A 72,089-nucleotide genomic window follows, 5' to 3' on the forward strand; every position below is an offset into this window, starting at 1 on the left:
AGTAGGGCATGTTCATACAGGTCAAAAATGGCAATCAAATTAATCCTTGGACTTCTAATTGGATTCCTGACAGTTTGCCTGATCTGGGCTGCTATCCCTTAGCAAGGAATGGACCCTCTAAAGTGGCTCAATTGATTGACGCTCATTCTCATACTTAGGACCGGGGACTCTTGTTCACTTGGTGGCCTAGACATATGTTCAACAAATTCTTGCCATTCCAATCACCCAGCTACCCATTGAAGATCGCATCATCTGGTACTAGACTACGTCAAGACATTTTCGATTAGATCTACTTACAGGTTGACCTTCCTTCATCTCCATGATGAGAAGGGAAGTGCAGAAACTAACTTCATAATCAACAGACAAAAGAGAAAAGACAATCTATGGGGACCAATCCTGTATGCCAAGCCATTTATCCCCCCCCCCCCCCCCCAAACAAAAAAATTATATAAAAAAACCATGTTCGCCAACCATAACTGCTACAAATTACTTGAAAACAACTGATAATAGAACAAAACAAGACCAAAGGCTATAGAATCTATCCACATGCTGCAATAAAATCTTCACATCTGATCTTAAATTAGCTTGAAACAAATTTGAGAGAAAAGAGAAGCAAAGGACCATTCGGCTCTTCTTTTTCCACCATAATCATATAACTAATGTGAGAGCTGTAGAAGTGGCAAACTCATATAGAGAAAAAGATAGGCTAATAGAAGCACTTCATGTACCATCTTTGAAGTTAAGCATTCTAGAAGGCACAAAAAATTTGTGTGTGTATTCACGCCATGAGATGAGGGGTAGTATTTCTATTTCCCATATACTGGACCAAATAATCATTATAAAACCCAAAATATTGGACTCTACAATGGAAGAAACAGAATGACTTAGAACGATTATCAGATTTAGAACCAAACCATCCACTCTCAAACAAGGAAATGTAGTGAAAACGTTAGCCAAAATCGACAAAAGAGATTGGGAGAGATGATGGATACCTGAATTTGAAGGATATCGCCTAGAACAAGAGGATTCGAGGTTGACCTAGAACAAGAATTGGGGCAAAAGATATCGATTGAAAATGTCTTTGTAGAGCTGCTCTACAAGTGCGTGTTCAAGGGTAAGTACACCTGCAACGCAAGTCAGGTCTCAAGCTGCAACCCCCAAATTCGTCTTCGTATTCTCCCTCTGCAAAGAAGAAAACGATAAACGTCTTCGTCTTCGTCTTCTCCCTCTGCAACTGGTTTCAATTTGAAAAGAAAACGAAGAGCTGAGTGGCTGTCTTGCTAGCTTCTCTTGATGTTCTTCTTCTCCAGCTTGGTTCAGAGCTCCAAAAAGTCAAATGAAATGGGCGGGGTGAAGAACAGGGGTTTTGGGTAGTTTCAAAATGTTTTGAACCTGGTTGTTTATACGATTACACATTCGTGTATATACGTATAGTGTTTGGTTATGTAATACCTCATAAAATGTATTAACCAATCTTATACTAACCCACTCGAACCGCCCAAACGGACCACTGGGTTTGCATCAGACCGAACCGAACTGAACAAACAAGCTTTATGAGGTGGGTTTTGATATAACTTGATTAATTTAATGAGAGGATGATGCCAGCCGTACGATTAGATCGGACGGCTGGCTGCATGGTCAAGCGCATTTATGAGGCACTACTGAAGCAAAATTGGTAACAATTGGTGTTTCTAGTGCAAGGTTGTGAGTTGTGATCCATTCAAGCCATTCAACCGATTATAGGACCATCAATGGCCAAATTACTTAATTAACCACTTTAAAGCGAATTAACCCAGTGCCTTCAGTCCAACCTTTTTTTTTTCTGCGACTGATAACTCATTCAAAGAGCACGAGGCTTCAGAGTAACAAAGAACAAAAAGCCATGGAGTAGCAGAGGGCTATACAATCTTTTCCTTCACTCCAATTATCATGGACCAAAAACCATCACCAAAAAGAAAAATGTCTATGCGCCAGGCCTTTAACCTCTGAGGTCCTTTTTTGGGGTCAAACTATGAGGTCCAATTATCTGAACATAAAGAAACACTACAAGGCCTTACTACAGTTCTCCAAGCTTGTTCAAGTTTTCAAAATTTATGCTTTTCTACCCAAAAAAGATAAAGAAAAGACATGTGACAAGCAGGTCCGCATCAGTAAGCCCAACTTTAAGCCATTCAACTTATGGCCATTCAATCCCATTATGATTGCTTTAGGGCCACTCTTATGGCCAACCTCATAAAAAACTAGCATTTTTTAGGCAAAACTCGAGCAGAGTATGTACAGAACTTATCAATTGTTGAACCCTGATTCATGCACTCAGCTAATAGAAGTTAGGCTCATACATTGTGTCACATAGACATTATGAAAAGAATAACCAAATAAACAGGGTTCTGGTTAGTGCTCGGGACACCATGTTATTTTAACTTCCCTCCCTGCAATGGTCCTGGTGCCAAAAACAAATCATGACAAATCCATATTGGCTAGTGACTCGTCAGCAACATCTCTAACCATGAAAAATTCTTGGGTCCACGGCAACAAGGCGTCATAAAAGCCCAAATATTGTAGTGGCACCATTTCATGGCATGGAGACGAAGGAACAAGATCACCCATGGAAATATCACACTTATTAATGCTTCAACACTAACACCAATCGACTCCCAAGACAACATGGGCAGTTCTTAGACAGGAAGCATTTTCCCTGAACATAGTAAATGGTATACGAACAAGAGAAAGTGATACCAAAGCCTCTGAAGCCTGAACATCTTCACTGGCCAGTAAGGGCACATGGTCATGTATTAATCTAAGACAAGATTTCCACTTCTTCATATGAGTAACAAAGTACCATCCTGAAGATTAAGGCAGTACTGTATCATGCTTAGATGTAAAGCAACACTGGACACAAGCAAGGTATTCTTTTATCCAATATAAAACCATCATTGATAATACACATACCTCTCCATCCCTGACAAATTCAGTGAGGCCTAGCGGTCCAAACTTGAGCAGCTGTTGTCAAAATTGCCCAAAACGCAAATGGCACTCAAGGCCAGGGTAATGGACGGGTCAAAATAAAATTGCAAGTAATACAGCATTCACAACAAATGCCTATTAATTGTTCTAGGCGTGTGGTACAAGTTTGCTTTTCTTTGCCACCACTGGGAATTATTTATACGCACCAATCCATGAAATCTATGGTGTGTAATATCGCAGATATTCCACAAATAGCAGCAATAGCAGACACCAGAAGCCCCCCGAACCTCAGGATCAACGGAAGTATAATGGTTTTCTGTAAGCAAACGAATGCTGCAACGTTGCAGGAACCTGGAAAAAGCAGCATAACAAACATAAAATGCAAAATAAAAGATACGGAATTCATGAGTTGGATAACAGTAAAACAACACGGTTTTATCAACAGAATAAAGGCAAAGAAAAATGAAAATTCCCATTTTGTTTTACACTCATCTTAGAGTCCAAAATCTTTCAAATAAAGATCCTGTTAACCGGCCCTCAGTCTTTCTGAGGCTACATCCGACCGCCTGGTATCAAATTTACCACTCAATGCCAACCACACATTATACCAGCTTGCAAAAGGTTAGATTCTACCTTTCCCTCTGCTGGAGTACTGACTAATGTTACATAATAATGCTGTGACAATTTTAGAAAGGTTAAACCCACCTCCACTACATGCTGAACGAAAATCTAGGTTAGCTTCGTGGCTGGAGAGTCGGGGCAGAACAAATAAGCACAACCTGATCTCCTAGTGCAACATATGCATGAAGGCTAGAAACCAGCATGCTCAACCTCAATATGCATTCTAGAGGTACATATTCAAGGGGTTAATTTGATGAAATCTTGAATAAGTACTATTTAGTTTCTTTATCTTCACTCATTTTCATTTAATAATAACACTCTTGATTTTGAAGTAATGTCACACAAGATGGTATCCCTCAGATTAACACACTAATTTTGGACAGTTCAGGATACATAAGTCATAAAAGCAGGCTTTGAATTGACAGAACATATAGCATAGTAAATAGTGAAGCATTGGAGACCAATCTATCAGAGATCAAACTATTAGTACATTAATGTTTAGTTTCATTTTAGCTTAGGGATGTCAATGGTTCTGTTTGGAGCGGTTTCAGCCAGGGCTTTAATGGTTTCGGGCTGAAAATACCAAGCCCAAACATGGACCATTTGTAAAATAGTGGTTTCAGCTTGATGCGGTTTGGGTCCGGGAACGGTTGGGAATCGGGTTGGATCAGTTTTGAAACCACCAACCTGTCATCAAACCACTATAGCCCATTTCAAATTAAAAACTGTACGAGTCTTGGATCTTGCCTCTTGGGCTTAAGATCCAAACGAACCCATCTCTTTAACTTCTTTAACCTCTTTAGACAATAAATGAACTCAAAATCTTATTAAAAATAATACATGAGATATCAATGCAGAAACATAAAAAAAATATCATTTTAACACAGTTAATAAGACAGCATAATTATAAGGGATAATTACTATTGCCCCCTTATACTTTGGTTTTATTACTAATCAAACCCCCTTCTTTGTGAAATTACTATTGCCCCCCTCACTTCTAATCGTGTTAAGTGGCTGTTAACATTAAATTTGAAATGTCTATTTTGCCCTTTAAATTAAGAAGTAAAAATATGGCATTACTCTCATTTATAGAAACTATATTGCATGTCAATTATATCCTTAAAATCTTATCTTTTAGAATTAGTTTTGGATTTGGTGGGACCACATACTTATGATTGTTGAAACTTTCACATTCCACTTAAATTTTTCATAATCACCATGATGGAAGTTTTACAAACAAATTAGCATATAAGATCTAATTGATAGAAAATTTGATAACATACATAATGGTCAGCATATATTAAGTGATTTTCAACTTTTAGCTTTAAATTAAATTTGATATTTCTTAATATTTTAGTTTCTATTTAATTACATATTTCCTTTATTTGGTGATTTATTTTTAGAGAAAAAAAATCACATCTTTCCTTTATTTGGTGGTTTTTTTTTTTAAAAAGAAAAGTGAAATTAAAGTTAATTTTTTCCTATTAAGGGTAGTATTATAACTTAAAAAAGAGCAAATAAGTAAAAAGATAATTACAGGGTTATTTTGGGGATTTTGAACAAATATATAGATGCCACATCATCAGTAAACTGACAGAGCTTAACGGTAGGGGGGCATTAGTAATTGTAGACAAAGTTAAAGGGTGGAATAGTAATTTTAAAAAGTACAGGGGATAAAGTAGTAATAAAATCTAAGTACAAGGGGGCAACAGTAATTATCCCTAATTATAATCGTTCAGTCCGAGTAATAGTTCGGTCTAACAGGCCACTAACAAGTGGGACCAAACCACTTCAAAACTGTTCGGTTTATCCCTCGGCCCGTATCCAATCTAGTAAGCCTCGGTTTGGCCACAGGCTAGTTCGATTGGGTCTAAAACTTAACACCCTTAATTTAGCAGTGAGTTAGCTGTATTAGACTGTTCCATTTCTTATGGGAGAGAAGTACATCTTACCTGAACTTTTCCAGCCATCCCTCATCCTCTGTATGTCACTACCTTTTGCTTTTCTTTCTTCCAGATATACACTAAGAAAATTTCATATATCCTACATTTCCATGACTTCATTGGTTCAATGTTTTATGGAAAGCCACCTGCATTCACATGGAAAAGATAACTATCAACCAGGCCTGTATATCATATAAGAATTAATGCCATTAGGAAATCCAGTCCAAGAAAGATTTTTCCCTATCAGAAATATGAATAGAAGTTTTCAAAATTGACTGCTTCTATGCTTAATGGAGAAAGCTGCAGAGTGATCACAAAGAAGTTGGACATGCCTTTAGATGAATGCTCCAATTTTTCTCTACACTGTAAATCTTTGCAAAAGGCTTAAGCTAAAACTTACCATTTGAAGGTAGTTCCTTATAACATGCACTTGCATTTTCCACAGTTAATTACATGATAACCAGAATGCTTAGTGTTCATAACCATTCTGACATGTCAAACACATAGGTCCTTTATCGCAATAGTTTCATGGAATAAAGTGTTCAGGCCATGGTTCTTGGAAACAGAGAACAGTAGTGCAAACTCATAAGAGAATACATACAGATGTTGATGTCTTCAGAAGCTCCCTCACGGCCATTGTAGCATAGCAAGAGGAGGGAAGAGTGAAGCTAAATTTGAGAGCCATCTGTGGTTCCTTGGTATCAGAAGTATCAAATGAATTGGACTCTAGGAGCACTTTCTCGTCATCAGCCATGTTAACTTCCAGTGACTTTATTTCATTTTCGGCATCCTCCGATGAGTTCTCAGAGTTCACAGAGATCACTTTGGGCTTATCTGCATCAGTTGAACCATTTTCTCCAAGTCCATTCGCAGATCTATGTTTTGCAATAGTGTCCAAATCAGTCACTGCCAAGGGCACATTGATATCTGTATAGTTGAGCAGTTCCCTTAACCAAATAAAACAAAAGGCATGAGCTTGCAAACTTGAAATAATCCAGACCTGATCACCAGTCATAACAACAAGTACAAGGGATCAGTGATTTACCATTCAAAATCAATAGGCTTCTGAATAACCCGTCTATAGCCACCAGTCATACTGGTAATCGAGAATTCTCTGATAAGAGCAGCCACATTAATTCTAGTTAGCAAAAAAGTCGAGCAGATGCTAAAATTTGACAATAGTCTTCACTAACTTACTTGATGTTGTGTGTACACTCAGTCAAGCTGATACCATCCTGAATTGTGAATTCAAAGGAGAAAAATTAGACAAAATATGCATAGAAGCAACACTGCACAATTATAAAAGCAATTCAGGTTCAAATTCGTGCTCTTAGATGTGCTTAAAAGCAGACTAGATTGGTTCTAGATGTAGGCAAGATTTAGTAGCAAACATCTACAGCAGCAACTCCAACGAAGAATCAAAATTGGGAGTTGAAGAGTGATAAACGGAACTTCCAGCAGAGAAAACAGTAGAACTTGATCGAGCTGAGTCCAGACATCTTTTGAAGGTACTTATATGTCAAGATGAGCCGATACATAGTCAAACCCTGATCTCAGTTCTATATCTCAACTTAGCTGAGATACCTTACAAGATACGCACCATTGTATTCACCTAGGATCTCATCATGCCTATTGGAAAAAGTGAGATATCTCATAAGATCTTGCGAGTTCTCAATCTATGCCATGTGAGAAGCAAGGAGGTCAACTTGTTTCAAATATTCAACATAGGTTCTGGCATAGCAATATAGTTGGACCCTGATGTCAATCAGAATGAAGCAGCCTTTCGATGATGACCTCTAGGAAAGAGGATAGGAAGTTATAAAATCAATCTTAGTAGGGCACATATTTCTATTATTATGTTATAGTTAAATGGTAAGGATCAAGAAATTAGTGCTGAAACTGGTTTCAACCAGACCAGTACCAAGATTTCCCACTTTAGGCCATAACTCAATGAAGACTGGCACTTTCTCCATGCCAACTCCAACACCTAGTTTCAAGGTGCAGAATACTTCTTTTTTCTTGATTCTTGTTCACTGCTTAATTTTTTGACATTTTGAATTCAATCCATGCATTAGTTCAGAAAACATCCAAAATAATACTTTGTGGTTTTGACCCAATAGGGTATATTGTTCTTGGATATGGATTTCCCGTTTCCCAATAAATACAATATTGTTTCCCTCTAATTTATGCTAAAAGACCTTATGTCCACATCAAACTTAATTTGGCGTGCAACAATTCTGTTTATAATTGTGCTGAAGGTAGAAAAGTGTTTAAACATCAAAAGAAGGAACCTTTTACTGCTCTTATGGTTTCTGAAGCCATAATATATTCATCTGTTTTGGTGGTAAATGGGAAAGCTCAAATGAAAATTTTTTTTTTTTTTTTTTTTTGGTGACATCTAAACAAAAATTTTCATGTAACTACAAGATAACTTCATCTACTCGAGAGATATTTGGCACGAATAAAAACCTACTTTGGTTTTGAGCCAGGTTTCTTCAAATTCTGATGAAGATAAGTGAATCCATATGGGTGCACAAGTTGGGATATGAGAATTCATTAAAATATGTTCTAACCAGTATCAGAACCCACTGCAACCATGCATATGTGATTTTGACCCTTGGTTTTGTCTTCACTTCAAAAAACCAACATATCCAGGTTGAAACTATCAGTTTTGACCCAGTTCTTGAACCATGGTTAATGGTGGGATTACCAGGATCTTTTGTGTAGTGATGAATCTTTTAACTCGGCTAGAGATCATCAATCTTTCCCTTCAGGTTGATAAATAGAAAAAATAAAAGCAATAGCGTCTAAACTTGGCACATATATCTATATAGTTATAAATGTAGGACAACATAACTATTGTTCATGTTTATATTCATACTTATGGAACTAGAGTTCATACATGTATCTGATCTCTCTCTTTGTGTGTAGTTGTAATTATATAGACATTAACACAAGATTGTGCTACCTCTTTGACACAGTATATTATATGAACTTAGAATAGGTTTTTTTTTTCCTTCCTTTCTATGGGATATTTTTTCCCCCTTTTTTTTTTTTTTTTTTTTTTTTTTTTTTTGGGGGGGGGGGGGGGTGTTGGTGGGAGGAAGAGAGAAAATTTGGCTAGCTTGTTTGGAGAAGGTAGCATATACTTTGTGATACGAACCGGCAAATCGAACATGAAAATTAATATTATTTAATTGATAGAATAATGAAAAACAATCATTAACTGGTTACAATGGTGCCAGCCAACTGCAGCACACTCTTGCCCTCAGCCTACGGCTGCCCAAAACCACTCTCATAAAATATTCCCCAACTTCTCCTCACATCTTACCCTATTTATAACCCCCCCCCCCAATTAACCCTAATTTTCTCTATCCTCCACATGTGATCCTGGGGCCCTATCACTTTGTTACTAGATTTTTGAGTGATTTTCCTTCATTGGTTGATTGAATAGTAATCTCTTTCAATTAGGTGGCAACTTCGGATTGAATCTTACAAGAGGGATATATAGGTATTACAACACATTCATTGTTATACGATTTGCATTTTAAGCTTCTTTAATGAATGATTATATGTATATTCATGTATTCATGTTTTCACTTATTTTTGAGTTTGTATAGTTTCAGGAAAGGGGGAAATTGGGTACAAGAGCTGATGAGAGAGGACATACGAGTCTTCTTGCATTTTGAATTTTCCAAGCATCACCGAACATATGATGTGAACCCAATTTTAGGGTTAAGGTTCCAAGGATGGTTTCCCTAAAAATTGAGGGTTTGCTCAATAATCTTTTAGCAATCAAATGGATTGCATGGCTACATTTTGGGTTAAAGAATTTAGTTAACACAGAAATATGGGAAGAGTTAGGGTTTTGAACAAACCCAAGATGAGATGGCTTATTTGATATTAGGATATGTGGCAAGGATATATGGATTGCATCAAAACTTCTAAGAAAACTACGGTTAGATGTGGGGAGGTTTGAGGGATGATCTTGGGATGGTTTGGGGAAATTTTAGGGTTTTAACAAACACAAATTTGGATGATGATGTAATGGATATGGGACCTATAGGGAAATTGGGAACCCATCGGTTAGGTAAGGAAAAGTTTAGGGATGATGAGGAAGGGATGGATAAAGAGATGAGCAGGTTTCTTGAATGCTTGAAGAATTCTTGGCAATCTTTCTTAATTTTTTTTTCCTTCCTTTCTTTTCTTTATTTTCTCTTCTTCTTTCTCTTTTATTTTTTCTTTTTTTATTGTCTTCTCTTTTCTTTTCTGTTTTTACTTCCTTGTAATTCTGCCACAGGTCACAGAGGAGCCGAGAGACAGAAAGAGAAGGGGGAGGGGTGCCACAAGGTGTGGGGGAGGGTGGGGCTGCCGCCTATGGATATTGTAGGGGTGGGGAAAGTTTCTGAGAGGATCGCAGGGGGTAGGAGGGGATTCTTGCTGGCTACAATGGAGGGGAAGGGGTTTCTTGGCTGATGTACTCACTTGGATTCAGTTCTGCTGCCGGAGTTGTTGATTGGCTGCTGGAACTTGAGGATGGAATGCTGCAAGTGACTCTAAAGATCTGAAAATCCGCTGCAGCCCTCCCAAAGAGAACCACAACCTGTTTTTCACAAACAAAATTCAATCCTTATTCAATGTAGACTGCCATTTACAACCATAGGCTGGCTTATTTATAGCCTTGCATAAAAAAGAACTTAACTCAAACTGGGAGTCTCTATTTGGACTTAACCAACTTAACTAGGGTTTCTTTTATTAGGATACCCTTTTACAACTAATTAACAAATAAAAACCACATAAGTTAAAACAAATCATCTTGAAATAAAAGACTAATTTATTTACAAGAGTCCAACTTTAAAGAAAGACTCCTAAGGACTTAAGAACTCAACTCACAAATCAAGACTTCTAAACAAAACAAGACCCTGAAAATAAAGAAAAAATCTGAAATTAAATTCCAGCAGATAATTAGAGCTGGAATTGACCAAATTACCCCTTTTAGGGTTTAGCCAGCGCTAGATGCACCATCTTGGTTGGGCCTTGGGGCCCAAACCAGGTTTTCAGCAAGGTGGTGAGTTCTGGTTCGCATCAGTTCTCCCCTTCTTGAAAGCAATCATCTCCTGATAAATGTGCTGATTGAATGCTACTGATTTGATTCTCTGAAAATCTCTAGTGTAGACTTGTTCTCGCATCCTGCAGTGGAGACATGTTGCTGCCAGTACTGCTCCAAGACAGAACTCTAGGAAATTGATAGGGCGAGGGATGTAATCCTCTAGTCTAGGAGCCTTCTTTTCAAAGTACCAAGGACATATGATGAAGACATGAAATACAGGGTTAGAGTGATCGGCGATGCCCCTGTAGTTCTTTTGTCCACCACGCTCCGCTGTGTACTACTAATGTGGTTCGTTGAAGATACCCTATGAGGTCAAGGGTGGGTCCAATGTAGTGTGGAATAGAGGCTAAGTGTTTCTTTGAAACTCTTTCACTATAATATCAAGGGCATGGTGATCTTCACGTACAGGATTTACTTTCTTAGGCGTGTCTTCAGCTGGTGTTGTTACTTTGGCCATGTCATTATACTTTTTGAAGGCATTCTTTGCATCTAGTATGACCTTGTCTTCGAGGGCTAGGGCCTCCTCCTAGTCTTCCATGACTTAGGAAGTTCTCCCACGGTCTTCTTCTTATAAGAACAGGGTTAGATCTCTTACTTAGTCGGGTGCCATAGTGTTCACATGTACAGAAATCGGCACTAGGGGTGTCTGTGACCCCCATGGCCAACAGGACTACGAAAATCAATCCGTCAAGCCTATGACACTCGGTTGGGTACCTTGATTCCATCACCCTAGCGGGCAGCCTTATCACCTCTTCGTCTAGTGAGTTGGTGTTATCCGGGACACTATCCGAAGGTTATCGAAAGTTAGAAGACTTGTGATTCAGTTTGGCTAGAAGTCTTTTGAAGACTCTTGTTGATTATTGCAGAGGTACTTTCTCTGTTGCGGAGGAGTCAAGCGTGCGTCTTCCAACAGAATGACTATCAAAAGGCGCATGTGCGTGGTTACCTTGCTCACACTGGTTGACAGTACAACCAGGGGTTGGGGTAGGGCCAACGACATCTCCACCAAAGGGGCTATTCATGATCAAATTACGTAATTTAAATACTGGTCATGATTGCATCTAGTATGACCTTGTCTTCAAGGGCTAGGGCCTCCTCTTGGTCTTCCATGATTTTGACCTTGTGGCCTCTTTGGAGCTCCTCTATCATTACTCTTGAAGGCATGGGCAGCATCATTGTACTTTCTACTACCTCATCCGGATCCTGGATGGCTGTCCAAGTGTCCTCCTTCATCAAAGACTTCTTCTGGGGCTGCTTCTAGAAGTGGACACTACACTTCATCTGGAGGGATTGGTTGGTGGATTTGGGAGACTGCATCTCCCCTTCTTTAAGGACACTTGCTGGCTAGGTGATCCTTGTTGTAGTAGTTTGGGTTGCCATTGTTGGTATAGCATGTTACGTTGTGGTCAAGTCCTAGGAGGGTATGGAAACAATGTGAAGGCATTGGTGGATGGAGGATCCCTTCTATGGACAATACTCTAGTGGTAGTGTAACTCTTGGTCATTCACAAAAGTAGTAAGACCTACTGAGCTCTTCCAAAGTGGATGGAGAATGATGATGGGACCTCTCAATATCTTCAAACAAAGGGTTCTCATGCCTAAGTTTCCTGATGTGATTACCCTGTTTCTTTCTCCTCTGTACCAATCCTCTTGGTTTTGTCCATCAGATTTTGCAAACTTTTGGTGGAGATAGTGAGGTCATTTGTGTTGCCTAGTTTGGTTCTCTAGTGGGAAGAATAGATTGCTCCAAGCTTTTGACATCTATTCTTCAGTGTTAAGCTCATTACCTTCGTACCTCAATCGTCTCCTTTGTGGTTCAGCTGTTCTCGAGCATATTCAATCAGCTGATTATATGCAAACCCCATCTTGCTATTCTTTAAATAATAACACCGATGAAAATAGTGATCAAGATCATAGAGCCACTCATAGAATACCTAAAGGTCATTGACACCATCATATGTTCCCAATTCGTACATCTCTGGAGGTTTGTGTAGTTCCTTATCCCTCTGAGCATACAATGGAGAGATTGGAAGTAGTCTATAGTTGATTCCTCCATGTTTTGGCTACTATTCCTCCATCTATAACTCTAAATCTATTGCTCTGATATGGGGGTACTAGGAATTGCTGGAAATTGCAGCTCTACAACAATTGATGTAAAGCCCAATTTTAGGGTTAAGGTCCCAAGGATGGTTTCCTTAAAATTGAGGGTTTGCCCATAATCTTCCAGCAATCAAATGGATAGTACGGTTAAATTTCAGGTTAAAGACTTTGGTTGACACAAAATATGGGAAGGTTTAGGGTTTCAACGAAACAGTCGAAACCCCAGATGGGATGGTTTATTTGATAATAGGACAAGTGGGAAGTAAAAAGGAGATATAGGGTGTATCAATGCTTCCTAAGAAACCTACGGTTGGGTGTGGGAAGCTTTTAGGGATGATCTTGGGATGGTTTGGGTTGTGGGACTTAGGCAACAAAAAGTGAAAGGATTGTTTGGGGAAATTTTAGGTTTTAACAAACCCAAATTGGATGATGATGTAATGGATATGGGACCCAAAGGGAAATTGGGAACCAAGAGGTTAGGTATTGGAAGGTTTAGGGATGATGAGAAAGGGACGGATAAAGAGATAGGAAGGTTTCTTGGACGCTTGAAGAATTTTTGGCAGTCTTTCTTGATTCTTCTTTTCTTTATTTTCTCTTCTCCTTCCTTTCTTTTCTTCTATTCTTCTCTTTTCTTTTCAGTTGTTTCTTTCTTGAACTTCTGCCTCAGGTCAAAGAGGGCCCAAGAGAGAGAAAAGGAAGGGGGAGGGGTGCCTCAAGGTGTAAGGGAGGGTGGGGGTGCTGCCTATGGGTATTGTAGGAGTGGGGAAAGGGTTTAGAGAGGATCATGGTGGTGGAAGGGGGTTCTTGGTGGCTGCGATGGGAGGGGAAGGGGTTTCTTGGCTGTTGTACTCACTTGGATTCAATTCTGCTGCTAGAACTTGAGGATGGAAGCTGCTAGAACTTGAGGATGGAATGCTGCATTGACTCCAACGATCTAAAAATCCGCCATAGCCGTCACAAAGAAAATGAACTGTTTCCCACAAACAATATCCAATTCTTATTCAATGATAACTGTTGTTTACAACATAGGCTGTGGCTTATTTATAGCCTTACATAAAAAAAGAACTTAACTCAAACTGGGAGACTCTATTAGACTCAACCAACTTAACTAGGGTTTCCTTTATAAGTAAGGATATCCTTTTACAACTAATTAACAATCACGTAAGTTAAAAGAACTCCTCTTGAAATAAAAGACTAACTTAAATCCGACTTTAAAGAAAGACTCCTAAAGACTTAAGAAATCAAATCAAGACTTCTAAACAAAAGAAGACTCTGAAAACAAAGAAGCAAATTCTGAAATTAAATTCCAGCAGATAATTAGGGCTGAAATCGACTAAATTACCCCTTGGGTTTGGCCAGCCCTAGATGCACCATCTTGGTTGGGCCTTGGGGCCAATGCCAGGGTTTCAGCAAGGTGCTGAATTATGGTTCACATCAGAACATCAGCATGGAAATTTGTAGAAAATTTTGGGACATGATTCTGAGGCTGAATTTGTCTTTTTTATTTGTCTTTTTATTTTTTAGAGACTTTGGGATGTTTATAACACATTCAAAATTAATTTTCTATATTTATGTAAATTTTAAAATAATTTTCATTAGATAGACATGAACTTCAGCAACAAAAAACCCAAACTGTGAATCACGAAGCATGTGAAAACTCTCAAGTAAATAATAAATTTTGGGCCATTAGAACCAAGGAAGTGAAAAGAAAACACTACTGCCATATAGATCAGAAATCGTAGCAGTAAGGAAATCATGCACCTTCTTTGCCAGATCATGATATACTTCAGCAATTTCGTTTGTTGGGTAAATTACCCTTGAGCTGCCAAAGATAAAGGAAAAAATGAAAGAACATTTCAGTTTAATGCTAATGACAAGTAGGATCTAGATGTATCTGATAGGGGTTTCTCAGCTGCTCTCACCCAGGTAATGGAAGTATGACATCATCAATTTTATAGCTGTCTCCAAGTAGATCCTCTGAATTCAAGATCTGTCAACAGATAGAATAGAAGAAAAATGCAGAAGCAACCAATATAAGTTTCAACGGAACTTTCATCTTGACCTATATGTCTGGCCAAAGTTGAAATAGTCATACAAGATTATCATTGCATAGCACTGGAAACAATGTGGCCCACAACATAAAAAGGGATCATTACCGTTGAACTCCAGCACTATAGCTTAATTACTACCTTGCTTTTTATGAAATTACTATTGCCCCCTTCATTTCTAACAGTGTGAAGAGGCTGTCGAGGTTGGATGTTTAATGCCGATTTTGCCATTCGGTAGACTTACTAATGTCCCCTTGTACTACAGCTTAATCAAGGTTGTCAAAGCAACGAAGGCAATGGAGGGCTTCCAAGGCACCAAGGCGACCACTAAGCAGTCAAAGCATTATGTTGTTAATTCTTAGGCGGGCAAGGCATTCTAGTGTTAACTCAGCACTTACAGGTTCTAATCCACAATCATCAACTTAAAGAAAAGCAGACATAATGAACTAGAAATTTTCAGGGACAGCCATGAATTAGATAAATATGAAAGGATAACCTAAAAAAATGTTAAATTGGGAGGACCCCAAAGCATACCATCAAGAACAATGGGAATCAAATAACTCAGCAGGTGTAGACTTAACAGTTGGTTGAGATGAAAGTACAAGACCAACTCACTGATATTTATTAAGTCCAATAAAGACAGAAACTGATAGAATATCTTCAAACACTTTCAAAACCAAGGGGTTTAGATGCAAAGATAAGAACTGAAATATGAAAAGAATATCTTCAAACACTTTCTAAACCTGGGGGTTTAGATGCAAAGACAAGAACAGAATTACAGAAATATGTTGTTCTCTGCCACCAAACCATCGAAAAAGATGACTCAATATACTTGGGAAAAAGAACAAGTAACTGACGTTACTAAGCAGCTTTCTGTAAGAAGTGAGAACTGAGAAGAAGAAGAAACTCAGCCACCCGAGGTGGTCGCTTGCTCACTGCAGAGTCAGCGACCAGTCAGAGAGTGAGAGTTAAAAGAGAGAGAGTAGAATAAGAAGAAGAAGAAGAAGAAGAAGAATGATGCCGGAGACTGAAGCAACTTGCTGGCGATGAGGGAAATCCATAGAAGAAATTCCATGGATGAAGACTTGACTCTTTCAGAGGCTTCAGTCAAATGTAGAGAAAAAAACGAAGGAAGAATGAAAACAAATTTTGGTTTCTTTAACTTATTTCGTTTTCTTTTTTATATTCTTTTTTTTAAATATGATTCTATGTAGCAACTAGAACGAACTGTAGTATACTTTTGACTCTTTGACCAATTGAATCATACAGATTGGGAATAAAATCAATTGATGAACAAAAGCCTTTCGATTGGTATCTTTGTATAAAAAATAAAATAAAAAAAGAAGGAACAATAAAGTGGTTGGTTGCCTTGGAGCCCAAGGCGTCATGTAGGCATCCAGGTAGCGACCGCTTAAAGCGACAGTCGCCCAGCGCTACTAGAGACCTCTTGGATGCTTAAGCGTCGGCTTGACAACTATGAGCTTAATTATTATCTTATCCCCTGTACCTTTTTAAATTACTAACCCAACCCTAGACTTCGCCTCAAATTACTAATGCCCTTGCCTTTAAGCTCCATTAGTTAATTGATAACATAACATCTTTTGAAATGAATATAATTTAAACTAAAGGCAAAATGGACATTGCACAACCTCAACAGTTTTTCCACACTGTTAGAAGTGAGGGCGGCAATTAAAATTTTAGAAAGAGCAGTGTTCAATTACTGATTAAGCTATAGTAGAATGGTGCATTAGTAATTATCCTTAAAAAATAACAATAATTTCAGGGTTATTTTGAGGTTTTTGAAAAATACAAAGATGCTACGTCATTAGTTAACTAACAAAGCTTAACAGTAGAGGCATCAGTAATTTCAAGCAATATCTAAGGTTGAATTAGTATTTCAAAATGTAGAGGGGATAAGGCAGTAATTAAGCTATATAGTATAGGGGGGCATTAGTAATTATCCCTATAAAAGATGATTAAAAAAATCTACAAGTGAAAATTATGAGGAAGATGTCTAAAGGCATAAAATTAAATAAACACCAACATAAAATCCTGTGCAAACGAAATAGGCAACATAGAGATTTTGATTTACCTTCACTGGAGTATCCTTTCCTTCAGGAGGTGTTATTTCTGAGATCTCATCTATATGGCTAAAATCATTTTCATTATCCTCCTCAGTTTCTGGATTAAAAGCTTCTATAAGTGGATTCATAGGAGTTTGTTTAGAATACACCAGATCTCCAGGCACTACTTTGTCAATTCCTGCCACAGAAGAAAGTTTTTAAGCTACAACTACGTAAAAAAATAAACCACTAGCCAACAGCACTGAATCAAATTCATATATAGAGGGGTTGGATGGGTGCATTTGAGAAAACTTTGCTCAGCTGAATCCCAAGAGTTTGAGTATCTATGATGCAATTTAAGATTATTTAACTGAGACTATGAAGACTTCATTTGGCCCAAGAATAGGTAAGATGGACCTTCAGCCTTTTATTTTTAGACAAAAATGACAAAATGTAATAGGCTTCTTTAAGAAGAAATATAATTCTGTTAGGGGATAATTACATAGATAAGACTGTCAAGTTAGTTTAGTTTGCTCAAAAATATGTAAACTCTAGCCTGCTACTGTTGGTGATTTTGACAAAAACAAAATTGTGAGTTATTGGCACATGAATGGTTCATGGTCTATTTCCACTGGCAGATTGTGAATTCTTCTCTTCTTCTAGCTTTGATCACTCCAATGATTTCCATCACTCTTCTTTCATCATTATTCCTTCCTCTTCACTTATAAATGAACACAGTTTCGGCTCAAGTTCCATAATTTTTCAAGATTAGTGTCAAGGTTTTGTTCCTAATGCATCTCAAATTCTGAGTTAATTTTCCTGTTGACAGACTTCTGAATTTATTTTGCTTACCAGAAAAAGAAAAGACTTCTGAATTATTTGGGTTCCAAAATCTGTTTTCTGCTTTCTTGGTGGCAGGTCCATGATACCACAATTATATTTTACCCAGAATATTGTTTTCTAGTTCGATTTAGTTGCTAGGCCCAAGCAACCCTATTGGTGTGAGTATGACTTACTGAAGTGAGTTTAAGTAATACAGAACTAGTTATTCACTCGCTCTATGCTGCCATGTTGTCTCTTTCACCAACTGAGATTTCAGAAACATTTAATACCAAGTACAGGCCTATTTGAACTGTATGGTTGTTAACTACTGCACCATTGGGTACAATCTGACCATGAAATGAATGGGGCGGGCATTCGCCTCTATCATGAATTGGTGTTTGATACCCTACTTAGTTCAGGAATTGTTAAGATGAAAACAAGTCATCTTCTTAAATCCTATGTAACTTGAAAAGAAAAAAGAGGGGGCGGGAGTCACTAAATCCATCAATCCTCCTCCTCTTGTGATCAATGGTTCTATTATTCAGATATTCTCACACTGATAATGCCCTGAATAATCTGGTTTCCCAGACGCTACATTTTCAAAGTTATAACCTTTTGGTTGGTGTGGCAGTATTTTAATATCTAACCATTGGACTTGATCAAAATCTAGCCTCCACATTGATTTTCTTCATCCAATCCTTAAGTGAGCCCATCACTTGCAGATCCATCATTGAATTTGCAATAATACACATTGTTTCATAAAGCTATACACCAAGCAAATTAGCAGGTGAAACAGGTCTGGACAAGGGAAGACTAACACCCTAGACAATGTCAACCAAGCAAAGCTGGTGACTGCTCATTATTGCTGGATAAGCTGGGCTCAAATCGAACACACGACTAAAGAAGCTGTAGGGCATTACATTATCAGGTCAAACAAATTACAGGTTTCCTCTGCAAAGCTTTAATCATCCGCCCCTCAGCATGCTTTGTGTGCACTCTCAGCTCTCGTTCAAGCAACTCACCAGATAACTCTAATCTTTTGTGAATGGAGCTTATTAGGGACAACTTCTTAGACATGAGACCTTCCGATGACCTCTGCAAACCTTCCGATGACCCCTGCAACCTCCAATCTTCCCTCCTCAACTCCCTATAACCCCTCTCCCCCCCCCCCGCCTACCCCATCCATCAAACATCCCACCACCCCCGCTGCCTGGAAGTCTCTCTTCTCCTCTTCCACCCCCCAAGCCAACCCTATTGACTGCAACTTATCCTACATTTCTCCCTCATCTGTCAACTCCACTCCCCTGGTTCGATGCCCATCCTCTGCTACCAACCCTGAAATCATCCGCTGAAACTTGGCAATCTTTGGCCAATTCCTTGGCCCTTGCCCCCCTCTTGGTATCGTTAAAGCCTCTCTCTCCAAGCAATGGAACTCTCTTGGCTCCATGGAAACCTTCATGATTGACTTTGGCATCTTCTTGTTTAACTTCACCTCTGCTGATTGCAAGAATAGGGCCATTGAAGGTTCTCCTTGGTTTGTAGGAAAGTCACCCATCTTCATCAAATCCTGGGAACCCCCAATGCCTCCCCGAAGGATCGACTTCAGCTCCATTCCCCTTTGGATCAATCTCCCTGGCCTTCCCCTGGAACTTTGGAATCAAGAATGCTTGAGTCACATTGGCTCCGTGGTTGCATAGAAGTCTCCGCTTCCAATCCCCTACCTTCCTGTATTTCTATTGAAGATGAGCTAGGTTTACACTACCAGCAAACCATAGTCTGTGATTGGATCCCTTCCTTGTTCCTCTTTTGGACATGATACTAGCAATTGCTCTTTGCCTCTAAACAATCCTGTCACCGTCGAAGGTATTCTCCCAAAAGTCCCTGCTAATTCTTTCTCTGACAACCGTATGAAGCTTCTGGAGGCAACCTCTACTGCAACTGATTCTACCAAGCAAAATGATTCGTATATGCCCTCTGTTAGCTCAATGGTTCCCTATTCTCTGATCGACAGACTCGATAGCATCACCCATGTTGCAGCGGCTATTCCAGCAACCCTGGCAAGCTTCACTGCCACAAAAACCTATTGAAGAAATCGAAAAAAGAATAAAGCTGGTCATACCTCTAATATCAGTCTGCCTCTGAAGAACCCTGCTATGCCTACTGTTCTAACTATGTCTTCCATGCTACCTGCCGCCTACTGCCTACCGTCAAGGACTGTGATGTTGACGACTCACTCGCCAACTCCAATCAACGAGATGACGCTGCTCCAGTGCCACGAATCCTAGATGATCAGAGAATCCCTCACGTAAGAAAACCTTCTCTTGCAGGTACCGAAGCCATTTCGATCAAAGAGCCCCTGCTTCCTTTCCATGCAAACCAATCTAACTCCGTTAACCCTTCTATCCCTCAACTTAAGGCATTAACCTCTTCTAAAATCCATTTTAAACCCTTTAAACCCATCCCTATATCTACCCATCTTTCTCCTAAATCTTTAAAGGGCTCCACCACCAGCAGCCCAGCCCTTGGCCCAACCCACTTAAACCAAATTATCCCAAATAACTCCCATAAACAAAACCCATTTGGCCCAACCCTCTTTAAAACCCTTAACACTGACGTTCCATTCAAACCTCTTAACCCACACTCTCCCACAAGCCCAAACCCTAACCTCTAAAACCCAAGCCTAATCCGTGCAAACCCAACAACTTCTAACCCTCTCACCCATGTTGGCCCATCCTCCTCTTTTCCCACGGAACCCCTAATCCAACACCCATCTCCCCTTATCTCCTCTTCCAATTTAACTCATGTTCAATCAACCCACTCTCCTATCCTAGTCACCCCTATGCAAACCCCCACTCTCTCCCCCTTCACTACCTCAAACTCCCAAAACCCCCTAACCTCCTACCCAGCCCTATTACCCCTCACCATGAATCCCTCACCCCTTCATAAAACCCTTCTCCTTGTACTGGGTCCACCATTGACGCTAATATTTTTTAGACCCCCTCCCCATTGAGTTCTTTGGTGTGCGAGAGTCCCCTCCCCTCCCCCCTCTCTCGCAACCCCCCCCCCCCCCCTGCCCCTTGCTGCCCCCCCCCCCCCCCTGGCGCCATCCCTAACAATAGTTTACATGTTTGATATCGTCATATGAAATGTTAGGGCCTCAACTCCCTTGCCAAACAAGCCGAAGTCAAGCTCACCCTTCGTGACACGAAAGCATCTTTTTGTGCCTTGCTTGAAACTCACGTCCATAGTGATAATACCCGTCGGATTGCCCTCTCCATTGCCCCCTCTTGGTCTTTTCTCTCTAATTCCTCTCTCTACCCCAACGGTCACATTTGAATTCTTTGGGACCTGGCTATCTTCCAACCCTCCCTTCTCTTTCCGTCACCCCAACTCATGCACTTCTAGCTTTTTCCTCCCTTGCTCCCACCTTCTTCCTTTCCATTTTTTATGGTTTTAATCGCTACTCGAACCGGGTGCCCCTCTGGGATGAACTCCACTCCCTCTCCCCCTCCATGATTGGTAAACCCTGGGGTATTGGAGGTGATTTTAACATTGTCCGTTATTCTTATGAGACGGTTGGGGGCAGCCTGCCAAACCCTGTGTTTGTTGAAGCCTTCAACTCTTGGATTAAGGACAAAGGTCTCTTTGATCTTCGCTGGTTTGGTCATTGTCTCACATGGCAAAACCGTAGAAGTGGAGAGGCCAGGATTGCTTCCAAGCTAGATCAATTCCTAGCTAACGATTCCTAGTCCTCTCTCTTCCCTACCTCCCATGCCCATTTCTCCCCCTTGCTCTCTGGATCACTCTCCCGCCATCTCCATCTTCTGGATCTTCCATCTTTTGGTCCTAAGCCTTTCAAATTCTTTGATATGTGGTCTTCTAACCCCTCCTTCCTCCCCATTATCTAGGATGCCTGGACTCAGCAAGTCTACTGCCACTCCCTCCCTCTCGTGGCCTTTGTCCGTAAGCTCAGAAATACCAAAAATGCCCTCAATACTGGAATTCCTCCACTTTCGGCAATATCTCCTCTTAAGTATCCTCTTGCCGTTCGAACCTCTCTAGGATCCAAACCCTCCTCCAAAGTGACTCTTTCTCAATCTGATCCTAGCTAAGGAAGAAAAATCTATCTCTCTCAACCTTTCTATCCTTGCCTCCCAGGAAGAAAGTTTCCTTCGCCAAAATCACGTATTAAGTGGCTGGAGCTTGGGGATGCAAATACTGCCTACTTCTATCGATCCCTTAAAGCTCAACTCAACTTCAATTATTTCCCTTGTCTTCTTACTAGTAGTGGCTCCTGAGTCCTGAATCTATGACCCTCCTAGTATTAAGAATGAAGTACTCTCCTTTTTCTTTAGGCTCCTCTCCCCTTCTTCCCCCTTCCACCCTAAATAAGTTTGTGGACCCCTCTTCTCTAGCCTCTTTCCACCCCATTCCCTCTTCAGAGGAAATCATCTCAGCCATCCTCTCTCATAAATCTAACAGGGCCCCTGGCCTGATGGATTTAGTATGGGATTCTTTCTTGCTTCTTGGGATTTCATTGAGAATGATCTTGTTCATATTATTCGAATTTTCTTTCTCAACCCTTCCCATCTAGCCTCCATCAACCAAACCTTCCTCTGTCTTATTCCCAAGTAGCCCGTTGCCTCCTCTCTTTCTAATTTCCGCCCCATTTCAAATTTATCTCTAAAATTCTTGCCAATCGAATCAAATCGGTCATTTCCTCTCTAGTGAGTCCTAATCAATCAGCCTTCATCTCCGGCCGTAGTATCTCTGACAACATTCTCCTTTGTGTGGAAAATGTTATAGGTTTTGATAAAGCATCCCATTCCCCGGCTGCCCTCCTTAAGGTTGACCTTCACAAAGTTTTGACTCCATCCATTGGGACTTCATTAGTGAGGTTCTCTCCTTTATGGGTTTTCTGCCCTCCTTTTCCACTAGATTAAAATATATATCTCCACTCCTCACTTCTCCATCATCACCAATGGCTCCTTCTGGCTTCTTCCCTTCCCAAGTAGGCATCCGTCTTGGGTGTCCGCTCTCCCCCTACCTCTTTACCCTGGCCCTGGAAGTTTTGTATCGTCTCCTCCAATCCAAAACTGATCAACTCCTCATCTCACCCATTCCCAAGTGCAAATCTCTTAACCTCACCCATCTTGCTTTCGCTGATGATCTTATGATCTTCTCCAAAGCAGACCATTCCTCTATCTCCTCTATTCTCTCCACTTTGTCCCTCTTTGAATCCCTATCTGGCCTCAAAGTCAATTTTGAGAAGTCTACAATCTTCCTCTTGGGTATCTCTGATTCAGCCCACTCTTCTCTCCTGCATCTCTCAGGGTTATCTAGGCCTCCCTCTCATTCCAGCTTGGCTCACCGGCCATCACTGCTTCCCTATGCTTGTCCACATTCAGAAAATACTCCAACTTTGGAAAGTTAAACTTCTCTCCTTCGCAGGAAGAGTGATTCTCATTCGTTCTACGCTCCAATCTTCCTATATTTACTGGTGTGGCATCTTCTCTATCCCCAACTCTATCATCCATGCAATGGAATCCTTCTTTTCTGCTTTCCTCTGGAAAGGCCAAGTATTATCTCGGTTCCTCCATCCAATAAGTTGGGCTACCATTTGTCGCCCTAAATCTGAAGGAGGTCTGGGCATCAGCCGCATCCGTGATGTTAATTTGGCATGTCTCCTCACATCTAAAAAGTTGCTTCTAAACACGATTTCATTTGGGTCTCCTGGATCTACTCTTATCTTCTCAAATTTAACTCCATCTGGACTACCCTCAATCCATTCCTCCTCTTTCTGGATTTGGAGAAAGCTTCTATCCCTCCGGCCTCGGGCCCTTTCCGCAATCTCTATCCAGATCTCTTCTGGATCCTCCACTTCTTTCTAGCTTGATCCCTAGCATCTGACGGGTATATTGTTCTCATCTTGGTCCCTAGTTAGTTTATGATTCCCGCATCCCTAAGGCTAACCCTCTCTCTTCTTTTATCATTAATGGCACTTGTTCCCCTCTTCCCCATCCTAGTCTCACACAAGTCTGGAACACCCTTACAATCGCCTCTGCTTGGAACCTCCTTAGGTCCCCCTAGTTTGGTTCAAAAGCCATATCCCCCGCCACTCTCTTACCCTTTGGAGAGCTCTCCACCTTGCCCTACCAACCCAATCATTTCTCATTAGCCGCCACATCCCTGCTCACACCAACTACATCCTCTGTTGCAACAATACCGAGAACCTTGACCACCTTTTTTTCTCCTGCCCCTTCTCCCACTCTATCTGGAGCTTAGCCCCTGCTTCCATTTGGCCTAGATCGAGACGTTCCTTTGGTTTTGCCCGAGATTGGAATTGGATCCTAAGAAACTTCTCTAGCTCCTCGATTTGCAACCTTGTGGGTAAGCTCATTTTTGCCGCTACCGTTCATCATTTATGGTGGGAATGGAACATGAGAAGATGGCATTCCAAATCAAATCTCGGGATTTGGAATGCCATCTATTTTTGATGTGTCTACTAGGCTTGCATCTAACCCCCATCCCCCAGTTATTGATTCTTCGAGGAATAGGTTGATTGTTAGTTCCTGGAGTCTAGCCACCTTTTTCCAGACGCCTTCTTGACTGGCTGCCCCCCCCCCCTTTTATATTCTCTCTCTCCCCCTATTGTCTCTTTTGTTTCTTGTTGGTTCCGTTTTAATATAATTATTTATTCATCCAAAAAAAAAATTACAGGTTTGGGCTCAACTATGATAAATGTTAATCTGAAACTCACAACTTTCAATTGCACCAAAATAAGTCGGTATAAGCAAACAACTTTGACCAGTTATTGCTTAAAAGTTCAACAATAGCTCATTCCTTTTTTTCATATGCAAGTAAAGAATACTGCAGTCATTGAAACAACTCTAATTAAACATTAAGGAGAGAAAACAGCAACACTCCTACAATTATTTAAGGATAGCAAAGCCATTCAAAAGGGGGCAACTGAGAAAAGCACATACCATGCTTTTGCACTCTAACACTTGCTGCATGATTCCACAGGTAACTTTGGTAACTATGCACATACCTAAATGGAAAAATAGACGTAAAATTTTATAAACCCATAAAATATGCCAAGAAAAATACAAGCAATAAGAAAGTTACCTTGTTCAGAAAGATAAAGTGTGCCTGGTTACCTACAGATTTTGTCGTCATTTGGAACTAATGTGTGCCAACTTATACATGTATCTAAACATTCATCCAACTAATCAATCTTTTTACCATTCCATATAGTTACTTTATAGGAGTCATGTTAATTCTTCTCCTCATAACATCTACCAATTCTAGACCATTCACCTGTTATCCAATGTGCCAAGATGTTAGTCAAATCTTATGCTTTGACAGGCTACTTTACCAGAACTTATCCACCAAGCAAAAATCCTTGCCTACTTCACACCACGGGGTGTTGATTCCAATTGTCACCTCATATTTTGAAGTATCCCAAGATCTTTTTTTTTTTTGAGACCTCAAGATGATATCTCATGTGAGATGAGATGATAGCAGAAAACTTCAAAATCTTGATGAGACCTCAAGTTTGACGAAGATCTCAGTTGAACCCACAGTTTATAAATACCTAATCTTAGTCGAATGGAGTTGAAATATCTCAATCTTGACCTATGTTGAGACTCTTTCCCCTCTAATGGATTTGGTGTTTTGGCCGGATTTTTTACTGAAAAGTTGGTTGGTATACCTAGGCTACATCAATCAAGCTGTTTTGCTCATCTACAAGAAGAATCTACTGAAGGGGATCTTACTGTTATAGTTCATTGTCTTCACTGAAGCTTTCTCTCTGTCCTTTTTCTTCTTTTTATTAAAAGCTTTTCTCCTTTGTCTACATATAAGCCAACGAGTGACACAAGATAACGAAATCTGATATCTTGAAGCTGGTGTTAGTGGAGATGGTATTGGTGCTAGTGATAGTGGAGAAGAAGTTGGAGGAAGCTGCTTAGTTGTTGATTTGATTATTGACTCTCGTGGTGTAACTTATAAGTACATTGATGTTATAACGTGAAACTGTAAACAACTGAGCATGTTTGATGTATTATTTGACCTTAAACCTTTATGTTTTCATTATATCAAGTAATGGTTATGCATTTTAAGTCTTATAAGATTGCATGGTTTCAAAGTTAGGACCGAGTTGGAAACTCACATATAGACTTGTTTTTTCACAAATCTAGAGCCACAACTGTGTTTAGAATCCTAAAATAGGCTAAATACCAAATTCCAGCCCAAACTGAACTCTAATACCCACTGAGATGGGCCCTAGGGTTGAACTAGGATGTTTTACTAGATCTTGTTTTTTTTGGGGAACTAAGATCCTAGTCAAGACCAAGATCTCAAACCATGGTCACTTACAGGGGTTGCCCAAAGCTTACCCTTGATCATTTTCCGTAAAATGGTCATAGTTTAGTGGATCACTTATTCTGGCAGGAAAGCCCTAGCATAGCATTGAAAATATAAGGTCTCAGAATACATGAAAGTGTATATCAAGGGTTTTTTGGTGCTGGTTGGCTTCTTGGCGCACCAACCTCCTTTCTCTGGACTTCACATCAGCAGCAACTTAGAAAGCATGTCTGTTATTTGGCCTCAGTAGTTTTTTCTGTAAAGTTTGTAACTTCAAAAAGAAAACCTGGTCACACCTACAGAACCAGTTTTGCGTCCTAAAGAAACAGATATAAGATATAGCTGGATGCTTAGTAAGTCGCACATAGATGGAACAGGCCTATTAAGGCATGTAAAGTTTGACCTATAATCCAACTTTTGAAAAGGTGGGTCACTATCACAACTGACAATGTAGTAAGTAACATTCCATAGCCATAGACATGCTGATGTAGGCAATAATTATCACATGTTTTCTTAACTGGATTGCCCATGCATGGAAATATTCCCCCCTCTGTTCTCAAATTAAGGAACCAAACTGTCCAAAGTTGATTCTTAATCGTAACAACTTATATCCTAGTAATGAAATTCATTAGGCTTGAAACTTACCAGGTGAATTAAAAATTATGCAGAAACATACCAAAAAGTCTAAAACTATTAGGTGCCAACTACAGTAACATGAGGCAGATATTTGGTTCATGTACACAAGATCATGTTGTCTGCCCAAAGAAACTCTGCACAAAGAAAACATGAGCAGAGTAGGGGTGATAGACAAATAAACCATGCTCCGTGGTCTTGCAAGATTTCAGTTTTGTGAGACCTTAAGACGAAACCTTAAGTGATTTCAGATCTAGTAAATCTCAGCCGAGATCTCAGATCGAGATCTCGTCTCAACTGAGATTTCAGTCCAACCAGGTCCTTTGGATCCAGCATATCATTGTCAAGTGTCCCACCTCTCTCAACTCAACTTCTAACCCCTCCCCCCAACAAAACGTGCCGGTTTTCATCTCTTGGTCAGATCTTTCTCTGGAGAAATGCTCAGATCTCCCCCTAGGCTGCATTAACGCTCCATTTAGCTCATTTACAACAACTAATCATCAAGGATCCAGTGATTTTGAAGCCAATCTTCAAGCAAGGTGAGTGTTCTTCCCAAATTTCATTTTTTCAAAAACTATGTTCTACACTAGGTGTTTGACTTTGGATTAAATATATGTTTACATATTTGCCCAATCTACAAAAAGAAAAGTATATACATACTTCTTTTTTCTGTTATTAATTTATTTTTTGAAATTTCTGGATTAGCATACATATATTGTAAGAAATTAAACTTAAAATATCATATGAAGCACCTATGCTTTGTTAATATATGTTAGACTCCATTGGAAGGGCTACAACCCCATGGAGTCAAATTTTTAATTCATTGTCTCATGGATTTAATGATTTTACTCTTGTGGTGTAACTTATAAATACACCAATGTTGTAATGTGGATTTGTGAACAACTGAACATGTTTGATGTATTACTTGACTTTAAACCTTTTTGTTTTCAGTTATATCAAGTAATGGTTGTGTATTTCATGTTTTATAAGTCAGCAAGTTCATTCCTTCAGCATATTGTTTTCAATATTAGGGACTTAGGGTCTGGTTGGAACTCATATATACACTTGTTTTCTCACAAATCTAGAGCCACCACGGTGTTTAGATGGCCTAAAATAGACTAAACACCCAATTCCAGTCCAAACTGAGCCCTAAAACCCACCAACATAGGCCCTCAAGGACACTTGAGTTCAGCTTGAAAAAGTATTAGATCTCAACTGAGATCTCGGTCTTTTGGCTGGCCAAGATTTGGGTCAAGACCGAGACTTTAAACCATGAAATAAACTAAGTAGGCATTCTTAGGATCCATGCGAGCACTTGATCTGAGATAATGAGAGAAAATATGAGAAATATGTTGTCTCTCAGTAGCGCAAGGGATGACATAGGGAAGCTTCTGTGCTACTCCAAGCAGCAGATTTGGATAGTGGATCCAGAGATCTGGTGGACAGAAATCTCAGACTGGAAAAATGATCTAAGGTGTTTTTATTTTTTATTTTTTTGTCTCAGGAGATGCAGAGTGTGTAGGAATTAGTATCATATTTAGAGAGCCGAAATGAGAGACGGTGGACTCTTCATTGTGACCAAGTGGAAACAGGTTCAAGTCTCCTGAAAAAACCTCTCTCTAAGGCTGCATGTATTAAGACCCTCCCCAGACCCTGCAGTGGTGGAAACCCCATTTCTTAGGGAGCTGAAATAAAGGAGAACTTTAGAATATCACTGGTATATATTCAATAAATGTTTCCTGTTGTTGATGAGGTTTGCTAGGATGAAAACAGTCAAAAGACAACACCAGTGGCAATAATAATGCATGGCAGAAAATTGAGCAGAAGTAAATCTCTAAATCCCCGCAATAGATGGAGCTAAAATGTGGGCTAAATTGTGGTACTAATGGGTTGCGTAGTTGCTTAAAGTATAAATGCCAATGAATGGTTAGATCAAAAGGAGCAACATCAACAAAGAATGGAAACTGATATAAGATAAAAATAGCAAGTCAAAGAATAGCCCATTACTCCCAGACAACTTATCTGACTGGTACTGAAGTACTGAATTCTGGTAAATTGTAAGGGAAAATTATAGCAGAAACTGAAGCCTATCCCATGATTAAATTAAAAGAAATATTAAGACAGAATTACTGATAAAACAGATTAACCCAAAGGATCATAGAATAGAAAACAAACAAAAAAATCTCCAGGAACAAGTGTTGACATTGTAGTATATACAAACAACAAAGAGAACATAAGAATGGGGGACATTATCTAAGATGACCGCAGGACAGAAAAAGAATACAGGAAATTAATAAGAACAATTAACAGAGAGGATCATAGAAGAAGAAACAAACAATAAAACCTCCACGAACAAGGGTTATCATAGCAGTATATTATTAGGAATAACAGAAAGAACATAAGAAGGGGAGCGGGGGACTATTATCTACCATGAACACAGTAGGTGAGAAAGAATACTGGGAATCAATAAGAACAATAAGGCATAAAAAAGAGAAACAAAAGAGATGAAGGGTTGGACTAGGTATCACCTCCACCCAAACCATAGGAATTGCCAATGGCCTGAAAGTGAATCACCACAACAAAAAACCCAAAGAGAGCATATTCTTCGTCAAAATTGTGAGGAAAATGCTCCTCTTCTATCAATGGTAGCATTGAAGCCTGCTATAAAAATGAACTGCAACCCCTTATGCAACACAAGGGTTAAGTAACTGCGACTCTATCTAGGGATATACTAGACAGATCCAAAGTTATTAAAAGAAATAAGAAGTAAATACAAGAGAAACAACTACTTCACTACTTAATAATCAAGTAGCTGCTTACAATTTAGAAACTAGATAACTTGTAGCATTAAATAGCTGCCAGCAATAGAATTCTGTTCACAAGGCTTGCTGATGGGTCCCTTTAAGCTCATAACGAGCTTACATGAGTGGGCCCCATATGGACATTGATGCAGATTCATCACTGGTCCAGGATTATTCATGTAGGGCTAGAATTAGACCACATGCTATCGCCTTATAGGCTAGGCTTAACCCAAGTGTACTCCACGTGTGAAGGAAATTTGTGGAAGCCTCAAAGACAACAAAGGAGGCTGAAATGTGAATAACGGCTCCATTTCAAAAGGAGTTTTCCTTTGTCAACAGTTGGGTGGCAGTTGGTCACTGTCAGGTAAGAGTTAATACTTAATTGGTGGATGCTAGCCGAGTATAAGTTGATAAAGAAACTTAAATGAGAAGTTTCATAAATCATAACTGCACTCACAAATTGAAATCAAATTTGCTATTGCAGAAAACATTCTTCTCGACAGAGAAACCTTGTGCTGGACTAAGAAACCCTCGTGTGCCGTCAAGGTAGGTCAGTGCATGATCCAGTTCATCCACCTTAGTTGGTGCTCAATCCAATTGATCTACCTTACAGTGTGTAACCTGGATCTTGCTTTTGTATTCCTTTCCCATTTGCATCTCTAACTGTAGTCCCTACTTTCCATTTCCCTAACTCACCTTCTTCCCAAAAACATTTGTCTGCCCATCAATCCAAGTACAATATCACAGCACCACTTCAAAACCTATTCCCTGATTCCAGATCCTGTTTTGTGATGGGATGAACCTTCACTCTGGTCTTCCATTAGACATGACTAATAACTCAAGTCACAACCATAGTCTGGGGATGGTTAAAGTAATCCTCCTTGAATACACTTTAATTTTATATCAGTTGTTCCACTGTTGCTAATAATTCTTGACTTTCTTCTTGGCTTCTTGCTACTATCATCACTGACAGCCTCTGGGCTGTGGTACTCAAATCAAATATACCTCATCAAACATTAGAATAAGGAATTAACAGCTAAGTAATCCCATGGTCTCTTAGCTACATAAAATATTTCCTTGCCTGGACACTAGGATGTGTAACATCTGAACTCCAGGCCAGGGCCAAAAGCTCTATATAAGGTTGCTTCCACTTCCCAACCTACTTCTCTAAGCATGGGGACAACTATCTAATTGCTAATTGGGAAGAAAAGAAAATAATCTACCCAGAAACAATAAACAAAATCAAATACAGTGATAGTTATGTAGAAATCAAGTAAATTATGTAACCCACCAACTAGGCTAATGTTATAGCAATATTTGCATGGATGTAACATTAAAATTAAAAAAGGGCCTTTTGCTTTGTTGAAGGCAAAGCGCACACTTACATCATTCTCAAAGTTCTTGGAATGGATTTCAGGGCTTGCAAGTAGTTTCCAGGACACTTCTTTAAACACTGAAGCTGGTTCAGGAAAGCAGAAAAAACAATTACATTGAGCATAGGCAACAACTAGAAAAAATTCACATGAGCCCAGAAATAGGAATGAGACTATAAAAGCTATGCCATGCACATGACACAACATCAAAATATTGTGTTATTAGAGAGGGAAATATCAATTGAAGTCATGAACATTAATAAGATATAATAGAAAATCCAGCAAAACAAACATCCTTTATTCTCTGGTAAGCAGCATTAACAAAGGATGGTGTACTATAAACAGAAACACATGTGGAAAACATCCATAGGAAGTAACTTACTATGGCCTTCTCAGCAACCAAATGACGAGGTAACTGTCTGAGGGTCCCCTCAATATCCCCACTTTCCTTATAGAATTCGCGCACCTTCCTGATGGCTTCACGTTGTTTTTCGCAAAGATAAAAGTTAATCAAGAACAAGACTTCATCTGTTTACAGTTTACATGCATCAAAATTATCCAACAAATCATTAGTCTCAATTAGAAACAAGGTTTTCTTTTTGAAAAGGATATCCCCCTCTCTTGGATCAAGAATCATGCTTGCAGCAGTTTTCCACTCTCCACGAAGCAAAGCTGCCCCAATAAGATGAGTTGGTACAGAACTACTTCCAAAACGCTGAAAAATCATTTGTGGAACACATCAACAAGCTAATATCAGAACATCGGTGCCAAAAATAAAGTAAAAATTCAGTCTTGAGGATTTGTAAGTTGTAACCAACACAAAAGGCAAATTTGGCTGCAGATATCCTAATATAATAAAGGACAGACTAGTATCAAAATCATAGGATCTTAAACAACCTCCTTACATGAGTCATTTTGCCCAATATGCATCAAAAATTCAAACAGGATGGGATTTTTTTTATAATCACCAAATCTTGTGCTTCCTTTGACCATGAGAAATAACCTTAGCAAAATCATAGATGTGAATCATGAAGCACAATGTAATATGATAGTTAACCCCTTTACAAGTCTGCGAACTTTGTTGCTGATGCGGCTTCATTTGACCCTTCGCCCTCCCTACATCACCACCCATATAGCTGATGGGGCTTTCACTTAGTTCTGGCTTGTTGGCATCCTCTGGGCATCCTTTACAATCTCCTAGGCCCTCGCCAGGTCCTTGTGTCCCACATCCCTAAACTCACCCTTCTCTCGAATTCCAATTCTGATAACTCTTGGATTCCCTTATCCCCCCCCCCTCTCCCTTTCACCCCATTGCCTGCAAGCACCTTACTTGGTTGCCCTCCCTCCCCCACCTGCTCCTTTTCCACCTCCTCTGCATGGAACCTACTCTGATGCCCCTCCCCTGCTGTAGATTGGCATCCTCTAGTTTAGTTCAAAGGTCACATCCCCTGCCATGCCTTCTCTACTTGAAGAGCCCTTAACCTCTGCCTACCCACCCAGGCTTTCCTTTCCCACAGGCATATAAATGTTAACTCCAACTGTATCTTGTGCTGGAACGGCCCTAAAGATATAGACCACCTCTTCTCTTGCCCCTTCTCTCGCTCCTTGTGGCTGAAAGCCATTATCACCATTTGGCCCCATTATAAATGTTCCTTTGAATTCTCTCGGGATTGGATTTAGTTTTAAAGACACTTTGCAAGCACTTCTATTTGTAATGTGGTAGGCAAGTTGGCATTCAATGCCTTCATCTCTCACCTTTGGTGGGAGTAGAATCTAATATGATAAATCCCCAACTCTAGATCTCTTGACTTGATTTGGAGAGCCATCTGCTTGATGTTTCTTCTACATTGCAGTCTCTCCCCCACCCTCCAGTTCTAGATACCCCAAGGGACAATAGTATTGTTGTCTCCTAAGCTCTTGATTCTTCTTTCTTGCAACAAAATATTAATGATGGCGTCCCGCATTCGGCATCCATGACAAGAAGAAAGTAATCTTCTAAATGAAATAGAGATTCTAAAAGTGGTAAAGGAATTACTTGCAAACCGAAGTAATTTATGAACCCCTTCTTTCCTAAAGCATTTGCAGCAGCTTTTATGGTATCTTCAGAATCTGCAACAACTCCTCTGAGAAGATATGTGAGTGAGTGCATAACACAACAAAACCATCGAGTGAAAAGAATAATTAGCATTTAGGGAAGTATATTACCTCAATGTAATTGTGAACCGATTACCTAGGAGCTGCCCAAGAAGAAGGCCTTCTCGAATATGGCTGGACAACAATTACATCTTAAATAAGATAATAATTGGACACAATAACAAGAAAGGTATAAATTTTGGATTTAGCCACCATCCTGATATCAGTCAAAACCAAAATATTTCAATGAAATCTCAGACCATTTTAATGCTGCAACTCCAAATTCAGTTTGAACAGAAATTTTCCATCAAATTTTGGTCATGTCAATTGAAAATTTGAACCAAAATAAACAAAAAAAAATTAAACTAAAAGGCCAAGAACCCACAACTCAAGTCCTACCAAAAATCTCCAACTTTGATACCAATCAGCCGATCATTGAGAGCAGCTAATCTTCTTGCATGTTGCTTGAAAATCGTTACCTGCAAAAGGGGGAAAAATCATTTTGTCAATAAGAAATATGCAGAATGTTCCCAGGAACTCAGACAGTAAATACCAAAAGAAAAGTAAGAACATCATAGCACTTGCAAGTTGCAACTCCTTTTAGCATTTTCCACTTAGCATGTCAGACTTTAACTTGTTCTGGTATTTCACCAGGTATTCTGCCACTGGGAACTCAGAACCTCACAGTCCCATTATCCCTAACTCAAAAAAGGGTCACAAAATTCTCCTGGCCATTTTGAATGAGATAAATCTGACCAAATAACTTACACTGGTATTTGCTTTTATCTTTCTGTCTGAAGGAGTAAGGAAGAAAGTCATTACAGAAAGGTAATGAAAAGGAGGTATCATAGTTGTCAAGGCAACGCCTAGGCGTCCTGGCCCTTTTTTGGGGTTGCCTTGTGACGCCTTGGTTTTCATTGTCCTCTATCGCCTTGCCTCACTTTGTCACCTTGCAACTATGGGAGGTATAGTTGTAAAAGGGGAAACAGAATGCATCCAGGCATTTGGGCTGGGAAATTGGTTTTCATGCTGACTACGCTAGAGGCAGCTGAGGAAAACCTAGATTGTGGTTTTCATCAAACAGTTGTAATGCAAGCACACGTGATTAGAAGATGATGTAACTAAGACTCTAAGACCAGAAAACAGTAGAAAAGTCAAGTAATCAGTAGTTTGCTCCAGTTTCAGACCACCATGTTCTGGACCTCTGGTTACCATACTCTGTCATGGCAGTTCCACTAGAGCCTTTTTCCCCCCTAGTCCTGGGCTCATTACCACTCACCTACATCAACCACGGCACTAAAACATAATGAGAAGGAGCAAAAAATTACCCTTTGGGTCGTTACGGCACGCTTATCTTTTGTACCTGCAAATCCAAATGATCTTTGCTGCCAAAAGGAAGATGCACAAAATCAGTCAAATGAGTAGGCATTCCAAAAGTACATTGCACAAAATGATAAACTCATAATTTAGTTATTACCTGTCCATCCTTGTAAAGAAATAACTAAATAAGCACAATCAAACATAGTACGGTGAACAATAAAGACAGAACACTTCGTCTTGCTTGGTAGTAATATGTAGAATTCTTATCCACCATCGTAGTATTTAACAGAAATTTTTACAAACCTTGTCAGAAAAAGTACTATGAGATGCAGACACTTTGACTCTGATGGCAGTGCATAAACCAACTTACGTGGAAGTGGAATTCTTAAATTTGGTTAACAAGAGAGAGCTATTTCTAAAGAGACATTGTCAAATGATGTAGCATCACAAGATCTGAAAATGATGTTTCTTCTCCAAAAAGTCCATATTCAATTCAAGGTTATAGATGTCCAAAACTTCATATGCCAGTTTTGTTTGATTTCTGCCACCATTGTTGGGGAACATTCTTATGTGGTCAAAATTTATTTAACATGGCTTTGAAGCTATAAAACCTTAGTCATCTTCTAACATGACAAAAATGTGAGTTTTTAGCTGCATTTAAAGTCCAGGAAAACCCTAAACCCTCTCACCATCAACCTCTACCTTCTCTCAAACAGTTCCAAAACTGCAGAATAGTAACAACCTTAATTCTAAACTGCAGGACAGCAACCATTCCCCAAACCCTAACGCTATTCTAAGATTGAGGCCAGATTTAGGTCTGGGCTTCATTCTCCAAAGAGTTCGGATCTGAAACTCATCTCCAGCAGGCCTGAATTGTTGATGAAACCCTAGAAAACCCCTCCAAACCTTGCTGGAAATTCCTGGGCAGCCACATTCTAGGGAAATTACAACTTTATCCCTAACCCTAGATCCGTGCTTTCATCAAATTCATTACAGAAGCTCCAAAGGGGGAGAAAGAGAAGGATATACAATAAGGGAAAGAGGGACAATCACAAACCACTAGCTGGCTGTAAGGATGAATCTAGACCTTCCTTGGGGCATCCAAAATCAGGGAGAGGGGGAACGCCTATATCCTAGCAGATACAGCAAAGCAAATCGCTTTCCAAATCAAGTCCAAAAACCATGACAAAAATGTTCAAGCAACAATTTTTTTCTGTCAAGGGGTCAAGTATCGGAATCAACTCCCTAGAGCACTCACTGAAGGCATGAGTGAACCAAACTAATGTGCAAAGCATGCAAATGACCTATTGATCCATTATTTATTTTTTAGGCTGTGTTACCATTCTAATACATTTAAGTTCTTTGCAAGTGTTAATCAACCTTTCTCTCACTCTCCCTCTTTCTTTCTTTCTTTCTCTTTTTTCTTTTTTGTTTTCTTAGGAGGTGATGTACGATATTCTATAACTGATTCTGAAAAAGTAAAGACGTATTCACAAAGAAATTTTCTTCTATCTGCCTTAAACAAACAAACAAAGCTTCTAGATAGACAATGATGTAGAAGATACCTGGATGCCAAGCATTTTTCCGATCAGCCCTAAAGCCTCTTGTGTGTCCTTATTCTCCTTATAGAGATGAAACCTGATAAGGTACAGATGCCGGTCATTAAAAATAACCAAATGAACCTAATTATGCAGTTATGCTCAAAACAATGTGCATTCCTATTAGATAGTATTAAACAAACAAAATGTGGAATCAGTGTTAACCAAAGAAGAAGAAATAAGAATCTATAAGAACTAAATTAACCTTGCTCTTCACTAGTCATGGTCTTCCTTCAATTAATCAAACATGAAACTGTTGTCAACATTTTCAGGGTTGATAAAACAGCATAACTAAGTTGGCGTTTCACCCTTAGCATAATGCAAAGCTATCAAAAACTATCCGTGACATATCAACAAAATCAAAATATCTTAACCAAATACTCCGAGAATAAACTTTTCACATTAAAATCAGCAACAACTAAACCTTATCCCATCTAAATGGGGTTGGCTAAGGCTAACAGGTCCTTGCCAAACAAAGCAACAAAAAATAAGGTCCTCACAAAGGGAACAGGTAAGTAAGAAGAATACAGAATAAAAAAAATAAAAAGGAAAAAACAAGACACAAAAAGTGAAAACTAGAAAATCAAACATGAAAGTAGGAGGAAAGAAGATAACCTAGGAAATCAAGGAAATCACAGCAACATGGTGTCGACAACATGGATCCCTGGCTTCCAATAGGCTTTGTCTGAGGTTATACTTGGCACAAGACTCAAATTATACACGTCAGTCTTCACAACCTCATCTATGGTCATTTTACTTAACTCCTTCAGCTGGAAGCAGATAACTCCCTCTTATTGGGTCATCTTCAAGCTCTATTGCACATGGCCATACCACCCTAGACGACATTTTCAGAGTTTGTTTCTCAGTGGGTCAACTCCAAGATCAGCTCTAATATGTTTACTCCACATTCTTCCTTCCCAGTTTTGTCATCCATCTACCTTAACATCATCTTAACTGGACAACATTCTGCACCATAAAGCATAGCAGGTAAGACAACAATCTTGTTGAACTTTCCTTCAAACTTCATAGGAATGTGCCAGCCACACAATACTCCGTTTGCACCTCTCCACGTCATAAATCCTACTTCAATTCTTTGTGAAACATCATCATCCATATCACCTTCTTTGAGTACGATAGATCCCAACTATCTGAAATCGTCACTCGGTAGTAACACTCTCTCCTCTATTTTCAACATGCCATCATCAATCATGGTGTGAGTAAAGTTACACATCATATACTCCATCTTTGATCCACTAATCTTACCTTTGTTTCCAAGGTTGACCTCCACAGCTCTAACTTCATGTTAATACATTCCTTTGTCACAACAATGGTACAAATTTCAGTTGAAACCACTGCAATTTCAGCTTGTTGAAAAAAAATGAGATGAAACCTGGGTGAATCGAAAAAGCACCATTTTTGACCGACACGGTCAAAATTTCCATTGAAATGGTTGAAACCTGTCGAGGTTTTGAGAGCTTCCACCAGGCTTCGCCCTTTTAGTTTTGACCCCCAAATCATTTTTTGGCTGGATTTTGTGATTTCAATCTCTATTCAACCTAAATCAAATAACTCATTTGTCAAAACTAATCAAAAATGCTGGAAATTTGTCAAAACTTAGGGGAAAAAGTTCACATGATGAGATTTCTACATTATGTGGATGATTCCACCAATAGAAACACAGTGTCTCAATTCATGGATAACTTCATTGGCAAAATGTCATGGCCACCTTTCATCCAAGACTTGGAGTACTACTACAGAGTACAGACAAGGAATAGATCCACCAGTTCTAGGTAGGCACTCAACAAGGAACTAAAGTCTAGGACATTGCAGTTGCTAGTTGGTCATTTTATTTTGTTGACTTGTTGGATATGTAATCATCCTATCAAACAATTCATGTATGCTGATGATTCTATGCTTGTATGCTATACAATTTGTACTTCTCAAAACCAGTTATTTGTTAATATACTTGGATGCTAATTTTTCAGCAGTTTTTTTTTTGACAAACTACTAGTTCCATTGTGTTTATTATGCTTAAGTAGGTAGGAGGCAAGAAATCAGATGAAGTGAAGGCCATAGAAGCCCCAAAACCTAAGGCCGAAACCTGAAAATTTCAGTTTTTGGCCAGGTCAAACCGACCTCGAAACTGAAATTATGATCCTTGGTCACAACCACCAAAATGATATCAGTAGCTAAAAGCACACACCACAGTATGTTGCATTGTATTTCCTTGGTTAACTCATCTATGAAAAGAGCAAACAAGTAAGGGCTTAGGGCTGGTCCATGATGAAACCGAATCGTAATTAGACATTCATTGCCTTGGTGATGTGAACCCGATTCTAGGGTTTAGTTGTTGGTTTATCACCCCAAAATCTAGCTCACTCCAAGATCCTCTTCCCTTAGAATCAGCAGTCTTTTAGGACTGAAATTACCTTCAGTGACGAGGCTTTGGATAGATTTAGGGTTTCAAGTTTAAAGCTAGGGTTAGGGTGGATTCAGCTAGCTTCAGGGGTTAAGAGTATTATGTTTAAGGGTTTGAAAACTTGCTACAATTGTAATTTCAAAATTGAACATTACAACTTATGGTACTGAAATTTAGGATTTGATAAGAACTAGGGTTTCTAGGGACTTAGTTAGGGGGTTTGGGGTTCGGGTTCCTTTGTGATATGGGTTGTGAAGGAATAATTTCCTAAAGGGAAAGGTTAAGTTACTGGTTTTTGGTCAAATATCTTTTATAAATCTCAAGGATATGAAACCCATCCTATGGAGATATGGGATCAATTCCTTGAGATGAAAGCTTGGGTCTATAGGTGTTCGAATGGGCTGAAACTTGGAGACAATGTAGGTAATAATGTAGGGATATGATTCCCCCAAGTTTGGTGGTGTTTGGATGGCTAAATTAGAAGATATTAAGGTTCTTGCTTTTAGGGTCTTGGGAAGTACGAAAATTGAAGAAAACTATTATATCTTGAAACAGTCAGAATGGGATCAAATTGGGATCTAAAGTCACTAGGGTTGGGGTAATGAGGTTCCTAAAGTTTGGGAGAAATCTAACAGTTAAATTGGTGTAGATCTGACCTTGAAATTTGTGTCTCTAAAAAAGTCCGAAAATTCAACAAAATTAAAAAGAAGGGTGCGATGGATGGGGAAGAAGAGGGACGTCTAGGGATGGGGTTGGGGATGCAACACCTACTCGTAGGGGAAGGAAAGTAGAAGATATTCAGCAAACCCACTGCAGGCTACCCTCTAAGGGAGCCCACGACTCAACTGCTCTTCCTTCAATTCTTTGCTTTATTCAATAATTCAAATATGATTGTTAAAAACAAAAGTGGCTTATTAATAGCCTACATGAAGAAAAACATAAAAGGACTCAACTTCCAAAAAGAAAACAAACTAGGACTCTAACTTGCAAACCAATTCTAAATAAGACTTTTACTTGACTAAAGATTCTGACTCAAAAAAGGAGTCTATCATATCTCACTCTAGAAAGATCTAATTTGGAATCTAAGAGTAGATACGGAATCTTATCAAGAAGTAGACTAAAACGAGGGACTCCTTCACAACTTAGAAATCCAACACTCACAACGATTCAAATAACTTGCAAAATAATTACTCAATTTCAAATATAAAGATAGATCAAGGGTCCTACTAACATGATGGACCCAATGCCATCCTAACCTTGGACTCACCCAAATTTTACCAAAATGACACAAATGCCACTCGTGGAATTAGGGGCCGTAGGGTTTGGGGGAGTTAACCTTAGGCCTTATGCTATCCCTAGAAACAAATAAATCACTTGGTCTCCCACATATTCATACCATTCAACACACTTGCTCTCAACAAAAACATGCCAAAATAAATCTCTAGGGACTATATCATACACTTTCTCAAGGTAAGCAATGACCGCATGGAGGTCCTTCTTGCTAGCTCTAATCTTTACATAAGCCCTCAACAACTAGATATCTTCTGCCATTGATCAATAGGGAAAAAAGTGAAAACCAAATCAATTTTTTGAGATATGAGTATTTCTTCTTAGATTGGCTTCAATAACCTTCTCCCAGAGTTTCATAGGGAATCATTAGCTTTATACTTCTACAATTTTGCAACTTGGACATCACCCCTATTTGTAAATCAAAACTACATTGCATCTCCTCCAATCATCTAGAATTTTTCTAGTGATCATAATATTGTATTTGTAAATCAAAACTACAATGAATCTCATCCAATGATCCAATCATTTGGAATTTTTCTTGTGATCATAATTTTGTAAATATCATGGTTAACCAATATACCCCATACACTCCCAAGGACTTCCATGCTTTAATTGGGATCTCATTTGGGTCTGGTGTCTAGCCTATTTCCTTCTTTCTTAAGGCTTCTTAAGCTTCACTGGCACCAACTCTTCATACATATCTATGGTGTGTGGTCTACTAATGACAGATGCAATTAGTCAGCTCAATCCTGTTTGAACTCTCTTCATTCAGAACTCCACACATATACTCATCCCTCTCCTCACGATGACTTCATCCCTTAAGAATACTCTTCCATTCTCCACTTCTATGTATCTCACCTAATTGAAATCTCTACTCTTCCCTTCTCTCATTTAGCTATTTTATGAACAGTTTTTCTCCTTTTTATTTAGATTGATAGAAAGCTCCTCGTATTTCTCCATCCAAATCATCACAAGCTTGCTTTAATTCAATGGTGTGACAAACAAGCAGAGATATCTGAATACAAGAGGGGATTAATATGAACTATTACCCATTAACGGTATGGATGGATCCATGTAAAAGCGATGTGAGAAAAGCAAAGCTATCAGGCTAAACAATAGGAAACACTGAAATGAAGTAGATCTGAAAAATCAAAAGGCAGTTGGAAAAATAGTGACTATGAAGTAACCCGGCAAAAAGAATAATACACAACAAGATGTAGCAATCATATGATAAAACCTTGCCATTCCCAATATACGTAGAAAACCTCTAAACACTCTAGGCTCCATCATTCACCAGAGAGTTGATTGACTCTTGGAGTGGATGTTTGTACAACACGCAAGAGTGCAGAGTCTGCAGACATACCTAACAAAGTGCGCTGAAGTTCAAGGACCAGTCATCCCAAATGATGTGAGAGAATGAAAAAGCTGAACCAGGCTAAATGAAAGGAAACTGAAATGAAGTAGATTCAAAAGGCAGTTGGAAAGATAGTGATAGTGAAGTTAGCCGGCAAAGAGAACAATACACAACAAAATGTAGGAACTAACCCTACATCATCTTATCATAAAATCTTGCATTCTCATTTATATATATAATAAAAATAATAAAAAATAAAAAACTCTAAACACTCCAGGCTCCATCATCCACAAGAGAGTTGACTGATTATTGGAGTGAGTTAGTACAACACCCAAGAGTGTGGACATCCCTAACAAAGTGAGCTAGAATTTACAAACGAGTAGTCCCAAATGACATGCCACAAATAACCATCCACTAATCTTCCCAAATCACCAAACAAAAGCAACTATGAAGATATCTGGTAAATTTTTCTATCAACTCTAGTAACAAACAATGGGTATTTGCAACATGCTTCTCCTTGGAATCGCAGATAAAGCACTGACTACTGGCTCACGAAGAAAGATGGCATATGCAGCCTAAGGTGAAATAATTTAGCTTATTTCCTTCCTGTTGGGGGGGGGGGGCAGGGGGAAATAAAAAAGGAAAACAAAGTACCAATAGAAAAAGTGGAGGGGTGTTAAAGTTTATCACTTTTGAAGACTTCAATTCAAAGTTAAAATGGTCAACTTTAAGAAACTATGCTGGCTAAAAGCAGTATTCCATGACCACCTTATAGTAATGTGTTCGTTTGAAGAATGAGCCACAATAGATGCCAATATGGTCAAACAAATAACGGAAAAGAAAAAACCAAACAAGCACAAGGATGAGTAGTGCAACAGTTCACCTGAGGTATTTACCAACATGCTCTGGCCAATCATTTAAACCTCGGCTGTCGTACGGCTTATCACTTCTATCTTTCCGTTTCCTTGAATTGTTGCCCCTGTTATGTTGCCCTCCTGAGCTCAACCTCACCCGAATGCATTTTGATGTGGAGTCCGGTCCATCCACTGTGTCCGTGACAAGGAACTTAAAATGCTCCTTGAAGAAATTATGAACCGCCTGAAAATGCATAAAAAACTAAAACTTGAATCCTCGGAACCATAGAAGATAAACTCTAATAAAAGACAAGGTCAAATTCAAAACTTGCCGTCCTATGGGATTTGTCTGAATCCGGAGAAAGTGTAACCGAGTCATTACCACTATCACCACCAGATATGCTTTGATCTATAAAAGCTTTCAAAGATTCAGCATCAGAATCACCCGCAAGGGATCTAAACAATTCAATTTCTGTGGCATAGCTTTTATCATTTATATCGGATGTTTCCTTTTCCTTTTCCTTATCCTTCTTCTCCTCCAGAGTCTGACAAATTAAGTGAATGAGAACTACTTATCATAACGGAAATGAAAATTTTGAAAAAATTTCAAAATATGCACCGAAGAATGAAAATGAGGACAATCAAAATATGTAATAGCTAATCATGTTACCTCCGGAGGGGCATCCAGAGAGGTCAAATGAACAACATTTCCATCAGAATCTACTTCGTTAACGATGAAATCAGTATACCTACAAAAAAAAAATTCACAGGAAAAAAAGCTTACTAAAGAAGACAATTGGCACATTTTAGTTCTAATTTGATATCCTTATCTTTTGAACTACAGACTGAAATAAAAGCCCCCGCGCAGTCTGGAAGAAAATAGACGAGAAACAACCTTTGTTTCAATATGCCGCGAAAGCCAGGAAGCTGAGAGACGTAAGAGAGGATGCCAACATCCGCTTCTTCGGTAGTTTTCATGGCTAGGGTTTCAGTGAAGTAGCAGTTAGAGTTGTAGGGCTTTAATTTGCAGGGTTTTAGCAGAGACACAGGGAGTAAAGCAATGGAAGCTGGTATGCTTAACCCTCTCCCGCCCCACATGTACGCTACAACGGAATACGAATCCCGAGCTTCCCGTAGATCGTGCGTAATGGTATTTACGAGTTGATGTCATCGTATTCAATCGGCGCTTAATTACAACATGTAAATGGATCGGATTCGGGGCTCGGATACACTAATATCCGAATTTAATTAGTAAAACCGTCATCCCAATCCGAATCCTATAGAAACTTAGAGAAGAAATCTGAATTGAAATCTGGAACTTTATCGTCGCTTAAATTGTCATTTTTTTAATTTTTGATTTTCGGTTTATAATTTCCAATTAATCGAGCTCTAAATCCGATTATCAGTCCTTTTTCTGAGAAAGGTGTTTAATACTTTACTCTAATCGGATATTTTTTTTATTTTAATTATCCTACTATCATTACCAGTTTCCAAATCCAATGAAAAAAATGTTGAATATTTTCCTCTATCAGAATAATTTTTTATTCGGATATTATCCTATCCCGATTAGCAATTATCCAAATTTGAATCCAATTGCTTAACGCGGATACAAATATTTTTCGGTAAGAAAATTTTTAGATACGGACACCCTTAATCCAATACGAATGCGAATTCGAATGTAAATTTCAGCTATCCATTTACAAGTCTATCTTTAAGAATCATTTTTTTTTTTTAGAATAAGGAGATTATATTAAAAAGATACACAATAGGAAATTTTTAATCCGGTTTCTTAACGAGGATACATATATTTTCCTATAAGAAAATTTTCAGATAGAGACACCCTTAATCGAATATTCGGATGCGAATTTCAATTATCCATTTACAAGTCTACCTTTAAACAATAGAATATCCAAACCAAGAGGTTTTTTTTTTTTTTTTTGTATGAAAAAAAATAATATTACTTTGGTGGGCAATTACATAGACTATTAGTGTCTATCATTGTTACATCCTTCTTATAATCTACTGAGGAGTTTAGAGCAAAATACATAAACCATTGTAGGAGTGTGGGATGGTTAAACCTACTAAGGTTAATATTGTTTATACCAAAAATTAAGTTTATCAAAATTGGGACCTAATGTATTGGCCATTTTTTGTCATTCATCGGCAAGAGTATGTCAAGTATTTTTCTTCGTCATTGCACTAGATCTCCGAGATTTGGATATTGAGTGCCTTGGCTTGATCCATGTCGTTTTGTAACCCCATCAAAAGCGCCTCCGTTGTATTCATTTTCCCTATTCCTCTTGTGCTGACATATTTTAGTTCTCCACCCCAACTCAGCCCCACACTCCATCCGATGCTCTTCAATTATGAATTAATTGCACCTGCACACATCAAAATTGATAATTGGTTTAAGTTAGTAATATTTTCACAAAAGCAAATGTGTGGTTTATACAATTGTGCTTGTATCAAATTGTGTGTGGATTGTTGTGTTTCAAGTGTTGTGAGTTTTAGATCCTTAATCCAGATTGAGACATTACTTAAGACTCTTAGGGAGTTGGGTGGTTGCTTATTGAAGATTTTATTATTTCTTTCTCCCCAGAGAAAATAACATATGATTATGAAAACCAAGATGAGCCATTGTTTAGATTTTTTGTCCATGTCAGAATTTGTCATGAAGGATTGGCATAATTTAATGAAGGATGTTTGTGTAATTCCTTCAGTTCGGAGTCCCAAAGGACTTGCCGCCCAAATTCTCTTTGTCCATTCACATAAGAGAAACAAGTGCCAAATGGATTCTACGCTATTTCAGCAAAATTCACATTTTGCAGATGATTGTGTCCATTGAGCAAGGATTACCTTGACTGATAGGCCTGCATTCAGAAGACGCCAGAAGAAAATCTTAAATTTAGGATGGAGAGGTAATTTCCAAAAAAAAAATCCACCACAGAAAGTGTGTTGCAAATTGAGATGTCAATCTTATTTGTGATAAAGCTTTCCCAGCCAATTTGACTAATAATTCTCCATTCTTTGAAATAAGAGACATCCAAGAGTCGTCATCAACCGAGAGGTCCAAATTGAACAAATGAGAGAGATGTTGGTTTAGTGGAGAAGTTAACTCCCTAGGGATATTTAGATTTGGTGTGGACACATGTGTTGTAGACGCTGCCACTTGTGCTATAGTTGCTTGTCGTTCCCTCATCTTGACAATGGGTGGTAAAGTTGGTCGATCATCTGGGCATTTAATCCATCGGTCATACCAAAATGATGTCGTTCTCCCATTGTCTATCTTTCTCCAGACCATCTGTTCCAGTTTTGTGATGATGCAACAAATGTTGTTCCATGTCCATGACCACTTTCGCATTGTGACCCTTGGATCAAATAGTGTGGTATTGGGGAAGTATTTAGCCTTGAGAGTTTGTACCCACAATATGTCAGGATTTTTGAGTATTCGCCATCCCTGCTTGAGAAGTGTTGCCTCATTAATGTCCTCCATTTTTTTGAAACCCAGTCCTCCCATTTCTTTTGGTCGGCAGATCGGTCCCAAGAGATGAGAGTAAGTTGTTTTGCCTTTAAAGGATTCCCAGCCATAATTTCTGGCATATGGAATCAATCTTTTTACATATTGTTCTTTGGGAATTTGAAACATTGCATGTGATACAAAGATTGAGATTGGAGAACGGACTGAAGTAATACTCCTCTTCTTGCAAAGGAAAGACTTGAGGCCTTCCAGTTGGCCATTTTTTGCTTCATCTTGCATAAAATGAACTGTAGATTCCTCACTTTGGATCGGCCCTGGAAAAGGTTAGTACCAAGATATATTGCATCTTTCTTCATTTCATTAATCCCCAGAATTGACAAAATCGTATTTTTTTCACACTACGGAACATTTCTACTGAAGAAAGCCCCACTTTTCTCAAAATTAATATGCTGACCTATTATGTCAGGAAAAAAAACTCAATAACGGCTTTGAGAGCCAGAGCGTCTTCTTGTGTTGCATGACATAAGAGAAAGGTGTCATCAAGCAAAGAACAGTGTGAGATTTTTTGGTGCTCTTCTAGCAACCTTAATGCCCTTGAACAAATTAAAGGATCTGTATTCATTAAGAAGTCTGGAGAGGATTTCCATAGTAAACAAGAAGAGGTATGGGCTTAGGGGGCAGCCTTGCCGCAAACCTCTAGATCCCGAGAACCAAAAATAAGGGTTTCCATTATGTTTGATGGAAAAAAGGTGGCATTTGAGATTAGTGCTTCCACAAGTTTACACCATTTGAGGTCAAAGCCTAAGAACTTAAAAAGATTGATCAAAACATTCCATTCAACCCTATCATAGGATTTAGACATGTCCAGTTTGAAAGCAACATACCCTGTTTTTCCTCTTGTTCTTCCCATAAAATGGAAGATCTCATGGGCAAGCATGATGTTGTCCGAAATTTGTCTACTTGCCACAAAAGCCCCTTGACAGGGTGAGATGAAAAGGTTCAAGAGGGGTTTTAATCTAAGTGTAAGCAATTTTTGTCTTCACTTATCCACATTGGAGAACGCGGGGGGTTGTTCAACCGTGTTCATTTTATAAAGAGGATTGCAAGTGGCCAAGCATTTGTTGAAATGAAAGAGCTTATGCGCCTACAAGTTTGGTTCCGCTTTGGAAACAAACATTCAACAAAGGATGGGTCCAATGGCTATGAAGTGGTGAATAACATTTTCAAAAACCCCGAAAATGAGCAATTTCAAGGGTGTCGTTTGCCATTATATCAATGGTCTCAATCTTTCCCTTTGGGGAGGGGGTTTTAGAAGGGGGGGGGAAAAATTCTTTTTTTTCTATCTCCTTCGGAATATAAGAGGATGAAGTGGCCAAGCATTTTGAAAATGAAAGAGCTTATGCCCTACAAGTTTGGTTGCTACCGAAGAGAGTAGAAGGGGATTATGGTCTAATCCAGTATTTGGCAATTTCTTTAGGGTTGCATTAGGAAAAAGTGCAATCCAAGAAGGAGATGCCCAAGTTCGATCAAGTTTTTCTTTCACCAGATTGGGAGGCTTTTGTTTGTTTGACCAGGTGAAGGGTTGACCATGGAAAGAAATTTCTTGGATATCCATACTATGGAGTAGAGATTGGAGGGCAGGGGATGGTTTGAAATGACCTCCCAGTTTATCATCCTAGGTCATAACTTCATTGAAGTCGCCGATGATCAGGAAAGGGTTAGATATAAATTGAATGAAAGATCCAGTGTCACTCCAAAACTCTTTCCTGTTGGCATAGGATGGGGGGGGGGGCATAGATAAAAATGGTAACCCATTCCTTCCCTTCAAAGGAACAATTGATGGCCATGAACGAAGATTTTTCTTCAGGAGGGAGCAGCCTGATCTATTTCGTTGAAAGGTCCAAATCCCACCTTTCAAACCTTTAGAACCCTGATTGTTGGTGAAGCCGATGGAAAAAAAGGGGCCCAACGACTTATTCCCAATCAATTTTTTCTCCAAGGCCGAGTGGTTAGGGCATTTTGTTTCACATACAAAGACCAATCTAGGTTTGTGTTTTTTGAGTAATTTTGAGAGGCATTGAAATGTGAATTTTCCATTCAGTCCCCTCACATTCCACGAAGAAATGTCCATTTTTAGGCTCCAAGAAGTTCGAAAGTTCAAAATCACAATTAGGACCAAGATTGAAATGAAGAAAATTTGTAGCAAAATCAAAACCCAATTCATAAATGGATTCCAAAGGGTTAAACAAGATAAGGTAGGGAGTATTTAGGGAACAACACGCATGCAAAAATTATCAAGAACAAAGAATGAAAGTAAAGCAACAAGGTAAGATTCTACATCGAGAAGCTCATAGCATTCTATGTAGCTAAAGTAACACAAATGTACAGTTAGTATAGACAACAAGTAAAGACAACAAGTAAAGAAAATTAACAGCTTAATTAAGCCGAGAAGCGGTTTCTTGATTTTGATGAAAGAGAGATATTGTTAAACCAACAGTAAAGAATGGCTAACAATAGAATGAAAAAGACAATGCACTGATTGAAAAAATCGGCGTAGAGGTAATAAGGAAATACTTGAGGGGCCATAGGAGAATGATTCATCATTTCTACATGACTTGCGGGTGTAGTGAAAGTATCGGTGCTATTCTCGTAGAACTGGACACCTCCACCGGTTGTTGAATTTTTCATGTTGTTCATATTACTGAGGTGTTCAAAGACTTGGTGGCGAACTTCCATTTCACTCCTGAATTGATAGAACACAGTTAATGGCTCGATGCAGTTATGGAGTGTGGTATCAAGGTTATGACAAAGGGAGGCTACTGAAAGCTGGGTAGGAGATAGATCTGCAAATCTTCTTCTCTTTCTAATATTTGAATTGCATGCAAGTCCAGGTATGCATCAGTTCCTTTGGCATTAGCATGCTCATAACAAGCAGTGAATGGTCCTTGTTGTGGCTGAGAATCAGTAGTGAAGTTTACTTCTTCAGCATTTGTAAATACTCCAGGTTTAAAATTTTCAGAAGCTGTAGGTTGTTTTGAGGCAAGTTTTTCAAGCTTGTTCATCCTCTCCACGAGATTCAAGAGGACATGGTTGCTAGAATCCAAGACCGGTTCCTTTTTTTCTGAAGTGAATTTCTGTTGGGCTTCAATATGCATTCTCAGCAGATGTTCTATTTTGCCTGGTTTTTCCATCAACAGTTGAAGATTAGTGTAGCCTTCTTCTTTTTTTTCACACATCAGTTGTTTGCCTTTCTTCTTACTTTTCTCATTTCCTCATCATTCGTAGTATTGTTTTCCTTCTCAATAGCTTTATCCATCTTGCATTTTGACTCATCAATTATTTTCACCTCCTCTCTAATCTCCTTTTCTTTGATGATTTTCCAACTTGATCTTCCATTGTTTTTGACTCCTCTAATTTTCCTTCCTTATTTGTTGAACCTTCACCAATAGAAACATCGTGGGCTTCATCATTAGCTCCATTAACCTCATCAGCAGCCATGATCATTTTGGGTACCAGTTGAGCAAGAAAGCCATCATCCTCATTATCACTCACCTGTACATCATTTTTTACTACAGGTAGTAACAACAAGCTACGAAGAGTTTTTGTGGACAGAGTTTTTGAAAGCCCTCCAGCTAGGGGTTCGGTTGTAACTCCTTCAAAAAGCCCTATTTGAATTGCATTGGTGAAGGGAACCAAGTCATCAGTTTCATACCTTTTATAGAATCCTGTTTGATGGGAGTGTTGGTGCAACCTAGAGGGGGGGGGGTGATTAGGTTGTACCTAGTGGTTTATAACAATTTTCCGGTTTAGTTGCAATTTCAAAATGGATTGATAGTTCAAGATAAAATCTAATGAAAACAGCAATCACAAACACAGAATTTATAGTGGTTCGACTCTATGAGTCTACGTCCACTCCTCTCTTAGCCTCAAGAGAGTGTTTCCACTAACGAATCTCTTTCAATACAGTGGGTAGAAAATCAAACCCTTACAATCTTCGTTTCGGGGCAAGAGTACCCTTTACAATCTTCGTTCACGGACAAGAGTATCCAATACAATCTTCATTCACGGACAAGAGTATCCAATACAATGAATTCTAATCAACCTAGACTAGAATTAAAATAACCAATTCACAATACGAAAAGTATTAGATATTACCTATCAAAGGAGAGTAACCCTTTACCCTTTGAATGCAAGTGATGCAATGAATGAATCAAAAATCAATATACTTCAGCGGTTTTCAATAACTCCAGACTTTGCTTCAGTGAGAGCTTCAACTTTGGAATATCCCTCAAAGTTAACCGGAGTTGGGAGGACAGCAATAATGATAAAAAAAACACCAAAACTTTGCTTTTTCCCTTGTGAGTGAATATGTGCTTGAGGGGGGGGGGGAGAAGGATGATTCTCAAATGGGGGTGGTTGGGCTTTTATAAACCCCAAGTTACTACCTTCCCCATTTCCCCAACGGATATAAAATCTTTGCGAGATTTTGTTCCAGACGGACGTTCGTCTGCCCAGACGGTCATCCATCTCAAAGGTATCCGTTACAAACAACTGTAGAAGATATTCTCTTTAAACTAGCCGTTATAGTCAAATCTGGGCCAGACGGACGTCCATTTGCCCAGACGGTCATCTGTCTAGCTGGACTGGCTCAGACGGGCATCCGTCTGGCCTTCTGTTGTTTCTGAGAAACAGAGTTATCAAAACAGACGGACGTCCGTCTGGGCTCTGTTTTTCTAAACAGTTTTGGGCTGGGATATGGCTTGGATTTTCGGATCTTTTTGACAATCCTAAGCGTTGTACACCTTACTAATATGTCCTAGGTCACTCTAGTAACATGGATTACATATTATGGATGCATTTACATGTGTGTGTATGCAAAGGTGTCCTAAGCCCTGATTTAGCCTAAGTCTTGATCTTTGACTTGATCTTGATTAGTGATCTTGATGCTCTCCTCTTGACTTTGGTTCTTTGTCTAAGATGGTTTGATCTTGAGCTTGACTCTCCGGAAATTTCTTTGAACCGGATATTTACAACGAGATTCTCTGCAGTGATGAGCTGGACAAAACATATCTACATGGAAACATTAGTAGAGTCTTTGTTATCATCAAAACTGATTGGAGATTGATGTGGCAAATGTTGACTTGGCATTTTCCAACAGGGAGATTTTCCCACATTGTTTACAGAGGATTCTAACTTCATATTTTGCATCTATAGGAACCCATTCTTTTATATGAGTCTTAATAGAAGTGCAAATTTGGACATTTTTGTTGAAATCCAGCACCAATTTCACATGAGCAGAGTTTTGAGGTGAGCCTAGCACGCTTGGGTTCATTTGAACTTCAATGATTCTTCCTAGATTGGAAGCAGCCAGCAAGATGTTTTCATATGTTAGGCAATGAGATCGTATCCCTCTGAGTTGAACCCAAACAATTATTGGAGGCAGAGTGACATTCTTCTTACATTCTGGGATTGGTTCTAATGTCAAATGCAGAATATGGTTACCAATCCATCAGGGTGAAAGAGAGAGCACATTGTTCCTATGCTCTTTAGAAATGAAACAGGCCTCGAAATTTTCCCTTCTAGTGCTGGTTATGGAGATGGCTCCCAATGGAGACCAAAGGTCCACCAGCTTCTTCTTTGTTACAGTGATCAATTCTCTAGGGAAGCCTAATGCATAACCATACAAGATGGAGTTGATAGCATTTTCCTCATGAACCTGCACATGTGGGTGGCGAGCTAGACTTCCGGAAGGTGCTACGCCTTCAAAGATTCTTGCTCCATCACCTCGCTTAACTTCAACCAACCGAGAAACATACCTTGAAGCTCCAGCTAAATTGGTTCCGTAAGGAGAAGTCGACGAAGGGAGGGTTTATTTGGGGATACCCATCCACTTTGATGATTCATCCTAACAAGAAACAGAGAAGAGTTGCAGTTTGGGCCTACAGACAAAATGCATGAAGAAAGGGTGGGGGCCACAAGCCAAAAAAGGAGTTGTTGACTTCAGCTATTAGGATAACGGGTGTGGTGTTTTCAGCTTCGACAAAAGGTGGGGGATATGTTTTGGCTCAATTTGGTAATGTCCAGGTGGTGGTTACGGGTGAGAGTTGTCTAAACTTACCATTAATAAAAAATAGTAGGGTGAAAAGGATCGTTAGCAATTCAATGTTCATAGAAATTTAGGAAGTAGAAGTGGCCACGCACACCACCTTGCCACTACACAGAAAGTATCGACCTACACCCTTTAGTCAAGTAGCAGTGAGTAAACCTACTCCATGGCCCCTTGGTAAATCCTTATCTTGAAAGAGACCCTGCATAGGAGAGAAGAAATAGTAGACCAGAGAGACCAAAACTCATAAAAAAATGGAAAGAGGAAAGGGGAGAGGACTTAGCCATATTCAGGACCAGTGGAAGAGCAGTAATTTGGTAAAACTTGGACAGTAGACAGTATATAGAAGGCCGAAGACTGAAGCCTAAGGACCAGTTGTAAGATCCTTTAGAAGCCACGTGAATCTCATAGCCAAAAATTTTGAAAAATGGTGTTGAATTGTAAGGGATAGTTGCAACAGGATAGCGGAAAGAAAAAACTGGATAATTTGAAAAATAGAGCAACTTGGCAAAGGCTCCCAGAGCCACTTGAATCCTCGATTACTGTGCAAATTGTGCTTTGTCGTGCTTTTGAATTTTTTTTTCCATTGCAGATCATGCTTCAACTTTACTATGAAAATCTTGCTTCAGATCTTTTCCTTTCAGAATCTTGTTCTCATGAGGCTTCCGGAAGAAGCTTTTTCAAGACGAGAGGCTTCCGTAGTGCAAGCTAATTGAGAGCTCTAGTTTTTTCTTTCTTGTTTTGATTGGTACCCTACACTTAAGGGTTTTTTTTTTTTTTTCTTCTTTGGAGCTGGTGAGTTGATATAATGAGGGGGAAATATCACTAATATATGTGCTTTCCGGATGGGTGCGAACCCAAGACCTCCCATGGGAGTTTGGTTTGTTAACCGCTCAATTAACCTACCATTGGCAAAAACTTTAATTGTTGATGTCGAATATAATAAAACGAAAGAGGTCTCAACCCTACTCTTAGGTATTTTATTCTGAGATTATAATCTAACGATTGTGATCCAATAATAATTATCAATGAAAAGTCAAAGTGTTAAAACTGTTCAACCATCTGATGTGAATCTATTTTCGGAACAATTCCAGATCAAGAATGCTAGCGCCACACATGCGAAACATGCTACTGCTAACCTCTTAAAACCAATTCAAAAGCGTGTTTCAGTTATCATAACCATGCAAATCAATTGTAACAATCAAGATTGACAAAGTGCTTTTGCAGCAATAAACTAACTTTAAGATCTAGAACCTGAGAAATACAAATGGATATATGAAAGCATTAAATACAAAGATTTTGATCGATCAAAGCATATACTTAAACTGGTGAAAGCATCGAAGGAGCCACCGCCGATGGAGCTATTGGAAAGGCAGAGTTTTCACAAATCACCCGTTTTCCTAGGGCTGCATTGCATTCTTGTTTAGGCCTCTGCGATGGCCGACCCGAAATGCAATTCTGGGTAGAGTCTGTATCGCATAGCTTGATACAAGAAGGCGGTTCGCCAACGATGTAATTATCCGAGTGATTGAAGTAAGATAACTTCGGCAATGAACATATACTTGTCGGAATCTCACCGGACAATCTATTATGAGCCACATTTAGTACCTCCAAGCTTTTCATCTCTTCCGCCACCTCCGGCAATAGCCCAACCAGGTCGTTAGAGCTGACGTCGAAAACCGTTAAGTTAGTTAATCCCCCAAATTTAGGAGGCAAACACCCGCTTAAACCCATGTTCATGAGAACGAGCTCCTCAAGAGTTGTTGCCATGGACAAATTGCAAGGAAGGCTACCGGTGAATTTATTATTTGCCAACACAAGCAGGGAAACAGGGGAGTTGCCGATATTTGTTGGTAGGGAAGAGTTGAAATTGTTATTGTTGAGGAAGATGGCGTCGAGTTTTAGGTTGAAGAGAGCGGGAGGAATCGGGCCTTCAAATTGATTGAAGCGGAGATCGAGATATTTGAGTGAATGGATAGAAAGAACCACAGAAGGAAATGAACCAGATAAAAGATTGTTGCTAACATCAAGCTCATGGAGGAGACAAAGCTTTGTAAAGCTTGGGGGGATTGTGCCATTGAAGCGATTAGAGTTGAGATGGATGAGAGCTACATCAGTGAGAAGGCCAAGTTCATCTGGTAATGAACCAGCGACGTCTCCACCGTTGAAGTCGATTCCGGCTACTGTTGTTATTTGAGGGTCGTCAAGTGCATTTGTACAAAAAACACCAGTGTAGTTGCAGACATTTTCGCCGTACCAGTTTGAAGTGATGCCTTTTGGGTCAGAAAAGATTGCATGTTTCCATGCTTGAAGAGCCTTGAAAGCGTTGACGAGTCTGGGATTTTGAATTGGTTGAGAAGTTGGAGTGCCTTCACATGAATGATTGTGTTGATGAGAAGGGTTGATGAGAAGGAAAAGTAAAGAGAAGAAGAAGCAGAAAATAGATGATAGGTTGAGGCATGAGCTCTTCGCCATTTTTGCAGTAAGATATGGATGATTCTGTCTTACGACTCGATCGATATTTATATAATGATTTGAGGAGAGAGATTTCAACCCAGAAAAAAGAAATTTAAGGAAACTTATTATGACTCTTTAATTGCCAATTAGGCAGAGTTTAATTGTTGGATGCCGAACGGAAAATTACATGCAGTTTTTAGTCTTTACAGAAAGGAGAGAAGTTTTCGTGCTCCTGCCGTTCGCATGTCTGTACCATTGCTTGTTCACCATTCATTCCACCTCATTCCAGCAAGCATTGAATGGGTTCTTTTTCGGATCCCTTTTCATGCAACCAAGTGTCACCATTTCTCGTGTCATGTTTAGTAAAGCAATTAAAGGCCCAACCTCCTTAGGGGAGGGTTTGGGTTCGCACATATTCGGCATTAATTATATAAAAAGCTCCCTTGAGGATGTAATCGTAGTGCGTGTAAGCTGGCCCGGATGAACCTCATATAAAAAAAAATAAAAAAAAGTACCGGCGGCATATGTAATATCCTTATCCCTATATATGAAAAGCGTCTTTGTACCAAAAAAAAAAATTACATTTTTCATGCACCAAAAAAAAAATTAATGATGGTATATGTAATAATATTCCACTCCCTAATATAAAACTACCAATTCCAAAATCAAAATTTTCCCTTACCAAAATAGTTATTGGGTTAATATGATCACTTCACTAATTTTTAGTTGAATAAAAAGCCAATTTTACCTGCCTTTTGTCTCTCAATCCCAACAAACATTTGACATCTCTCCTCAAATTTTGCTCGACTTCCAAATCCGAAATGTAAGTGGAGATTTTTTTCCAACTCATCCGCTCTAAGTAGCATATCCCGTTTTTCCCTTCTACCACTATGAATCACCCTACTATCCATCTCTTCCTTTCCCTTCCTCCTCCGTGAGTGACCCTACTATCCATCTCCCCCCCCCCCCCAATGTTGTCTACAGGAGAGCCAACTACTCCTAAACAAGGTGACCTTATCCCCTTTAACCAAACCTGGAACTTTTCAACCCCCACCAAGAATCTCACTAACCAGTTCTAGGTTGACGGATGACGGAGGTGAAGAATCAGATGACGAGGTTTGCCTTAACCCAACTGATGAGGTCAGAGTTGCCAAATTATGGTAAAATACTCTTGCAAGATGTATTCTTGAAGGGAACCCATTCAAGCCCCAAGCAGTGATAGATGGACATTTATTAGCCTAGAATCCAAAACATAAGATCTTCCTTCCACTTTCACCATGCCATGGACAATGTTAATGTGATGGTGAAGGTCAAAGGTATGAGAAGGTAACCTGCTTAATGTGGAGCCATGGAATACTAAACAACAATGGGAGTTTTGCCATTCAGGCTTTTGGTGCAGTGCATGTTGTCTTAGTTGACCTCATGGAGCCAATTATCTTGAAGAAAATAATGAATAAGGTTGGGGAAGCTAGAATAGCCATGATAATCAATGACATGTAGTTTGGTTGAAGGGTGAATTATGTTAGGCGATAATTAGACTAGACATTAGGAGAGCTCTTGGTTCATTTGTTAGTGTTTGAAGACAACATGGAGCATTTTCAATTATCACCCTTCGCTATAAGAGATTGCCAACGGTGTGCTATTTTTGTGCTATGATCGATTGGCCATGATGAACAATGCTATGCAAAGAGATTTGAAGAGCGGGTGTGGTGCAACCCTAATGAGCATTGCATGGAAGCTTTTGTGGGAGACACTTGCAAAACCCAAACATATTCCTCCCTCAAAACCAAGAAATTCTCACCCAAATGGAGCTGAGTGACCCCATGGACCCATTTAATCTTGTAGCCGATCCAACCATTTCTTCCTCTTCCAAACCTTCCAACGTACCCTGGGCTGTTAATGACCTGCAAACTCAACCATCATTCTCCACTAATATCACCAAAGCCTGTAATAGTTTGAAATCCCACCCTTATGGCAAGAAAGCCCTTACTATTCAGGAACTTGCTCCTAAGAAAGTGCTAAGAGATCTCATAGAGGGAAAGGTGGATCGAAGGTCTCCTCAGTCTTGATTCAGAATGATGCAAACTTGGTTGATCATTGTTTACAATTTACACCCATGGTGGCTGGTCTGTAGCACCACAGGAGATAATGAGAATGATTATTTGGAACTACCAGGGGTTGGGGAGGGTCTCGACAGTTCGTGCTCTGCGGAACATTTCCTCATCTGAGAAACCTGAAATTATCTTTTTGGCAAAAATGAAATGTCATTTGGTTGAAAAGGAAGTTGAAGTTTGCTAAGCAATTCACAATGAATTCATGGGGTGCATTAGGAGGGCTTGCCTTGTTATGGTAAAGCCATGTTAAAATCAAAATTTTGTCATCTATTAAGAGGATTGTTGATGTTGAAGTATGTTGTGAGCCAAAATTCTTCTTTTTATCCTGTGTTTATGGTGACCCACATAGGCATCTAAGACAAAGGGTTTGGGACTAGATAATCAATAATGGGGGACCACCATAATGCCCCTTAGACCTGCATTGGAGACTTTAACTCATACCTAGGTTGGCTTAAGATAACAAGGGGCAATAGGAGAGGAGATCTTGACACTCAACAGTCCAAGGATATGATCAACAAATGTGGTCTTTTAGATCTTAGTGCTAATTGCCCAACTTTTACTTGGAACAATAGAAGGGTGGGGTTGGCAAATATTAGAATCAGGCTTGATCAGCCACTGTGTAATGCCCAATGGAGACTCTTGTTTGAGGATGCTTCTAAAATGGCTAAATCGGCTTTGTCTTCGGATCATAATCCCTTGTTACTTGATGCTGAGGGAGAAAAAATTGAAAGGGATAGAAAAGGCATTTTGGAATTGAGACAATGACGATTAGGCATCATAGGTGCAAAGAAGTGGTGAGGAAGGCATAGTTGCTTGCTAAAATGCAAACTAACAAGAGTGTGCTGGCCCAAAAATTAGACAATTGCAAGTTTGACATTTCTCTATAGAATAAAGAAGTGTTTGGAGCTGAAATGTCAGTTCAAAGCAATACAAAGCCGTGGGGAAGAGGAACATAATTAGGAGGAAGAGAGGAAAGTGCAAAGGCAATTAGAGGAAGCATTGCTTTGGGAAGAAACTCTTTGGCATCAAAAGAGTAGGGTGGAGTGGCTAAACTATGGAGATAAAAATTCAAGTTTCTGTGCAATTACTATCCAACTCCAAAGTAGACACCACAAACTGAATTATCAAGCTTAGAAATGGGGATTGTAGTTGGTCAAACTCAAAGGCTAATCATGTGGATACTATTTTGTTATCTCACATTTCTAAAGTTGTTACCTCTCAGGAGTGGTTCTTGAAGCTCTCACTAAAGCACTAAATTCGGTCTAGCCGAAGGTCACCTAGGAAATTAATAAGACACTACATAAGATACCAAATGAGAAGGAAAATTTTAAAGTGCTATTTGATATAGGGCCTTTGAAAGCCCCAGGCCTTGATGGCTTTCCCCCTTTATTCTTCTAGATATACTTGGGACATCACTTAGGCTGAGTTGCATCAAATTGTGAATGATTTTTCTCTTTGGTAGACTGCAGAAGGAATTGAACAAAACCTTCATCGGCTTGATCCCCAAAACAGAGCATACGGAGAAAGCTAAAAAGTTTAGACCCATCAGCTTGTGTGGTGTGGCAGTCATGGTGATCTCTAAAATCTTTGCTAATAGCTTGAGAGATTCTATGCAAGGTATCATCTCTCATCCACAATTTGCATCTATTCCTGATCGCCTTATTTCTGATAATATTTTTGCAGCCTATGAGCTTTTTCATTATATTAAACACCAAACGAAAGGTAAGAAATTTTTTTTAGGCCTCAAACTTGATATGAAAAAGGCTTATGACCGCCTTGAATGGCTTTTATATCCCTAAAACAATTGGGCTTTTGAGCTTGAAGAGTTGACATGGTTATGGAATGTATTTTCACTGTTTCTTACTCCTTGTTGAAAAAGGTTGCTTCATTCCCTCAAGGGGTATTCAGCAAGGAGACCCTTTTCCCCCTTTCTCTTTATCTTATGTTCGCAGGTCTTGAGTGCTATTATTGAGAGAGCTATAGAATTTAATCAAATATATGGTATCGGTATCAAGAGAAGGGCCCTTGCAATATCCCACTTGTTGTTTGCTGATGATTGCTTGTTTTTGGAACTCAAGCTTGAGAAGATGCTTAATTTGGAAGAATGTTTGGACATCTACTGTAAAGCAAGTGGCCAAGAGGTGAACTTAGGAAAGTCATGCATTACTTTTAGCCTTAATACTCCCTCTCATATGGTGGTTTTCTAAGATCACCAAGGTGACATATGAGAGTGAACCAACAAATTACCTAGGTCTATCTGTAGAAATTATCTTTCATGTTGATGATGACCTAAAAAAAAAAGAAATGTAAAAGGTGGAAAAATATATGTTGTCTGCCCATATGCTGAAGGCAAACCTTCATTCCTTAGATAAAAGAAAAACAAAATTTAAGATTGGAAATGGTGAAAGGATGCTCTCATTTATTCTTGTTCCATGTGGTGTGTTTGATTGAGCAAGGGGAAAAAAGGGAGAAAAGTGATAAATTACAATAGTATTTAGAGCAAATTGCACAGGTATCCCAAAATGGAGGCTTTAAAGCATTAACACCCCACTTTTTATTTGAAAAACATCCTAATTCATTAAACACATAAGTCCATTTTGTTAGTAAAATAGTCAACTCACTATTTATTTTTTAATTCTTAAAATGCACTTACCAAAATTTGAGGAAAAAAAAATCCAACAACAATGTCTTCATCATCAAATAACCTTCTTAGGCGGAAGAATGTCTTTTTTTCTTTTTGATAAATGAGAATAAGATTTATTGGAAGGGTATAATAGTCTTTGCGATAATATAACTAATCATTCTAACATAATAGGACCTATGTGATTTTCAAACAAGAAGTGGGGTGTCAGTGCTTTAAAGCCTTCTATTTTAGGGGTGTAAGTGCAATTTGCTTCATTATTTATGAGAAGCAGGAGTTGAGCCCTTCCATTACCAGACCTTTTTACCTCTTTATTTATTTTTAAATTCCAGCCGTCCAAAAAAAAAAATCATAATTGGAAATGAAATACTTAATTTGCTCTTACTAATAAAATTTGTTGGCATATAAAGAGATTTTCGAATCAACCATTAAATCGTGTAAGAGTGCAATCAATTAGCATTGTTGTTTAACTTGTTTATTTTGCAAGATTTATTCCATTCTCTCTTCTAGGGTTTTCTGCCCCTATCGTCTAATTTCAAAAAAAAAATCATTAAGAAAATTTAATCTTTGTGAAACAAAACATTGTTTATATTAAACATGGCTCCTAATCTCAAAAGAATTCCATTAAGAAAAATTAATCTTTGTAAAACAAAGCACTGTTTATATTAAACTAGTTAGAAAATTGATCACGTGCATTTACAATTTTCTAGGGGTAAATACAATAATTTTAATTTTTTTAACAAATAAAAACTTTCAAGGTTGAGAAGAAGAGAAGAGAGAGAGATAATGGAATAAAATTAAGTTTTTTTTTTTTATAAAGTTGTTTTTCATAATTTTGATTATATATATCCTGTGAAAATGGAGTTTATTTGACTTTTTCTTAGATGTTAGCTTTTTTTTTCAAGTGATGTGTTTGTTTTAGGGAGAACATGGTAGAGAAACACGTTTATCATTCCTGTCATTTTTTGAAAAGTCTTTAGATTTTAAAATTTTGAGACTTTCTTTTACGCTTCCTTTTTCTTTAAAACTAAAGAACATATAAAACCAATCAGATCAAACAATAGCAGATTTTAGCTCCAATTCATGCTAAAAAACTATTAGAACTAAATACCAATATTTTGGCAAAAGACAAGCAATCGATTCGCCAATGATGCTCGTGGATTAAATAACCAAAATATTCATTAAACCATGCATGTTGTATATATGAAATAATTTAAACACCACCCACCCACACACATAAATGGCGAAAAGCCTAACCACGAAAATGATCCTCCAATGTCACCAACTGCATGTACTTGTAAGCTAGGAGGTGATGGTGTCCATTAGTACAAATGCACAATAACTAATCAGGTTGACAAGGTTAGGAAGATGCAAGAAGCTAATTAAGCATAAGAATCTCCACAAAAAATTATTTGTTTCCCTGGAGTCCATTCCTGTCATGTTGTTTCATAATAACTACCTACAAGAATAGTCATTCCAAGTCAAGGAGAAAGCACGGATAAGACTAATGAATAAGAAAACTCAAATAGATTTTTTTTTTCTCTTTAAAAAGGTTTGAAATGACATGTAAGTACAACATATAGTTTGTAGCAATAAGCCGAGGTACAAATTTGAGGTATACTTCAATTGATGTGTTCTACCATTTATTTCTAGAAACCAATCAATAAGGTAAGTTCCTACTGACCTGTTTGGTGCTCTCCAATTGACTCCTACATACTCGCCTAAATCCTCCTTCACGCAATTGGCAATCTTGTCAAAAGTTCTTAGTGGCAGCAACAAGCTATCGGAAGGTAAAAGTCTATGTTGTTGAAATCCACAACCCATGGTTACATATGATAAATTGCGAAAGATAAGCTTTTTAGACGAAGGTGGAAGTATTTACTTATGGAGCCCAAATTTTTTCATATTTGCTAACTATGAGCATGTCACCTATGCCCAAGAACTGCAACTCTCTCCTTATGATCGTCTCCTTGGAAATGAAAGGATCAACAATGTTCAAGGTGAGATACCATAGAGAGTCTCAGGCATTAAATCAAAGTTGTGGTGAACTTCTATTAACTAGTATACTAGAAGCTATCTCATCCTATCATTTATTTCACCTCGAAAGCCCAGGTATCAAGAATCTAACTCTCGCTGTAATCAACCATTAGAATCAATCAATTAGTTACTTGCATGAGATGATAACTGATTCAAGAATAGATATATGTATAGAAAGAGTGAAAGATGTGTAATACCTCATCTTGCTTGTAAGACTTATGGATGTCTTCAATGTATTCCACAACTGCTAACTCATCATCGTAGCATCCATGTAGTGAATTGGATTTTTTGGCTTTAAACACAGTCAGAAGAAGGGTTAGAAGTAATATTATTAAAGATTGTTAAACCCACCCCACGTGAGAGCTCACGTGGGAGGATGGTTTGACTAGCAGGTTGGGCGGAGAAAATCTCAACTACAAAAGAAGGGTTCTTAAAAAAATTAACCTTGCTCCTAATTGTAAGAACTGCTAGCATGGTTTGGGTTTTCTTCTTTAATGATTCTTCTCTTGATTTTCTTTGTTCATAGGCTTCTGTTGTTTGCTTTTCTCCAACCTCCAACTTTGCCTGTAATTACTATTGCCCCTACCGTTAAACTCCGTTAGTTAAATGATGACATGACATATCTTATTTATTTAAAAATCCTAAATTAACCCTATAATTTTATATTACTTATTTACACTTTATATTAAATTACATTACTATCCTAAGTAATTAGGGAAAACTTACACCTAATTAAAAAATCTTCTTTTCTAATCAAAATAAAGAGAGAAGAAAAGGAAACTCATTTTCAATTTTATATATGTACTCTTCGGAATTTGGTAATAAAAAAAATTATAATTCCTAATCTTTGGTGTTATATTTAATTTTTGTTATTTACTTTCCATTTTAATGTTATTAGTTTTAAGAAGCTTCAACAGCCCAATAGATTTTTATTCATTTATTGTCTAATTTGATGTTAACAATTTTAGGAAGTTCCTACTACCAATAGGGTACCCTTTTTTTTTTTTTTTGAATCCAAATGATAAAAATACATGTGTCAAATTATTTTATATGAATTTTTTCCCCTAAATGAAAATAATATTACTTTGGCATTCTTAATTATAAAAGGGCAAAATAGACATAAACATTAAACCGTAACGTCGTTTAGCACTGTTAGAACTAAAGGGGGCAACTATAATTTCATAAATAATAGAGTTTTTAGTAATTAAACTATAATACAAGGGGACAACAATAATTATTCTAAAGAAAAAATAAGGTTGAAGAGAACCAGCAGTGATGTTGACTTTGGAGGGTAGTATAACGAATACTCTCTCGTCTCCCACATATGATAGTTGGAGAAACGAATCTAACAAGTTTGTGTGGGGCCATTTACAAAATGTAAGGTGGAATGACTCTATGAATATTAACAGTTTTCTAACAAAGTAAGAAAACATTGGATTCTATAGTGGATGCACAAAAAACTCTAACAATTAGAAGTTGGGCCAATGATGGGTTAGTAAAGCGATTAAAGGCCCAACTTCCCTAGGGGAGGTCTTGGGTTCGCACCCATTCAACGGCATTAATTATATAAAAGCTCCCTTGAGGATGTAATCGTTAGTGTGCGTAAGCTGATTCGGATGAACCTAGGAAAACAGTTATTCACAAGTGAGAAATGGATCCGAACATAGGAGAACAGTTATTCACAAGTGAGAAATGGGGTACATAGCAGTTTAAACGGCAAAACATATAGTAGAGAAAAACCCTAACTACTAATTTAATGGATGTTTAATTTGAAAATAATATTTATTCGACAACTTTGCGAGCAAAAGCCAGCTTTGATATTACGTCGTCTTTATAGGTAGGAAGTATGACAATTTTGACTAAATGAAAAATTTGCCAAAAAATAAACTGACAACATTACCCTTAGAAAGGATCAAACTACCAAGTTTCAAAAAACTTTTTGTTTAGTCTTTATGAGTTGGAAATAGGACAATCTTGGCTAATGAAAAATTTGTCAAAAAAATAAATAGGCAACTTTACCCTTAAAAAATGATCAAAATGCTAAGTTTTAAGTAGCTATTTGTAAAGTCTTTGTAGAAGGAAATTGGGACAATTTTGCCTATCGAAAAATTTGCTACAACTTGAGTACGTATTTTTATATACTAATAATAATAATATGATATGACCCTAATCTCAAACTGAAGTCACTTAGACTTATTGAGAATTATTTATACTAATACTTAATCAAGTATGGTGGAATATTGCACTCACCGACTCACTGAGCTCCTTTGGTTCTCTTTGATTGCAAGAGGATATTAAAGAGAGGGTTGAAAAATTTTCATACTATTGTGTAATACACTTGAGGGTAGAATCAACAGGAACGGAATGCAGCCAAAGAGCTGCACAAGGGATAGTTTGGGCCCTCCTTGCAAGAGCTTCACTTCAGTACTGCATGATGCCTAGGACTGTGAAGCCAACGGTCGAGATCGAAATCTCGATCTCAACCATCGGCTTCACGGTGCTGCGAATTTGATCTCGACCATCGGCTTTACGGTGCTGCGAATTAAATGCGCAGTATTGAAGTTACACCATCCTTGCTAAGAGTAGCTACAAATCAGTTGAATGTACACCCAACATGACAAAAACTTCAAACATCTAAAGGTTCTACAATATGTTATACAATGTACATCATCCAATGAGAAATCTCCATTCCAATTTCCAAGAGAGTGGTTATCTATTATTTAATACCCATCTTTCCCTCCTTACCTAATTTCAATTCATAAAAGTCTCACCAAGTTGGCTTAAGAAGTACAGATCTTCATCGATTGAATTGTGAATATTATTCTAAACGTTCGTGATTATATCAATGAATCCAATTTAAAGTTCAAAGCTTTGCTCAAAATAAAATCTTCAACTTGATCTGCAACCAAATATCCTGGTACATTTGTTTAATTAAGTTGCTAATTAAGAAAGTATGTTTGATTGATTTCATATATGCATCTTGATTGCACATTTTATTTTATACTTTAATACAGCTGGTTTTACCTAAAAAAGAAGTAGATAATGAATTGAAAGAACCCACATAACTTGAAACCTATTTTATTTGCTTATCAAAAGTTAAAGAGGCTCACATTTATATATTAATGTAATTGGATATAAAGGATTTGCACGAGATCAAGACCAGCATCCTCAAACACCATTATAATTGGCCATTAGCTTGCATTTCCATCTTTCCAAATTTTAAACCTTGAAGAAAGCCTACATGCGTGATAAGGGATTTCATGGGATGAGGTAATACATTTGAAAGTTAGGAGAGTTGAAGATTGTAGATCACTCCACTTGCATGGTAGATATGGTGGAAAGTTGGCCTGAAAAGAGGACTCTGAATGAAGATATTTGATTTCTATCAAGTTGATGATTCCAGCACCAGTGGAGAAATAAGCAAGAGTTTGGAAACTTTATGTTAGGTTTATTTATTTATTTTATTATTAAAATCTATTTTATGTTTTAAAATTATTTTTGTATATATTTTATTTTAATTGTTTTGTTAGTGTGTGGGTCCCATGAGGTAAGGGTGGTAATAAGGTATCCATGAGTGAAGGAGGCCCTTCATGACCTTTATGAGGCTCTTCATGACATTGATCATGAGTCTTAAAGATTTTGATCATGGTGATGAGGTGGGCTTACCTGTAGGGTAGAATTAATTCAGATTCAAACTATTGACCTTCAGTTCTTATTTCAACTTCATGACCATTACCATGAGTAGGGTTAATAATTCTTATTTCAACTTCATGATCATTACCATAAGTGGGGCTAAAGTTGTTGAATGAATTAAATTCAATTCATATAAAAGAGGTGAATATAAGAATTAATTCTCCATTTAGTGGGGAGGTTAGGTCAAAGTGGTTTATCCCCATTAGTAGAGAAGTGACAAGCCTATTGATTCTCCATTAATAAGTAATTGATTTTCCTCCTTGTGATGAGGTGAGTCATTGTGATTCAATGACCCAATTCATTGCCTTGAGAATCTCAATGGTGTAAGATGTGGTTCGGGCCTATATAAACCCAATACCTTAATTCCTTATATGTGGTGTGTAGTGTGTAATAGAGACACTCCTCACACTTTGCTTTTTTGTTTCTTATTGTTTTAAAAGTTTCTTCCTTCAAGTTTGTCTTTGTTTTGTGCTGTAGCTTTTGACTCTATGAAGGGATTAGAAGAACTACCTCATCTTCTAGTTAGAAATTGTTTTATTTTAGAGGTGGTGGTGCGAAGAACCCTTAGTAGTAGTGTGCATCAATTAACTTAAAAACAACACTCAAGATGTGACTCAACCTCGTTTGTTGGTGGTTGGTTCGATTACAACATCATGCTTTCCAAATTGACTAAGAATCTTTGTCTTTCAATTGTATTGCAATTCCATTATTATGTTTTTAAAATTTGCATGTAATACAATTATCCAACACTTTAAAAATATACAAAAAGGAATTTCAAAGGAATTAATTAGCAAGTGGATGAAGATGGCTTAGAGCTTGACAGCACTAGTAAGGCTTAGAACCCTTTTAATATCTGAAAGCTTACGTACTACCTCTTATATATAATCTGTACATAATCCACTTTGTTAATGAATTAAAATGACCATTCTATCTGTTGCTTTCCCTTGGACAGACAAAGAGAGGAAAACTTTCCGAATAACAATACATGCAACTTTAAAACATTAGAAACAATGAAATCGAAGTACAATTAATAGAAAGCCAAATGAGAACAACTAGTCACTCTCCACCGACTCTAAATACTCTCTTTGACATTATTCCACCCTGATACACATATTCTACAGATGTTATAAGAGAAAGGCACCAAGGCTTTACTGAGGAAGGTGGAGTTAACTTGGTGTTTTAATTCTGTGACTTGTCTTCTTTGGTGGGTTGTGTTGAACTGCTTGATTCGCATCGAAAAATATCTGTTGCTCAGACATTATCAACATGGACTGTTTCAAGTGTCACTGGGCCTGACTTGCAGGTATGAAGCTTGAAGCTACATGCTCCCACGGCTTCTCCCACTGTTAGATATATCCACTCCTGACCTAAGTCTTGTATGAACTCGGACATGTTTAGCTTCTTCATCACTTCACTTCCAGGGTTGGCCAAGACCATCTGCAAGATTACCCAGAGGACAAAGAAGTACTAATTAGATCACTTGATTAATTTGCACAAGAAATTATAGGTCCAAAAGTTGGAATATACCTTAAGCCCTCTTTTATCTATGATCTTCTTAACTTCACTGAGCAAGCTAATCCCACTAGTGTCGATGCTACCAACGGCTGTTCATGATCGAAGATTTTCACTCATCAGATTGAAGTAATTGCATAATAGAACAAAATTACATAGGTTAATCCCTATAGGTTGAATACTTACGGCCCAGGTCTAGTATGACATAGTGTAAGCTAGCTTCTCCTGATGATTTTAGCCTTTCTTCCTCTTCATTGATGTATCTTGAGATTCTATCAGACAAAAACAGCTTAGTCTTAGCATTAATGGGGTTGGCGATGAACATACATATCTTCAATTATCATGTTCATTAGTACCTCTCTCTCAAGTAGTTTGCGTTTGCAAAGTAGATAGGAGCATCAATTTGAAGTATAAGAACTCCAGGAACAGTGTTAGCAACTGGGTATTGATCGATGTTTCTGTAGATCATGGAGTTGGGGATGTTGCCGAGGATGAAAGTTCTTGGCCTTGCTATGACTAGAAGCACCCTAAGCATTGATAATGTGATCTGCAACAAGCATTTGAGCCTTTAGCCAGAGATATAGAAATATTGGGAACTATGAAGTCATTACCTAAAGCTTACAGTCATGGAATAGATGGAAAAAAAAATACATACCGCTATAATCAAGCCCATCTCGATATTGCTGAAGACTACACCGATATATGCACTCATGCACACAACAAAGTCGAATTTATCGAGCTTCCAGAGATGAATGGCAGCTGGGTAGTCAATCAAACCAAGCATGGCGGCAGTGATAATGGAAGAAAGAACGACGAGCGGAGTGTAGTGGAACAATGGTGTTAGGAACAGCAATGTCAACATCACTGCAGTAGCCATCACAATGTTTGAGACTGCACTCTTGCATCCTGCATTGAAGTTCACTGCCGACCGCGACAAAGGCCCTGAATTTTCCGATTCCAGCCAATTCAGGCATTAGTAAAGTACTAGTTTGATGTGAATATGGTGGTGGAGATTGGTAAGTAGTAATATAAATTGGTAAGGACCTGCGGTCAAGTAGCAAGAAGTGCATGAACCAGCTATGTTCATCATTCCAAAGGCTATCATCTCTTTGTTGCCATCAATGTGGTAGTCCTTGAGCATGGCGAAGCTCCTTCCTACAGCTATTCCTTCCTGCATTAGTTCACACTAGGGTGAGGCCAAACCAAAAATTGAAACCAAACAGGAAAACCAAACCAGAACTGATTGGACCAGCCAATAAGATTGATTGAAACCAAATGACACCAATGGAGGCATGAGATGAAGCATCTCATACATAAATAAACACAAACAACAATTCATACCAGGCCAAAATCCCCAGTACTGGACAAGTCACCCATGTGAGGCAAGTATATTGGGGGGAATGTCAACCACAGTATTGGGTCTATTTTAGTCCATTATTGATGTTTGATCATTCTTTCTTGTTCCCTCTGTTTCTTTAATGAGAGATCAGTTTATGTTCCAGATCCAGATCCATTAATATGAAATGTCACACGCTCTGGATAAGGATCAAATAATGTTAATAGAGTGCAAGTTTCTGAGTATAGTAACTTACAGCAAGAGCGATGATACCAGTGATTATTCCTGTTTTAAGGGCTAGCATCAGATGCTCTGAACCAAATTCCAAACTCGTCAAAGATGGTGGATTCAACCCTTTCTTTAGGTATCCAATCTGTATCGCATAACGTATGATTTATTATGGCATTCTTTATTGTATTTAAGGTATCCATCTGGTAAGTATATATTATAATGCTCACCACTGCAACTCCGTGATTCTCAGCGTGGGTGAGATACACAAGGAGACTTCCAAGAATAACAGATGTTAGTGGTGCCATTGCTGATATCCAGAAGAATTTTGGTCCTCTCTTGCTCTGCTTGTCATCATACAATTAACAAATGCATCACTATAAATATCACACCACAAGATCCACCTTTAAAAAAAAAAAAAAAAAGAAAAAGAAAAAAAGAAGAGCCTTGATTTGATTATTACCAGGTATTTAGTGAGCAAGAGAAAGAAGAGGAACACGCAACCCAACACACCAGTCTCCCATTGCCACTGCAACCACCACCAATTACTACTGTTAGTCTTAGCAAGAAAGAGAAGGAGATAGACATATCGAACAAATTAGCAACACGTACTCATAGAAATGAGATTGGAACGGAGCAGTAGATTTGAATAATATATATATATATATATTTTTTGGGGGTTGTTGATGTTTATTTTGAGAAAAACAGAGTAACCAACAAATCCTATATTCTCATCAACTTGGTATCGTTATTTACAAGCCAAATAGTTGTTGTTGTTTTTGAGGAAAACAGAGAGAAACAAACAAATCCCATATTCCCATCAACCTAGTATCGTCATTCACAAGCCAAACACCCGTGATTGTTGCTGCTTGAAAGAATTCATTTGACTAGCAGTTGTAGCAGATACATAGGTTTCAGCACTACTCAGAAACAGAGCAAACTAAAGAAAAACTCAGAGTGAGCACCTGATGTGTCTGGGTGAAGACAGAACGCATAACAGAGACAATATCAGTTTCACGAGTGAAGTGTTCCAAACCCAGAATTCCTTTTAGCTGCTGTAGAGAAACAACTGTTGCTGCTCCACCCATGAACCCTACTATGGTTGCATGTGAAAGAAAATCCACAATAAACCCAAGCCTGCATTTATATGTCGGAGTCATCAATCAAATAAATTCATCAGAAAACGATCAAAAAACGTATCCTGATGATGTCTAGATACTTACCTTAAGAAGCCCAAGGCAGCTTGGAAAACTCCAGCAAAGAAAGTAGCAGTTAAGGCTAGGTGAAGAAAAAGCGTTGGTTGCTCAATAGCGTTCACCTCTTTCCCTAGCATAGTCCCCATGAGCAGTGATGGAACAGCCACAGAGCCTACTGCCAAATCTCTGGAACTCCCCATCATGGCATACACCAATGGTGGCACAAAGCTCGAATCTGCAGTGATGATTTCAAAAGATGTCAACGAATTTGAAATCTCATTTCAAAATATTCCAGAAGAGGGAGTGGGTTTTGATTTGAGAAAGCACTCACATAGGCCAACGATGGCTGGTAGATTGGCTAGCTTGGCATAACTGATACCCTGAGGGATAGCAAGGCTTGCAATTGTAAAACCAGAGATGAGGTCAGCTTTGAAGAACTGGAAAGTGTAGCGAGGAGCCCATTCAAGGATGGGTAGAAAGAATTGCAAAGCCAATACAAACTTGCGACCCAATGACTGGTTCTTGAACTGGCGAAATGGATCATCAGGGAAGAAAGTTTCTTTTACAGAGCCCTGAAACGAATTCAAGAAAGGTTTTGAAGGTGGGATTGGCACCCGATGAGCACAGCGAACGTGGTTCATAGTGGTCGATTGGTGGTGAGTCTGACACATGCAGAGACTATAAGGAACAATGTCTTCTATAACTTACTAGCCTCTGATATTGCAGAGCTGCTTCCGCTAAATTTGGAAGGGAAGAGAAGAGAATGAGAATGTTTGTGCGTGTGTTGAGTGGAGAGGAAGGAAGAACGTTGGGGGGTTATATAGAGTGAAAGAGTTAGTAGTGTATGGTGACCTCACATCTCACTGTTAATCTTCCTTGATCCACCTTCTACAGTTCTACTCCTCAGTGCTTGTTTGGTTCGGTAGTGGTGGTGATCAATGATCTCCCTCACGAGTCATGAAAACTCTGTAGGTGCGTTGTGGGTCCATCAGTATACGTGGATTAGATACCTAGAGTTGATACTGAATCTTTATCATCAGCGCCAGCTTTATCACTCATATCTACCTTTACATTCCAGAGTGAAGCTTGCTGCTTGCCTGCTCAAAAATAAAATTTCAAGTTTACCAAAAAATAAAAGATAAATTTTCAAGTTGTTGTTGTTACTTGTTAATAATGGTGGTAGGTCTGATATGCTTGGCCGGGGGATATTTTGGGGATTGTAAAGTGGGCTCCTATTGGTGGGTCTGGGCAGGTAAGGGAGAAAGAGATTGAGAGGGAATCACATGTCATTTTCATTTTATAAACACACCTCCCCAACTTGGATGTAAATGACAAATCTAGGATATGTGGTTGCTTCTCACATCAGATGTAACTGAACCAATTTCATGAGTAACATTTTAATATTAAACAAACATATATAAATTATTATTTGAGCATTTATAATGTTTAGTTGTAGTTTGTAAGATGGAAGCCTGATAAGGATCAGTTAGGGAGAACCATTTACGGTCAGTATATATAACCTATTTAGTATAGTTTGATCAAGTATAATAAGTGTCTTACCACAAAAAAAAAACATCAACTAGAATAAGTTTATAAATTTAAATTTGTAATTTATAACATTTTACATGCATTTATTTATTTATTTTGGTAAACTACAATTCATTGCAAAGGAACTTCTCGAGCTATTGCGAGGCATCCAAGGAGACTAAATGCTGGAGCTAGGCAGAGGAAATGAGCCAAATTGTCTTGCTCGAAAGATACAGGGCTCTCCTAGCAAGGGAATCAATACAAGAGTTGCTTTCCCTAAAAACATGATGGATAACACAGTTCAAGGACTTTGGCTTGAGGAAATTGATATCTTCCAAAATAGGTTTGACTTCCAGAGGTCCAGCTCTGACTTTCTCTTCCAACAAACGCACCAGGTCTAGTTTATCAATCTCAAAAATGGCATAGTCATGACATTCTCCCAGGGTGTATGGGAGACTGTCCCTAAGAGCCAAAGCCTCTGCAATTAAGACCAATTGAGCCATAGCTGGTTTTGACACTGCAAGTAGCCCTTCTCCCCTATAACTGTGAATAAGGAAACCCATACCACATTTACCTTTCTCGCTCATTGCTGCATCAGAATCACCTTCACCCAGTCTTCTTCCGACAAGGTCCAATTCGGTTGCCTAGGCGGTTTAGCCATCACCTAAACCTTTAGGCAAACAGGGTTTGGCTTGCAGAAATTTCAGGTGGTTTTGCACGCTTTATGCATTACCACTTGTGGGGAGCTTTCTTCCTTCCTGAATATAAGTTTGTTCCTTGCCATCCCCACAGTTCCCAAAAAATGAAGGCCACCATATCTACTACCTCCTTCATCTTTGAAGTATCCCCAACCATGCTTAAATTCCATGAATTCAACCATTCGTGCACTTTCACCGAGATCCCTTGGGGTACTAAGTATGACAACTAGGAACCAAACCCCATGTTGCATGAGCAAAAGGACATGATAGAAAGATATGATCAATGGTTTCTTGATCTAGACCGCATCTTTGACACATAGGATCGACTTTGACATTTCTGTGATTCAGAGCTTCAGCTGTGATAAGGAAAGAATAAATAAGCTTAAACCAGTCCGGTTTAAGCCTAGTCCGACTAGATCGGAATCAAACCAGGTCGGTTTGAGCCTAGTCCGACCAGCTCGGATCACGTTAGACCGATCAAGTCAAGGTCAGTCGAACAAGTACAAAGGCTGAATAACAAGGTAAATTTGAATAAGATTCTAGCCAAGGAAATAGTATTCAGTCACATCTCAACTACTCGTGTTTGAGTAGGACTCAATGACTAAGAGTCAGATCACAACCTAACTAGGGTTTGAGTCTTACTCAAACTCATACATAGAAAATCTATAAAAAGGTAAGGGAGCATAAGAGAAAGGTACGCTGAATAGAGCCATCACTATTCGTATTATTATTGTTCATTACTTTCTTGCCTTCCTTAGTCGGATTTCTAACTAGATCGTCGGAGGTGAAAACTCGACCTCCATGGTCGAGCTCATCTTTGCAGGTTCAACCGGCTGAAGGGACGAACAAGATTGTGCAGCAACAAGCTGAAGCTAAACCCCTACCACTTCTTGATTTTAGCCCTAGCCCAAAGCAAATAATCCTACCATGGAAACATATTTAGTTGGATTTTCATAATCTTTTCAGCTTCATCATTGGGGATAACGGATCTAATTAATTATGCTCTCCATACCCTATTTGCCTGATCAATGAGGTCTTCAACCCATTTTACGCTGTAGTTGGGAGGTTTATCAGACCAAAGCCTATAAGAAGGTGATGAAGGGATTCAATTAGCTCCCCATCAAGATTTGAGAACCACATCCAACTTTCCAACACAAACCTGCCTCTAGGCCCATCCTTCCATCAAGCACCCACCCTCCAGGCCCAAGAAGGTTCTGATTGAGTTTGGCTTCCATGAAAAAGACATTAGAGAAG

At 38.7% G+C, this 72,089-nt stretch overlaps 3 protein-coding genes across 3 annotated transcripts; all 3 read right to left on the reverse strand.

The window, feature by feature from the left end:
• Window positions 1–2,023: 2,023 nt before the first annotated feature.
• On the reverse strand, window positions 2,024–42,991 carry LOC149028625 (Pseudouridine synthase family protein). Its single transcript, XM_089138370.1, has 21 exons — window positions 42,708–42,991; window positions 42,483–42,561; window positions 42,145–42,357; window positions 41,842–42,056; window positions 35,863–35,935; window positions 34,306–34,362; window positions 33,377–33,456; window positions 33,050–33,112; window positions 32,880–32,967; window positions 31,456–31,559; window positions 31,227–31,329; window positions 30,857–30,930; window positions 24,657–24,721; window positions 16,878–17,047; window positions 14,660–14,727; window positions 14,499–14,559; window positions 6,726–6,763; window positions 6,574–6,642; window positions 6,130–6,475; window positions 5,538–5,674; window positions 2,024–3,315 (listed from the first exon to the last, which is right to left on the reverse strand). Exons 1-20 carry the CDS (start codon window positions 42,908–42,910, stop codon window positions 5,645–5,647), a joined length of 2,199 nt encoding a protein of 732 aa, XP_088994496.1. The 5' UTR covers window positions 42,911–42,991; the 3' UTR covers window positions 2,024–3,315; window positions 5,538–5,644.
• Window positions 42,992–48,632: 5,641 nt separating this feature from the next.
• On the reverse strand, window positions 48,633–53,871 carry LOC149028626 (uncharacterized). The gene is made up of 3 exons (XM_089156627.1): window positions 52,789–53,871; window positions 52,636–52,650; window positions 48,633–48,842 (listed from the first exon to the last, which is right to left on the reverse strand). Exons 1-3 carry the CDS (start codon window positions 53,869–53,871, stop codon window positions 48,633–48,635), a joined length of 1,308 nt encoding a protein of 435 aa, XP_089012753.1.
• An 11,341-nt stretch (window positions 53,872–65,212) lies between these two features.
• On the reverse strand, window positions 65,213–69,628 carry LOC149028627 (sulfate transporter 3.1-like). The gene is made up of 12 exons (XM_089148912.1): window positions 68,942–69,628; window positions 68,638–68,845; window positions 68,380–68,551; window positions 67,878–67,943; window positions 67,645–67,758; window positions 67,443–67,559; window positions 66,895–67,021; window positions 66,506–66,792; window positions 66,207–66,397; window positions 66,037–66,122; window positions 65,866–65,942; window positions 65,213–65,775 (listed from the first exon to the last, which is right to left on the reverse strand). Exons 1-12 carry the CDS (start codon window positions 69,279–69,281, stop codon window positions 65,590–65,592), a joined length of 1,971 nt encoding a protein of 656 aa, XP_089005038.1. The 5' UTR covers window positions 69,282–69,628; the 3' UTR covers window positions 65,213–65,589.
• Between the last annotated feature and the right edge of the window lie 2,461 nt (window positions 69,629–72,089).

This window comes from Hakea prostrata, chromosome 1, assembly GCF_041222555.1.
Source record: "Hakea prostrata isolate BN-2017 chromosome 1, UWA_Hpros_2, whole genome shotgun sequence".
In the NCBI taxonomy this organism is placed as follows: domain Eukaryota; kingdom Viridiplantae; phylum Streptophyta; class Magnoliopsida; order Proteales; family Proteaceae; genus Hakea; species Hakea prostrata.

Coding starts and splice junctions, on each gene's coding strand:
- LOC149028625 (XM_089138370.1), bottom strand. CDS start 42,910: ATGTGGGGCGGGAGAGGGTTAAGCATACCAGCTTCCATTGCTTTACTC. Junction 24,722..30,856: donor CCAAGAACTTTGAGAATGAT/GTAAGTGTGCGC, acceptor TTTTCCATTTAG/GTATGTGCATAGTTACCAAA. Junction 6,643..6,725: donor GAGTGTACACACAACATCAA/GTAAGTTAGTGA, acceptor TGCTCTTATCAG/AGAATTCTCGATTACCAGTA.
- LOC149028626 (XM_089156627.1), bottom strand. CDS start 53,871: ATGGCGAAGAGCTCATGCCTCAACCTATCATCTATTTTCTGCTTCTTC.
- LOC149028627 (XM_089148912.1), bottom strand. CDS start 69,281: ATGTGTCAGACTCACCACCAATCGACCACTATGAACCACGTTCGCTGT. Junction 67,022..67,442: donor CTGGTATCATCGCTCTTGCT/GTAAGTTACTAT, acceptor GAACTAATGCAG/GAAGGAATAGCTGTAGGAAG. Junction 65,943..66,036: donor TGTCATACTAGACCTGGGCC/GTAAGTATTCAA, acceptor GATCATGAACAG/CCGTTGGTAGCATCGACACT.